The following is a 70,723-nucleotide window of genomic DNA, read 5'->3' on the forward strand; positions in this document are numbered from 1 at the left end:
TGTCCTTGGTTGAGTGCTGAGCAGTGTCCCAGAGCTCTTTGCACCTGAGACCACCACTCCCCCACTCTACAGGCTCTCACTGAGTCCCTGCTGGGCGTCATGAGGCTGACTTGGGGCTGGAACGCCTGCTGCCAGGTGGAGGAGTGGGCAGGGCCTGTGACCCCCCCCAGGAGGCAGATTCAGGAGTGAGTCTCTGGCCTCCAGCCCGAATCTCCTTCCAGTGTCCCCGTAGGTAGAGCCATGTGATGGGAGGAAGCCTGGCCATTCCCAGCACCTCTGAACGCAGGTGCTGAGCAGGGAGTTTGGGCCCAGAGATAGCAGCTTAGTAACTGCTGATTCTGCCTGGAGGTGACTGGAAATGCCCCATCTGTGTACAGCGGTCATCTGTGTGGCCGCAAGGCCTGTCTCCTCTCCCTGGGAGCACTCCTGCCTCTTCCTGAGCCAAAGCCTGGGTCTATATCGGTTGCTTCGGTCAGCTCCTCCAGCTGTGTATTCCACCCCCACCACAGGGAAATCTGTTGTCCCAGCACCAAGGCAGGTCATCTGGAAATCCAGGTCCAAGTCAGAGACCCAGGCCATGGCATTCCCAGGAACGTAAAAGGAGAATTCATTTGTCCCAGGGTTGGTGTGAAGATGAGGTCAGTACAGACAGCAGTAACTTTGTCCAACCCCCGACACACAACAGGTGCGCAGCTGCTGAGGTCTCCTGGCCTCTTCCAGTGTGGTTCTCAGCAGTGGCCCGCTCGTCCTGTAGTGGCCAGGAGCCTGGCCTGGGCCTGGGCACAGCTTTCCTTTCAGGCCTCTTCCTGCCCAACCACATCGCCCCAAGCTGGGCTCTGCCTCTGCAGCCTGGGAGGCTGTGACTCGGCAGCACCAAGGCTGACAGGGCCGTGTCAAGGTGCATGGGCCCCAGGGAGACCGGAGCCCCACGGGGCTGCAAGGAGCCCTGTGTGCGGGACGTGAACACCTGCAGTCCTGCCAGGTGGGGTCTGACCAACTGCAGTGCGTGTGGATGAGGCCTGGGGAGGGAGGAGGGTGCACCAGGCCCCCGGGCACAGCCCTCATAAGGACAGAGCCTAATCCGGGGGGCTGCAGCTCCACGGGAAGAGGAGGCGAGAGCTGAGCAGGATGCCCTCCTCTTCCTCCTCCTCCTCTCACTCCTCCCTGGCCACAGGCTGTGGCTTAGTCTCAGCCTCTCTCCACCATCATCCTCACCTCCAACACCCCCAGCCCTGTCTCCTGAGGATCTGCTATCATCAAGCCGCTTCCCCTGTGTGGAACCTTCCAGATCTTTGAGGACAAACAGAGGGTGTCAGAACCCCCAGCCCATCACAGCACCGCAACTCCCAGCCCCAGTCAGCACCTGTCAGACCAGAGCTGAGCCCTTGGGGGAGGAGGGAGAAACAGGTGGCAGGTGTGTGGGCACTAGAAGTGGAGGCAGGAAAGGGGGTGGCCCTGCCAGGCTGATTCCGGTGACAGCAGGGTGACCCCACGGTCCCGTGTGCCAAAACACGGCGGCCTGCTACACACGAAACCACAGGGGACTGTTGAAGTTCCGTCTCCCTCAAAGACATCCTGAACCACACACTGCCAAAGCCACCGAGTCAGGCCCCGTCGTTCACATCAGCAGACTTTTTTTCCTGCTTTAAAGCTGAGATCTTCAAGCCTGTTCAGCGAGATCGAATCGTCCCCGGGCTTCTCCGTGGCCCTCTTCCCCCTACAGGTGCCGGCGAGCGGTCCAGGAGCAGCAGTTCAGACAGCGCTCTCCTGGCCGAGCTGCCCGTGTTGGTCTCTGCCCTTCCGCGAACGCGCCGAGCTGACGGTGGCTTAGGCAGCACCTCTCCTGCCCCTAGAGGAAGTCCTGGGCCCCAGCTTCCTCCGACTGACCCTGCCTTTAGTTCCACTTAGTAGTGGTTGGGGCCGCACTCTGCAGAAGCTGGTGGAATCAGAGCTGGTTCCTGGGGCTCGCATCTTTGCCTGCTTGGGGGCGCCGTCTAGTGGCCGTTAAGGGTAACCTAGGCCCCACCTGCCTGCACCATGGTCCTGTCCCTAGGTCTTTAGTGGACACGTATTGCCAACGACCAATTGTCCCAATTTTAATTGTCTGAGAGCAAAGGAAGTCTAGGATTGGACAGGCGGGGCCGGTACCTGAGGGCACAGGGGCAGAAGTTTGAGCAAGATGACGGGAGGAATCATACAAGCAAAGGTATAAGTTCCTAGTGTTACACAGCACAGTGATGTGACTGGAGCTCACAATGACCTAGTGCAGATTTAATGCACAAATAGAAGAAAGGATGGGGCTGGTGTTGTGGCACAGTGGGTTAAGCCGCTTGTGATGCCAGCAACTCATATCAGAGCATGGAGTTCCAGTCCTGGCTGCTCTGCTTCCAATCCAGCTCCCTGCTAATGCATCTGGGAAGAAAGGGGAGGATGGCCCAGATGCGTGGGCCCCTGCCATCCTTGTGGGAGACCCACATGGAGTTCCAGGCTCCTGGCTTCAGCCCGACCCAGATCTGGCTGCTGCTGCCATTTGGGGAGTAACCCAGCAGATGGAAGATTGATTGATCTGTCTGCTTCTCCTTCTCTCTGTGTTGTTCTGCCTTTCAAATAAATGAACCTTTTTAAAAAAAAAAAAAAAGAAGAAGAGCCGGCGCCGTGGCTCAACAGGCTAATCCTCCACCTTGCGGCACCGGCACACCGGGTTCTAGTCCCGGTTGGGGCGCCGGATTCTATCCCAGTTGCCTCTCTTCCAGGCCAGCTCTCTGCTATGGCCTGGGAGTGCAGCGGAGGATGGCCCAAGTGCTTGGGCCCTGCACCCACATGGGAGACCAGGAGAAGCACCTGGCTCCTGGCTTCGGATCAGCGCGATGCGCCGGCCACAGCGGCCATTGGAGGGTGAACCAACGGCAAAAAGGAAGACCTTTCTCTCTGTCTCTCTCTCTCACTATCCACTCTGCCTGTCAAAAAATAAATAAATGGCCGGCGCCGTGGCTCAACAGGCTAATCCTCCACCTTGCGGCGCCGGCACACCGGGTTCTAGTCCCGGTCGGGGCGCAGGATTCTGTCCCAGTTGCCTCTCTTCCAGGTCAGCTCTCTGCTGTGGTCCGGGAAGACAGTGGAGGATGGCCCAAGTCCTTGGGCCCTGCACCTGCATGGGAGACCAGGAGAAGCACCTGGCTCCTGCCTTCGGATCAGCACGCTGCGCTGGCAGCAGCGCACCGGCCGCGACGGCCATTGTGGGGTGAACCAACGGCAAAGGAAGACCTTTCTCTCTGTCTCTCTCTCTCTCACTGTCCACTCTACCTGTCAAAAAAAAAATCACAAAAAATAAATAAATAAAAATAAAAATAAATAAATAAAGAAAAGATTTCCAAGCGTCCAACCATAAAGGAATGACAAAGGGGAAATGTGGATTACGTAGATTTGAACAGTACAGAGTGTATACATGTATTTGAAATCTCACAGTGTAGCCCATAAATACGTACAATTGTTAATAAAAATTTTAAAGAAAAAATAGTGCTGCACAGAGCCAGACATACAGCTACTAAAACAAGGATCACAAAGCTCAATATCCCTCTCACTCTCTATCTCTCTCTCTCTCTCTCTCTCTCTCACACACACACACACACACACACTAAAACTGGGCATTTGTGAAGTGCTTAGATTTGAAATATGAAACAGACTTTTGGGACAAATCATAGCAGCAAGACTATTATGGTGAAAATGGAGAAGCTAAAAACTTTAGAAATCCCTCAGCAACTGGTTCATTTTCAACAAATTCATCATCTCCTGGGGCAAGATCTGCTGTCCATGTGAAGCTCGGGGAACAGGCTGCTAACACCCTAACCACGGCAGGAAAACCATCGGCAGGAAAATCACTTTTGGTGCTTCGGCGCGTGCGTGCAGTGAGTACAAGCTCAGCAGCCAAAATCCACGTCAGAATTCACTCTTAGTGGAGCACTAACTGCTGGAGTACGGACTGCTGTCTTGTCCAAGACGCAGGGCCTAGCATTGGCTCTGGAAGAGCATTTGTCGGATTTATGAATTAAGGGCAAAATCTGCACTGCCTGAAATGAGGTTATGTTGATGCTTCGATCATGATCGACATGAAAATCCCAAACGTAAAACTCCTCAGAGGTCTTGGACTTCCAATAATATGTGTGAGTCCCAAACAGTGATAGGTGCTAGACAGAAACAGAATCAACAGAGAAAAAGGGACTATACAAACACTTTAGGAACAAGTTAGCCCTAAACATACTGTTTTAGCCCATTTTCCACTATGACAACATAATGCTTGAGGCTGGGTAACAAATGAGGAAGATAAGTCTACTTAGCTTGCAGTTTGGAGCGTCAAGGGCAGGGCACCAACGCCAACTCGGCTCTGGAGAAAACCTCAGGGCAGACGGCAATGTGGTAGGAGCCAGTGCCAGAGGATAGACTGGGACCCAGAGAGCAGGAGGGGTCAGGCTTTCCCCTTATTAAAACCTTCTAGGGAGACCTCCCTCAATCCCTTCCATGGGCAGTGCCCTCAATGACCTAATCACCCCCCACCAGCACCCCTTCTTAGCATCACCACACTGGGGACCAAGCTTCCAACACTTTGTCCTTGGGGACACAGTAAAACCACATCAAACTCATGGCACATACCTAAGAAATGCAAGAGCTTAAGGAAGTAAGAAATCACTGACAGTAGCCAGTGCGTGGTGAGGTGTTTGTTTTTTTTTTTTTTTTAAGATTTACTTATTTAATTGAAACACAGATTGTGTATGTGTGTGTGTGTGTGTGTGTAAGAGAAAGAGAGAGCGAGAGAGTGAGCAAAAGAGAGAGGAATCTTCCATCCACTGGTTCACTCCCCATATAGTCACAATAGCTAGGGTTGGACCAGGGCAAGGCCAGGAGCCAGGAACTCCATCTGAGTCTCTCACCTGGGTGGCAGGGGCTCAAGCACCAGGCCATCTTCTGCTGCCTCTGAGCCCTGTTAGCATGGCTGGATCAGAAGCAGAGCATCTGGGACTCAAATCAGCACTCCAATATGGGATGAAAGAGAAGCACCAGACAAGGACTGAGTACATTGGAGATAAAGTGTATCTATAGTTTAAGATGTCTCTTGACTTTTTCCTCTGATCTGGAAATTGTATGCTCAGATTGCCTAGACAGATTTGGCGTTGGGATTGCCTTTGTTTAAGTCCAATAAATGGAACAATGATTTAGTAAACTGTAATGTAACATGATTAAATATTATGGAATCAGAAAAAGTATTATTTTAAAGTTGAAATATTTAACAATATTCTTTTGAATATACATGATATGTAAAATGAAAAATAGGAAAAAAATCAATCTTCCATACTATCAATGTGTATATGGAAGAAAATGCATTCAAATATTATTGTCAGTTCTCTCTGGGTCATCTGACCACCAGTATTGTTTCAGTTACCAGATGTCTATACTCTGAAAACATTTAGACACGGTAAAGGCTAAGGTGATCCCCAAACAATGCTGTTTTGGTCTTGTACCTCCAGAATTGTGAGCTTAAAAAAAAAGACATCAATCTTTGCATACAAGCATCACTGGTAACTGCCGGAAGCTGGAATAGGTGCAGAAGTTCCCTTGCCTTGGAGCCATCAAAAACAGCATGCCAACTTTGATTTCAGACTGCCAGCCTCCCAGCTGATGGCATTTTGTTACAACAGCTCTAGCAAACAAATAGGAGTGGGCTCTCTAACAGCTGGATAGGAGGCAGGTGTGGGGGTAAAGGAAACTCTGGAGTGAGGAGACCAGGTGGAAGGCTGTTCTGTTGACTCTGGAGAAAGAGAGAATGACAGCGTGATTCAAGAAAGGTGAACAGGACAGAGACAGGGGAAAGATTAGAGAGATACTGAGGAGGAAAAATCTGGTGAACCTGCACTGATGAGTTGGGAAGGGTCAGGGACGGGGTAGTTCCAAGAGTTCCTCTCACCATGGGTTGGGGCCATGGGTGAAAACGGGCCTTTGGAAAGAAGAGGAGTTTTCAAGGAGGTGGGAAAAGATGGGTATTTCAGTATAGATCTGAAGAACTCGGGGGGCATGAGGGGCCCACCAGCTCTTGGAGATTCTTGTACTCAAAACTTCCAGTTACCTGCATGGATCAGCTTTTGCTGCAACAACAAACACCCCCGAATCTCAGGGACTTAAAACAATGGTGCTTGCTTCTCACCGGGATGTTTGGTGATGGCTGTGTCCTCTCTGCTCCAGGCCATGGGCTGGGTCCAGGGCAGCTGCATGGGTGGCTAATGTTGGGTCATGTCTGTGGCAGTGGCTGCCTCTGGCATGCTTGTCCCATGGAAGCTGAGGGCTGCAGGGCTGAGCTGAGACCGGTGATGTCCTCCTAGGACAGGTGCACAGCCACTTCCTCCTATCGGTGAATGTGAGAGGTCAGGGGAGCAGACTTCTACTGAGGGTCACTGTGAAGCTATGGCAATGGGAACATACTCATGTTTTAAAGCAAGCAATCGTCTAACTCCCCGACAGTGCCCCTGGAATCTCACAGCCTCGCCCTGACACACCAAGCACTCAGATCTGGGGATGGAGAGGCCTTGTCTGAGCCGGCTGTGCAACCCTGCAGGAATGCACCCTTCAGCAGAAGCAGCAGTCACATGCAGTGCTGCAGGCTCTCGCTCCCTGTGGCACCAAGGACCTTAAGGAGGCATTGAAGGCTAACAAAGCCCTGATGGATTCCTACCGGCCAAGTCTAGAGGCAAATCTGTGGATTTGTTGGGACCATGGTTCCCGGTCTAGCAGGTGTTCAACTCGGTCCTTCATCACTGTTCGCGGCAGGTGTTGCAATTTGGCTTGTTTGTGCTTAAAGCAAGAGAGGTTAGTTTAGGGCCAATGTGTGATGCAGTGGATTAAGCCACAGCTTTCAACACCTGCATCCCAAATCAGAGCACCAGTTTAAGTCCTGGCTACTCTGCTTATGATTCAACTTCCTGCTAATCACCTGGGAAAGCAACAGGAGATGGCCCAAGGGAGCCCTGCCACCCACGAGGGAGAGCTGATGGAGTTCCTGACTCCTGGCTTTGGCCTTGTCCAGACCTGGCTGTGGTAGCCATTTGGGAAGTAAACCAGCAGATGGAAGACATCTCTCTCTCTCTCTCTCTCTCTCTCTCTCTCTCTCTCTCTCTCTCTTTCTCTCTCTCTCTCTCTCTCCGTCTCCCCCTCCCTCCCTCCCTCCCTCTCTCTCTCTTTAAAATAAATAAATCTTTAATTAAAAAAAGGCAAGAAAGAAAGAGAAGAAGAAAGGAAAGAAAATAAAGAAGAGAGAGATGGAGGAAGGGAAGGACGTAGTCCAGCAGAGAAGCCTCAACTTGTCACCCCACCCAGGACACATGGGCTAGGACAGCTCTGAACCTTTGTGCTCTGCTAGAGGTACCAGCCTGTCTGTTCAGAGACCAGATAAACTGTGGGCAATGTGTGCAGTCAAAAACACACCTTCCGTGGTGAGCCCAAGTCGTGTGGAAGAACCAGGCCACGGATCAGAGAGAATAGAGGGACGCAGTTGAAGAAGTGAGCAGAGAGCCTTCACAAATGCCAGGGTTCTGAGAGCTGCACCCGGCACCCCGGCAGGCAGGAGCTGCCAGCCTGCCCCGTGCCGCCTGCCATCAAGCTTCAGGAGCTCCATGCTTCAGTCTGTGTCCAGGGTGGACACAGACTCACACACCAGGTGACTCACCCTTAGCCTTTACAAACCCAGCTTTCGAAAGGCGGAGTATGACACATCCTATCCTCCAGCCTCAAAACACCCTGGGAGGCCGTCCAGGTTAAAGTTAAAATCCTTGAACTCCTGGGAGTGTCCCCTCAGAATGAGACAGGACAAGGATAGCTGGGTCCTTAGCCGACAGCTCAGCCTGCCCCAAGACCATCCCCCACCTAGAGTGTCATGTGCTCCCTCATGGGACCCCTCGGCTCACACCTCTGAGCCAGAGCCACACTCCCACAGGCACCACCCACTGGCCTAGGACACACACCCTGGTCACATGGCCAGACCCAGGGAAGAGACGCTCAAAGGCCTAGGAAGAAGGCAAGCAACTCTGGGGTCACAGCAAGCAGAGAATCACCTAGAAGGGGAAAGGGGACATGGGGGTGGCCAGAGAGGACACTTCTTAAAGCCAGGCCCCAGCAGGACCTGGGCTTCAGCTGGTGCAGACAGGACAGCCCAGAGGAGTTTCCGGGTGGCCCTGAGGGTGATCCCAGGAAGCTCCCAGGTTGAAAGGGGAAATCAAGGACACGTACTCACCTTATCCAGCCAGGATAGAAGCAGACTCATGTGGGAGACGCAGGGACACCTACCTCAGCCCTCCTGCAAGGGGGAGGGAAAACAGAAACCAAGGAGAGTGCACATGTGCCACTGCATCTGTGCGTGTGTGTGCATGCATGGGGATACCTTGGCTGCCTGCATGCATGCATGTGTGTACAAGCATGTGTGCACATATACATGTGTGTGCATGTGTGGGAGTGTACATGTGCACGTGTGAGTGTGTGCGTTGGCATATGTGCAGCAGGAGGTGGAGGTGTGGACGTATGTGACCTTCCCTCCCAGTAGCCTGCCCAGGGCCCTCGGCTTCCCCTTGCCGAGTTCTCTGTCACCAGCTGTCCTTAGAATCCGAGTTTTGGGGCCCGAAAGATCCCTGGTGCTGACTTCTGCTGTGAAGCTGCAGATGGTTCTGTCCTGCACCATGGTCAGGGCATCTACAAATTCTTAAAAGAGGATGACGGAATTTGTATCGGTTTCTGACCCCTGCCGTCTGTGTTCTCTGAAGCAAGATGAAATGCCTGCTAGACTAGAGCGTGTCCCAGCTGTTGGCCTCACGCCCACTGGGGCCCCAGCAGGTCCTGGCCCTGGGTCCACCCGGCCCCTGCCACACAGGGAGAGGAACACGGATGACGGACTTCTTTCTTTCACTTCCTCACCTCTTCCTCGCCCAGGTGTATATTCCCCTAAGATACTCCTCTTGGGCTCCGTGCTAGGTGGTGACATCCCCTGAACTCCTGAAATTGTGTTATGTTTACTTTGGGCCAAACTTAGGGCTCCACTTTGTACATTTGGATTGGAGGAGGTATGTGTATTTTGTTTACAGACTATGGAATGAGACACATGTGACTAATGCAGGTTCACTAATCCCCTAATTAAATGTGTGTTTCCTCAGTGTTTCTGGCAGAACGCCCGTCAGTGATGGACAGGCGCTTGGCAACAACCTCCACCGTGACAGCAGCTTTTGTAGTTCTTCCTTGTATGTCTCCGTCTGCTAAAGGACTGTGTTTGCCAGCCTGGTTGTGACAACTTTAGGCCATTTCAGGGGCTGTCCATCACCAGGCTGCAGCAGATCCTTACAAAAGCTAAACAAGTTGGGGCAGTGTTACTTACACACACATGCTGGTCTGAGTTATCTGTGTGTGTGTGTGTGTGTGTGTGGACACCAGGGACACTTCTTAGAGAATGCTAGGTTTTTATTCCGGGGCCACATCCTTCATTCTGTTATTAGAATTACTCCTCTTTTGGGGGCTGGCGTTGTGGCAGGTAAAGCCGCTGCCTTCAAAGCTGGCATCCCATATAGGCACCAGTTTGTTTCCTGGCTGCTCCACTTCCAATCCAGCTCCCAGCTAATGGCCTGAGAAAAGCAGCGGAAGATGGCCTGAGTGTTTGGGCCCCTGCTATTCATGTGGCAGACCTGGAAGAAGCTCCTAGCTCCTGGCTCAACCTGGCCCTCTTTCATGAAATGGTACACAGATGTGCATTGGTTTGTGCTATATGTCCTTTAAAAAAAAAAAAGATTTATTTATTTATTTGAAAGGCAGAGTTATAAACAGAAAGGGAGAGACAAAAAAGTCTTCCAGGCCAGCGCTGCGGCTCACTTGGCTAATCCGCCGCCTGCAGTGCCAGCACCCCGGGTTCTAGTCCCGGTTGAGGTGCTGGATTCTGTCCCGGTTGCTCCTCTTCCAGTCCAGCTCTCGGCTGTTGCCCGGGAAGGCAGTGGAGGATGGCCCAAGTGCTTGGGCCCTGCATCCGCATGGGAGACCAGGAGGAAGCACCTGGCTCCTGGCTTCGGATCGGCGCAGTGCACCAGCCATAGCAGCCATTTGGGGGGTGAACCAATGGAAAAGAAGACCTTTCTCTCTATCTCTTTCTCTCTCACTAACTCTGCCTGTCAAAAAAAGAAAAGAAAAGAAAGAAAAAAAAAAAAGAAAGAAGTCTTCCATCCGCTGGTTCACTTCCCAAGTGGCTGAAACAGCTGGAGCTGGGCCGATCTGAAGCCAAGAGACAGGAGTTTCTTTATGGTCTCCCACGTGGGTACAGGGGTCCAAGCACTTGGGCCATCCTCCACTGCTTTCCCAGGCCATTAGCAGGGAGTTGGATCAGAAGTGGAGCAGCCAGGACTCAAACCAACACCCATATGGGATGCTGGTGCCACAGGTGGAGACTTAACTGACTACAACACAGTGCTAGCCCTGCTGTTCTTTATTTTTTTAAGATTTATTTGGGGGCCAGCGCTGTGGCGAAGTGGGTTAAGCCACTGCCTGCAGTGTCAGCATCCCATGTGGCCACCAATTTAAGACCTGGCTGCTCCACTTCCAATCCAGATCTTTGCTATGGCCCAGCAAAGCAGTAGAAGATGGCCCAGGTCCTTGGGCCCCTGCATCCGCATGGGAGACCTGGGAGAAGCTCCTGGCTCCTGGCTTCGGATCAGTGCAGCTCCGGCTCTTCAGGCCAATTGGGGAGTGAACCAGCGATGGAAGACCTCTCTCTCTCTCTCTCACTCTCTCTCTCTCCTTCTCTCTGTATAACTCTGACTTTCAAATAAATAAGTAAATCTTTTAAAAAAAGATTTGTTTGTTTATTAGTTTGGATATTCATCCATTTGAAAAGCAGAGTGACAGAGAGAGGGGGAGGAGAGACACAGAAAGAAAGATATCTTTCTCTTGGTTCATTCCTCAAATGGCCAGGGCTGGGCCAGGCTGAAGCCAGGAGCCAGGAACTCCACCCAAGTTTTCCACATGAGTGGCAGGACCCCAAGTAATTGAAGCACCATCAGCTGCCTTCCCAGACACATTAGCAGGCAGCTGGGTCAGAAGCAGAGCAGGTGGCACTCTGTCCATTATGGGATGCCAGCATCCCAAGCAGTGGTTTACCTGCTGTGCCACAATGCCAGCCTCTAACATTCTTTATTAAGCAAAATAAAAAGTTGGTGACCTTTTGGGCTTGTTCTTCCGGGTTTTCCCGCATGGAGGGTTGCAGCTCACCAGGACAGTCCTGGGTGAGTCTGTGTTACGCTGCTCAGGCTGCCAAGGCTGCTCAGCTTCAGCTGCAGACGTTTCTATCTCGTCCAGTGTCCAGGACCTGGCTCCAGTGGGAGTCGATAGCCACTGGGGGCCTGCCCTCAGAAGAGGTCCTCACAAGAGGTTGGCTATAAAGCCCGGGGAAGCAGCTGCTCGCTTTCTGCTCCCGACACCCCCGACGTGACTGTGCCCACACTCCCTGGCCCGCCACAGCTGCCCTCAACAGAGACTGAACCAGTGGAGCTCCTGATCTTAGAGGGTGACTCTCCAGAACCATGAGCCAAAACCAGACTTTTCTCTTTACAGAGGAAGCTTTCTCGGGTACTTCATTACAGTTTCCAAAAGCTGACATGTAGAGGGAGGGAGAAGAAAAGAGAGGGGGATAGAGAGAGGGAGAGCGAGCTCTGGCGTCGTTTCTTACAAGAACACGAATCCCATCTGATGAGGGCTCCACCCTACAGCCACATTAAACCATGCCACTGTGACAAGGTGGGCTGCTCTAAAAATGTGAAACCTCAAGGCAGCAAAATTAAAGTAAAGCTGTGTGGGTTGTGTTGCTTGAACATTAGGAAACCTTTGGTACCAGAGGCCATCAGGTGCCGGACACCTGGCGCCAGCCATTGACATCAGGTGGGAATAGGTGTTGATTGCCGATTGGCTGACTGCTTCCTGCTCGCTCACCATGCCCTCGAGATTAACTGCTAAAACAATGTGGTTTGGCCTTTAAAAACCCCCTGCTCCTGCAACTCGCTGCTGTCTTCTCCAGACTTGGTCTGTGAGAAAGGCAGTCACCAGATGGCTAATAAAGACTCCTGATTTGATCTCTAAGTCTCACTGGGTTTTAATCGGTGCACCCCTCAACAGTTGGAGGCCCCAGCGAGATTTTCCCCTGTCCCTCTTGGTAGGGCTGGATTGACTCCTACACCGTGTTCTGGGCCAAGAGGAAGGCTCAGGGGCAGCCGCCAAGAGTCGTTCTTCAGCCCCGAGCTGAGGCTTTTCAGCACGGATTTCAGAGTCTCCAAATTTAACCTGAAGGAGTCGTCTGGCACCTCACTGGTGAGGATAAGTCATTTTGATTTCTGGTTTGTGGGTCGACCCGCCAGGGGCTGTTGGAAGGCTGGACACAGCATTCCTTCCACAGCCAGGTCTGGGTGCGAGACGACGCCCCAGACTTCTGGGATCTGTCAGTCCTCCTGTCTGTAAAGTCGCCTTTGTCTATTTGTTCTCTGTCGTGTTGTGCATGCTGGGTGTTTTACTCATTGTGGAAATGGAACAGGGGTCCTCTCTTCTAGCCGACCCCCCACCCCCATTGGGTTTCTTCCTGAAAAACTTTGATGAAGTCAAAAAGTGGGCTATTGGATCTTTTGGATATGATATAAATACTCTTTATTTCCACTTTTTTTGTGAATGGAGTGGCCAACCTTTAATGTTTTGTGGCCACCGAAAGGAACTAATCTCTATAGCCTTACAGGTTCAAAGGGTGATTTTCAGGAAACCAGGTCATCCTGACCAGGCCCCATATGCTGAGTCTGGATGGACTTCCTCTTCAACCCCCCAACATGGCTGAAAGGCAGCCTAAAGAAACAGGTAAGGTCATCAAAAGGAAAGAGTGTTTTGGGGGCACGAGGAAAGGATAAGCCACTGCCTCCAGTCATTCCAAGTCCACCAGAGGATTTAGATACCTTAGACCCTCCCCTGTATGGGACCATGCCGACGGCCCTGACATTTCCCTTTAATGTTCCCTGCAGATCCGTCAGCACCTGTAGCTCCGAGAACCTCAGCATTCCCAGTCCACTGATCAGGGTCAGGAGAAGACCGGCCTCGTTAGCCCTCCGCACATGCAGAGTGGGTTAAGGAATCAACTTTACCCACAGGTGCCAGAGGCTCCAGATTCCACCCAACCCCTTGCTCCAGGCCTCCCTCCATGCCAGGTCACTTCCCCATTAGGGGAAGGCAGACCTCCCTGCATGGTCTATGTTCCCTTTTCCACTAGCAGCTTGTGTAACTGGAAACAGCAAAACCCCTCTTTCTTGGAAAAACCGCAGAGTCTAATCTCTCTTCTGAGTCTGTTTTCTTCCCTCACCAAATGACTTGGGACAACTGCCAGTAGCTTCTCCAGATACTTTTCACCTCGGAGGAGAGAGGTCGCATCTGGCGAGAGGGCCAAAAACTGGTCTTGGGTCCCGACGGACAGCCTTCCTCTGAACCCATCATTCAGGAGAGAGTACTTCCCCTTAGCTACCCTGATTGGGACCCAAATGATCCTAGAGGTAAGGAGGCTCTTGATCGGTATCGCCAGATTCTCTTAAGGGGGCACAGGCGGCAGCAAAAAAGCCAACTAATTTAACTAAGGTAAGCGAGACCATCCAGAAGCCAAGATGAGTCTCCGCAGCTTTTCTTGAACACCTCTTTGAAGCGTTTCATGTGTATACCCCATAGACCCGAAAGTACCTGAGAATAGCCAAACTATTTAATGTGGCAATTGTATCCCTGTCAGTCCCCGATATTAGACTAAGTTACAAAGAGAAAGCTTCTTTCTGATTTGGTAGAGGTGGATCAATGGGTCTAAAATAATAAAGGTGACCCTGTTACTACCCAGGCAAAATGATGGCCAGAATTATGGTGGTAGCCTTTAAAGAACAGAAAAACCCTGGAAGTCGGGCCAAACAAGGGCCCGCTAAGGCGAGATTGTGAGATCAGTATGCTTACTGCAAGGAAGATGGACACTGGAAAAAATGAGTGACCCAAAACGAATCAAAGAACAAGATCAAAGCCTCTCCCAATTTTGGTGGAGGAGGGTGACTGATGGGACCACGGATCCATACCTTTAAGCCCTCAGGAGCCCATGGTCACGTTAGAAGTAGGGGGCAAGCCTAATAGATTTTTGGTAGGCATTGGAGCAACTCATTCAGTGTTACAGAAAGCGGAAGGACCAGTTATGGAGGGAAAACTATTCAGGGGGCTACAGGAAAAACCAAAAAATATCCATGGACGAGGACTGGGCTCACCAGTTTGGGAAAGGAAACTGTTACTCCTTCTTGGTGATGCCAAACCGTCCCTATCCCTTGCTGGGGAGGCACTTGCTCAGAAAACTGCAGGCCACCCTATCTTTCCGTGGCGACTCAGCTGAGTGATCTTTTAACTCAGGTCCACCATCTTGCTTACATGCCTCCTGTCTGAGGAGCATCGTCTAACAACTGAAACCAATTCTACTCCACCAAACACTGATTGCCCCAGATATTAAAGAATAAAATTCCTGAGGTTTGGGCAGAGGACAATCCCCGTGGACTGGCCACCCACCGGCTCCCCCATCATTGTCTAACCAGCTCTGCCAAAAAAAAAAACCAGGTTTGGCGATACCCAATTGGCCTAAAGGCAAAGAGAGGACTAGCTGTTCACACTGATGGACTCCAGAAGTCGGGCATCCTTGTTCCCTGCCAGCCAGCATAGAACACACCTTTGTTACCCATCTGAAAGCCTGGGACCCCCAATTACTGGCCAACACATGATCTACAGGTCAATAAACGGGTCAAGACCATCCACACCACAGGGCCTAACCCGTACACGCTTCTAAGTCTCTTGCCTCCTAGCCACCAGATGTACTCCATCCTGGATTTAAAGGATGCCTTCTTCAGTCTTCCTCTGGCCACAGTAAGTCAGCCTTTTTTTTTTTTTTTTTTTTTTTTTTTTTTTTTTTTTGTCTTTGGACGGACCCTTAAAGGGGTTTCTCGGGACAATTAACATGGACTAGATTGCCAGTACAGACAACAATACCCAGAGGTCATACTGCTACAGTATGTAGACGACCTCCTCTTGGTTGCGAAAACTGAGGCCGAGTGCTCTCGTGCCACTGAGGACTTGCTCCAAGAATTGGCAGCTCTGGGACACCGCATATCCCATCACAAGGCCCAGTTCTGTGTGCCTGTGACCACCTACGTGGGATATGAGCAAAGAAAGGGAGGGAGGAGTTGTCATCCAGCTGCACAGGGGCCACCCTTCCAAGCTTTGCAGAAATGGCCTGGCTCCTACATGCCAGCACGGGGGGATGAGAGGACACTCTCTAGTGGACTGAGACCAAGAGTAAGGCCTTCCAAGCCCTAAAGACCCTTATGAGCACCCTGGCCCTGACCCTCCCAGACTTGTCAAAGCCCTTTCAGCTGTATGTGGTAGAAGCCTGGGGTATCACCAAGGGGGTCCTAACCCAAGCCCTGAGACTGTGGAAAAGGCCCGAAGCCTATATCTAAAAGATTGGACTATGTAGCTGCCGGTTGGCCAGGATGTCTAAGGGCTATGGCAGCTAATGGCTACCCTCACCAACCCGCTGAGGACCCAGACAGGAGCGGCTTTAACTCGGAAGGAGAAAGGTACACAGGTGCAGCCGTAGCATAGTCACTTCCTCAGAAGGTGGCCTCAAGCATTAGCACACGGAACTTCCGCTCAGAGTTAACAGCACTAACTCAGGCTTTAAGGTGGAGCAAGAAAAAAATCTGTCAACATCTACATGGACAGCAGGTATGCTTTTGCCACTGCCCATGTTCACAGGGCACTGTATGAAGAGGGGCCTTCTAACACCTGGAGAAAAACATAAAAGGGTCAAATCTCAGCCCGGTTAGAAGCAGTGTGGCTACCAAGGAAAGGAGCTATCATTCACTGCAAGGGACATCAGAACTCAGTCCCCAGAGGCCAAGGGAACTGCATTTACAGACAAAACAACTTGGGAAGCTGCCTTAAAACCAGTGGGGCCTCCCTGGATTCTCCCCATTGCACCTGTCCAAACTCTGCAAAAGGCTCCCATCTACACGGGAGGAAAAAGTCAAAGGACATTCTAGGAGCTAAGATGGACCATGAGAGATGGATGTACCTTCCTGATAGGAGGCCACTCCTCCCAACGGCGGTCGGCCAAAGACTGATGGCTAAGGTCCATCACAGCACCCATCCAGGAAGTACAAAATTAACTGAGTTACTACAATGCCACCATTACCTCCCCGGACTGGATTAGCAGATGCATCAACTCTCATCCCGATGTCATATCCGCACCCAGGTAAACCCGGGATGAAGAGGTAAGTTAGCCCAAGGGATACGGTTACATGGAAAGGCCCCTGGAGAACATTGGGAAGTGGACTTTACTGAAATATTACCTGGAAAACATGGTTTTTGACACATTCTCTGGGTGGGTAGAAGCCTACCCTACCAAGGCAGAAACAGCCCAAGTAGTGGTAAAGAAATTAGCTTCTGAGATTGCCCCCAGACTCGGCCTCCCACTAAAAATGGGGTCCAACAATGGCCTTGCATTCATCGCTCAGGTGACTCAATTACTAGCTAAGGTGTGAAAGATAGATTAGAAGCTACATTGTGCCTACAGACCCCAGAGTTTGGGATAGGTAGAAAGAATGAATAGGACCCTAAAGGAAACATTAATAAAATTTAAAACTAGAAACTGGCGAGAACTGGGTGAGCCTCCTTCCCTTCGCCCTATTACAGGCACAGTGTACTCCTTATGTAAAAGGTGTAATCCCCTATGAGATAATGTTTGGAAGGCCGCCACCCCTACTCCCCAAACCAGGGGAGGAACGTTTGGCAGAATTGGATAATGGCTCCCATCTTAAGTCCTTATAGGCTCTGCAGACAGTCCTCCAAGCCCACCCCTTGGTGAAAGCTATGAAACCAGATCTCCCCGAGTCATGCTGACGTCTGCAACATTCATCCCAGAGAACTGGTGTAGATAAACAACCCCTCTACCCTTGAGGCGGTGGACTGGACCTTTACCTGTAATCCTGAGCACGCCAATGGCAGTTAAAGTGGGAAGACACCGTTGGATCCACCACACTCAGGTGAAAAGAGCCTCATCTGACACCCTGGAATGAAGGACCGCCAGCCCTTCAGGAGATCTGCTAAAGGTAAGACTTCCCTGTTAGCATTTATGAAACACAGGAGAGGGTGTGGACTCACCTCACCACACTTGGGAATTAGAGACCATTTGATGGAATTATTGTAACTATTCAGCGGGAAATCCCACTTTCTATATTGATTCATGTAAATTGGCAGAGGATAACTGGTTAAATGAGTGTAACCTGAACCGACAGCAGGCTATCTGAGGTGAAATGTGTGTCCAGCTCCGGGAAGCCCCAGAGGGAGGGAGATGGCTATTTCCATTGTGTTGCCTGGGGTTGTGAAACCATAGTGGGCTGGATCGAAATTGGGAGAAGGGACCACCATATTAGCCTTACCTTCAATGTGTATGTGAAAAGCTGTAGTAGTCTTGCCACTTGTAACCCCATTATAACACGGCCAAGGGAAGGTTAGCAGACTGGACATACCTGGGGCGTGAGACTATGTCTCCCTGTACGACCCCAGGTTCAAGTTCACCATACAGAGGATGTGGCCCAAACCCCCCTCTTAATCCTATCAGTCCAGAGAGGGATATGATACCTCAGTTGCCACCAGCAAGACCCCCCCACAACCAGAACTGCCACCAGTAACCGCCAACTTGGCAGTAAGTGCCCCGGAAAGTCTTACCCCACACACACAGCCTTGCCGCCTTGGGAAAGCGTTCGTAGACCCCTACTGGACGCCATGTGTCTCAATGCTGGGTTTACTAGCACCAATTGGACTGAGCTGTGTGTCCTTATAAGAAGAGTCAACGATTTGACTTCAAGTAAAACCAATGGGGAATGTGACAAGGTGCAGTGCTCTAACAATGTAAAACCTCAGCCAGTAAAAGTAAAGCTGTGTGGGTGGTGTTGATTGAACATTAAGGAAACCTTTGGTGCTGGAGGACTTCAGACGCCGGACATCTGCGCTAGCCACTGATGTCAGGTGGGACTAGGTGTTGGTTAGTGATTGGCTAACTGCTTCCCACTTGCTCACCGTGCGATTAACTGCTGATAACAGAACATGGTTTTGCCTTTAATAACCCCCCACTACTGCAAGTCACTGCTGTTTTCTATGGATTTGTTCTGAGAGAAAGGCAGTCGCCAGCTGGCTAATAAAGACTCCTATTTTGATCTCGATCTCGCTGTGTTTTAATCGGTGCACCCCACGCCACCACTTCCCCAGAGGCCTACCTCCAGAGGCAACAACACCTTGGGCGAGGGCTGCAGCCCACAGATCCTGGGGGCCTGCAGACACTCAGTCCTTGGCAATCTCCCATCATGGGTCATTCAGTCTGAAAGTGGAAACTGTGATCGGTTGTTGCTTCTCTGTTCACACTGTCTTTAAACATCTTTCTCAGTCTCCTCTCTCCTGCGAACCTTCTTCTCGGATCTATGAGAAGTTCATGAGTTTGTCTAACTCTCTGGCTGTCACCTTGCACAAGCCTGACTTCTACTGACCTCACCAAAACTGCAGACCATAGGGACTGACCCAAGGTGAAGCAAATTTGCTTCCCTCTGAAATCCTGCCATCTCCTCATTGTGCTGCACCCAAACTCATCAATTCCATGTCTATTACCATTTTGTTACAGGAGTTCAGAGTTAGTTCTCTTACTCATGGTGATGAAGAAGTAGGATGTAGACGATAAAAAGGGGTGAGCAAGGCAAGTGAAAGTAGATTTTGAGAAACAGACTCATGTTTGCCAGGAGGGGTCCCCAAGGGAGGGGTCCGTCGAGGTCTGGGTATTGGGGGCTCCTTTAGGGAGTGCATATCAGTTGATCAACTCTTCTACATAGTTTCAATACATCAGAGGTCCATTTGTTTTTTCTGTCTCTTGCAGAAGAGCAGTCATGGCCCCTGACCAGTTAAACATTACCATGGTGACCACTTGAGAGATGTGATAGTCAAGAAATACCATTGACCTGACCAATTAATGCTGGTTACACCTACCTGATCAGTTGCTAAGCACCTGAGACCTGGGCTTTGTGGTGTGGTCTGGTCTGATGCCAGAGCCTGGTTTCTCACAAGGTTACCCATGGGCGTGGGACCCTATCAGTGTTCCCTATCAGTGTTCCCTATCAGTCCTTGCATGTTCTTGGGGCAATGCCTTTTGTCTGCTCAGCTGATGGAGGTTTCATACAAACACCTGGCTCCTCATTCCAGCAGGGCCCTTTCCCAACTGCCTACTAACTTTGCAACTCCTCACAATTTCACAGAGGGTATTACTGGGTTTTCCTGAATTGAGCTTTTATGTCCTATACAAGCACTTCATGAAGTGCATTCACCACTCACATCTTTATGTTTCATCTCCAAGAGTCCCTATGACAGGTCCTCCTGAGAAACCACTGTGGCTGGCACAGGAGCTGAGGACAGCAGATTTTGAGAGACTGAGGCAGGTTTGTCTGCACTCCTTCATTCCATGCATCCTATATATGATGAAACTTCAAAAAGTTCGTGGGAGAATGAAAGTAAATAACTTTTTTCGTGCACCAGACACTTGAAATCATGCATAGTTGTTTCATAATATGTATTTCCATAAACTTGTTGATATCTAGCTCCTGATACAGGAAATGCTGAGCTGCTATGGAGGGGAAAGCCGACTTGTCTCGAGAGTTCCTAGTGGGCCACATTTCTCTCCAGATACAGGGATGCATACTTCCCCAAGGGAGGAGCACACGTTGAGACACCTCATCAGAGCCAGGTAAGGATTCGAAAGCAGGCCTGGGGGGTGCATGTCTGGGCCCCTGCCTGACGCAGCGATTCTGCACTACTCGTTTTAGTGGGACAAAGTGTGCCCATTTGTGCTGTGCTGGGGGACTGAGGTGCAGGCGCTCCAGAGGTTAGGAGATGTCTGCCACTCCCTCAGCAAGCCTGGGGCCAGGCCTTGTTACTACAAGGACCTAAAACCCAGCAATTGTTCCTCCCCTATTTGCCAAGACTGGAGATCACTTTTCAGTTCACCTTAAAACTAAGATGGCAATAATTGTTCACCACAACACAGAACCTCCATTCTCATGAGTGAGGTGAAGACAAAGCAACGGCAGAGCTCCGACATCACCCAGGTCTCCTAATGAGGCTGGCACTCTCTGAAAGCCACTGTTCCCTGGCTCCTGGGAAGCCATTAGTCAATGGGGAATGCAGAAGAATGATGGCTGCTTGGAAGGCTGGCTGCCAAATCAGTTAACACAATCGACACCAAATGCTGCCGTGTGCCAGCCGATCACCCAGGGCAGTGTTGAGACACGTGCTATGCCCGGGGGTGGGGCCCAGCCAGACCCAGATCACCCAAGTACAGGGAAGAGTCTCCTGTTTGGGCTTCACTGATCCTCACCAGGGGTCACCAAATCTGAGACCATCATGTCCCTGGACAGGCTAGATACTCACCCTGGCCACCGGCTCCCACCTGCCACCCTGGGGCCAGCAGAGCCAGTGCAGAGGTTGCTCTGGGAGCAGCCACTGGTGGGCAGGTGCACCCCTTGCTCCCACTACCTGGGACAAATGCATAGCTGGTGACCACCAGGCTTGTGTGGGTCCTTTTGGAGTCACAGCCACCTGAGCTTTCAGATCTTCACTCTAGAACCCTGTGGAAAGTGGTCTTTGCAGGTGTGGCAATTTTGAGAGGTTTGAGATGAGAGGTTGTCCTGCCCTGTCCACATGGTCCCTAGGTGCCACCATCTGTCATGAAGGAGAGGGAGACTCCACACACTGGGAGAGGAAGGGGTAGAGCCTGGATAGCCGTGGCTGCAGTCACTAGATGCAAGGAGAGGTAGGGAACAGATTCTTCCCAGAGTCCCCAGGTGGTGGCCCAGGAGCCCTGGTTTTACAGCTCTCGTTTCCCAGGCTTTGAGAGAATGTCTCTGCACACTGCAGCCCTCCACGTGTGGTGGTTCAGCACTGCAGACTCCAGAGACCAATGCTGCCTCCCTACCTGGAGTGGAGAGGCCTCTCCCCCAGGTTGCCTCAGGTGAGACCTGAAGCCAGGTGCCTGTGGGGAGCTGCAGGGTCTTGTGCCCAGGGAACAGTGACCGGGCTATGTCTGGGCAGTAGCTTAGGGTGTGGACAGAGGCATAAATCTAAGCAGCAAACAGAGCATCAGGCAAAGACCAGCAGAGGTCTCAGGGGAGATTCTCCCCTTCTGGTAAGTGCACTGACACTTCACCCCTAGGCCAGTGGGGAGGGTTGTTTCCTGGAACAAAGACTGAGTTAGGAGAGAGTGAACTGAGTCTGCCAGGTGTTCGGGACAGCAGATGTGGTCAGCAGTGGACACCATACTGTCACCACCGCCACCCAGGAGGGGCCTGTCCCCATTCATTTCCCATCTGATTTCTCTGCCAGACAAGAGGATGGGATGTGGGAGAGGATTCAGACTGGGAGCCAAGGTCCTGGCGTGCTGTTGACTCTGACACCTCTCACGGCTCAACTTTGTACAAAGGATGGCTCAGGAAGGGCGTTAAGTACGCTGGCACAGCGGCTCCCGCTGCTGCTGCCTTGCTGGGTGCTGTGTGTCCTCTGACTCGCCCCCACTGGCCCACCACAACAAGCCCCACATGCCCACGCCCCCTGCAGCCAAGTGTGTCCAAGTCCCTGCGTCCAGATTTCCATGCTGGGGACAGACCGTGGCCCACTTGGGACTCTCCACTATCCATTGTCATTATTGTAAGACAATGACTGTTTCCTTCTTTCCTCACTTTGTGCCAGTGTCTGCCCAGCCCCCAGGGCTGGAAGGGGAAGGGACCAAAGAGATCCTGCAAGAGCTCAGAGCTGCTCTTCAGGTCCAGGGTCTCTCACAGCCCTCGCTACGAAGTGTGCTTATGGGAACACCCCGGGGAACGTGCTGGATGAAGTCAGGCAGGCTCCGGCCCCACGTCTGGCTCTGCATCCGCTGGCTGAGAACCTGCCCCGTCTTCATCTGAGCAAGCAGGTAAGTGCCCCATCCACCCGGCAGGCTCAGGGGCAGGCCCCGTGAGCCACTGCGGCTAAGCATTTGGAAGTTAGGCAGGACTTCCAGGTATTCATGACTTTGATGGACTTAATGAAAGGCCACCACAAAACACACCAAACACCAGAGTTAAAGGAAAGGTTTATTGGCAGGTGGGGGGAAACTCGACAGGCCGGAGGAGTGGAGGGGTAGGGCGAAAAGAGGGCAAAAAGTGGAGAGGAGTCAAGAGACAGAGGTCAAGAGAGCACATGTGTATAGGAAACAGGTCCTGTTACAGTCTTGCAGGAGGTAGGGAAGTGGGAGCAGTGAACCCCCTTAAGGTGGGGCTGGAGCTGACGCTTGTGGTGGGCCATTTGGTCACCTGACTTCTAGCAATCCAGGCTGGGCTTAGGGTTGAAGCTTACTGTACAAAATGGCAATGGGGCCAGAGACTAAGGTGGTGCCCGGGGCTTAAGGTGGTACCTCAGATAAGACAGCACCAGTTTCTCTAACACTTAAAACACATTTCTTTTTGCATGTCACTTCCAAACACCCAAAAGCTCTGTCTGAAAACGTTGGTTTTCCACTTCCCCTCTCCAATCAGAATCCGACAGCTCTGGGGCCAGCCTTATTGTATAGCTGGTTAAGCCTCTGCCTGCAATGCTGGCATCCCATATGGCCACTAGTTTGAGTTCCAGTTGCTCCACTCCCTGCTAATGAATCTGGGAAAGCAGCAGACGATGGCCCAAGAGCTTGGGCCCCTGCACCTATGTGAGAGACACAGAAGAGACTTCGGGCTCCCTGATTCAGCCTGGTCTAGCCCTGGCTATCTCAGCCATTTGGGGAATGAACCAGTGGATGGAAGATTTCGCTCTGTGTCTCTCCTCCAATCTCTGTAACTTTGCCTTTCAATTTTTTTTAAAGATCTTATTTATTTGAGAGGTAGAGTTACAGACAGTGAGAGAGAGAAAAGTCTTCCTTCCATTGGTTCTCTCCCCAAATGGCTGCAAAAGCTGGAGCTGTGGCAATCTGAAGTCAGAGGCAGGAGCATCTTCTGGGTCTCCCATGGGGATACAGGGACCCAAGGACTTGGGCCATCTTCTACTGCTTTCCCAGGCCACAGCAGAGAGCTGGATTGGAAGTGGAGCAGCTGGGTCTAGAACCAGAGCCCATATGGGATGCTGGCGCTGCAGGCAGAGGATTAACCTACTGCGCCACAGTGCCGGCCCCTCAAGTTCTTAAAAAGTATTTTAAAAAAGAGAGCTCTGTTTAAGGTGCTCTGAGGGTTGGTGGCTGGAGCAGTAGCGTCACCTCCAGGACATTTGCCCTAGAACAAAGCAGGACAGGGCTGTAGTACTTATTTGCTCCTTCATTCATCATTTGTTGTTTTTTCCCCCATCAACCTTTTATTTAAGGAATACAAACTTCACACATTTCATAATTACAAGTTTAGGAACATGGTGATTCTTCCCACCATACCTGCCCTCTCATCTGCTCTCCTACCTCTCTTCACCCTCCCTCTCCTATTCCCATTCTTATTTTTTACTACAATCTATTTTCAATTAACTTTATACACATATGATTAACTCTGTTAAGAGTTCAGCAAATAGTATGAAAAAAAAAAACTGTTCCTCAACAGTGGAGACAAGGGCTGTTCAAAGTCACCGCATCTTGAAGTGTTAATTTCACTTCTATAGATTCCCTTTTAGGTGTTCCATTAGTTATCACAGATCAGGGAGAGAACATACAGTGTTTGTCCCTTTGGGACTGGCTTATTTCACTAAGTATGATGTCTTCCAGTTGCATCCATTTTGTTGCAAACGACCAGATTTCATTTCTTTTGTTTTTGTTTTGTTTTTTTACTGCTTTGTAGTAAGATTCTGCTTAGAATGCCCACATGTCACATTAGGTACCTGGGACTGAGTTCCAGCTCCCACCTGATTCCAGCTTCCTGCTAATGCACATCCGGGAAGGAGGTAGGTGATGACTCAAGTCCTTGGTCCCTGCCACTGGCATGGGAGACCCAGATTGGTTCTCTCTCCCTTCCTCTCTCTCTCTCCCTCTATCCCTTCCCCCCCTCCCCATCCTTCTTTCCTTTTGTCTCTCTCTTTTTCAAATAATTTAAATAACATTAAAACCGCAGGGCAGGGGCCAGTGCTATGGCATAGGAGGTTAAGCCTCTGCCTGAGGCACCTGCATCCCACATGGATGCTGCTTGAAGTCCTGGCTGCTCCACTTCTGACCCAACTCCCTATTAACAGCCTGGAAAAGCAGTAAAAATGGCCCAAGTGCTGGAGCCCCTGCAGCCACATGGGAGACTCAGAAGAAGCTCCAGGCTTCAGACTGGCCCAGCTCTGGCCTTTGCTGCCATTTGGGGACTGAACCTTTCTCTCTGTCTCTCCTCCCAAATAAATAAATCTTAAGAAAAAAACTGAAGGGTAGAACCAAGATATCTAATTTTGTAGATTAATTTTATTAAATAGAAAACCAACCATTAGAGTTTTATGTTCACCTGCATCCTTCAAGACAGAAAATTCTTTGACGGTGGGATTTTCTACTGCAGGATTAATTAAGTAAGCAGTGATCAAAGCAGAAAGATCCCACAGAAAGCAGTGAATGCCTTTTGCTCCAGGCTGTCTCTGGAAAACCCTTCCACCTATCCCATCCCAAAAAATAAAAGGACAAAGAGCTGGCTAATCACCTGCTTCTGGAGTGAAAGTTCCCAGCCTCGCCATCACCATGATATACACCATTTCTTCTTTTTAAAAAATTTATTTTATTCAAAAGTCAGAGTTACAGAGAGAGAGGAAAAGACAGACAGAGAGAGAGAAAGAGAGAGAGAGATCTTCCATCACTAGTTCACTCCCTAGATGGCCACTACAAATATTACTGGGCCAGACAGAAGCCAGGAGCCAGGAACTTCTTCCAGGTCTCTCACATGCATAGCCAAGGCCCAAGTACTTGTTAGATATTAGGTGGATAGATGATAGATAGAGACAGATAGGTAGATAATAGGCAGGAAGATGATAGATTGATAGTTTGATGATAGATAAGTAGATAATACATAGATGATAGGTAGGTAGGTAGATAGAATGAACACTAGATAGGTACCATACATGACCAAGACTGTCCTTGACCAGCTATAGCGAGGTCCCACTAAGCTCTCTGCTTGGCCAGGTCCAACCTTGAGTTGCTGGCCTCTGTCCCTCTGGGGCCTAGTTGCAGCACTAACTCTGCCTCAACAGAATCTCTGCCTTGGCCATCTGATCACCCTCCCTATCTGACAGAATTCCTCATCTCCACCCACCTCACTGCCTGCCCTGGGACCTTCAGTCACCTTGGCCTTTCCTCAGCACTATACCGTTCGGTCAGGTGCCATAGTTTGGGTGTGGTTTGAGTCTCCCTGAGGATTCATTGTTACTAGATACTTGGTCCCCAGGGCAGTGTTCATGGGAGGTGATGTGGACATTCTAAGAGACAGAGTCTAGTGGGCAGTACTCAGGTCCCTGGGGGACTCCATGGGACTCCTTAGCAGGTCTTCAAGAGAGAGCTGTACACCTGATCAGCCCCTTCCAGCTCGCTCTCTCTCTGCTCCTGGGTGATGTGTCCACTTGCCCTACAGGCACCCCTGGCAGTGCCACTGCCATTCACCATGTGGTCCTCACCAAAATGGTGACACAAACACCATGCCCTTGAAGCTCCAAAGCTTTGGGCTCAAAAACCTCTTTTCTCCGTAAGCAGGCTACGCGAGTGTTTCCTTGCGGTAACACCAAGCTGACCAACACGTCAGCTTTGCCAGCACCCCTCACACCTGGCACCGCCTCGCAGCAATTTCCATCCCAAGAGCACCAGTCTAATCCTTGGCTGTGAACCCCCACTTTTGCTCAAATTCCCAGTTGAACCTTTCTCCACCCCTCCTCCGACCCAGCTGCAAACTCCTTTACATCTAAGTTTGGATGCGGTGTTCTTGCATTTACAGAATCCATCCTGAAAGGTACCTTACCATTTTAACAAGTGCCAGATAACCGTTTCATATAAACACATCTGGAAAATGAAATTAAAAGGCAAATTTATTTTGGTGGAAAAAAAAAAAAACTGCGGAATTGTGGAATTGTGGCTAGCTTTCTCACAATACACAGTTCCATGAACCTGTTGAAGGCTGCTGGCTCAGATGTCCCAGGAGAAATTTTTTTTTTTCATTTATTTTATTTGAAAGGCAGGATTACAAAGGAGAGACAGTGAGGTCTTCCATCTGCTGTTTCACTCCCCAAATGGCTGCAAGGGGTCCCGGCCAAAGCCAGGAGCCAGGAACTCCATCCGGGTCTCGCACGTGGCAGCAGGGGCCCAAACGCTTGGGCCATCTTCCGCTGCTTTTCCCAAGCCATGAGCAGAGAGAGCTGGGTAGGAAGTGGAGCAGCCGGGTCTCCATTCGGCACGCACATGGGATGCTCTGAGCCAATCCGCACAGTACCATCTTGATCAACCCTGGGGCACATTGGAACAAGTCTTTTTGGGGGGCACAGCCTGGGTGTGTTTGTGGGTACTGTGCACATCAAGATGCCCCTCAACATGGCCTGTGTTTTCAAGTCGCACAACTGTAGGATTTCGAAAAGGCCCTGTTGCCGAGTCTAACTCCAACTCCTCCCGTAAAGGCACCCTCTGAGTAGCGGTTAACAGGAGCCATCTACCCACCAGCAGCCCTAACCAGGAGCGCGCTCCCAGCCTCTCACACGTTGAGGAACAGCACAGAAGGAACTTCGCCACCCTTGAGCCGCCGGCCCGGGCTGGACTTTCCCCACTAGGAACCTGTCCCCACTGCCTCCCTCCCTCTCCCGCTAGCGTCTCCGAGTAAACCAGAACCAGGCGCACGCCTGCTGGTGCTGGGCGAAAAGCCTCCCACAGTCGGGTCTCCACCGGAAGCCTCCCCGGCTCGGGGCGGCGGGCAGGGGAAGGGGCGGGCGCAGGCGGCGGCGGGCGCGGAGGATGCATGCGGGGCTCCTGGGGCTCTCGGCCCTGCTGCAGGCGGCCGAGCAGAGCGCGCGTGAGTGCGGCGCAACTTGGGGCCAGGCGCGGGCCTTGGCTCACTCCCCACCCCCACGATCCCCACCCACCCGACCCCAGCGCCTGAGGCGCAATGCCGCCCCTTCCCCGCGCGGGCGGGCTGCTCCGGCTGCGCGCAGCGCCGCTGCACCGGGGCTCCCTAGCCCTATCCTGGCGGATGCTCGCGGATACGTGACTGCCCCTATCCACGCGGCTCTTCTACAGATGCATGGGACCCCCCCCCCAATGTATGCATGACTTCCCTCCCCCCCCATGGGCCCTCCCCCGCAAGATCTCAGCGGAGGACCCCCGCGGAGTGGGAGGGCGCGAATCCCGCCTTTTCCTGCCGCAAAAGTTCCGCAAGATGCAGCGCGCGCGGGCGTGGGGGCGTCCTCCGCGCCGCACATGGACGGGGAGGGACCTCAGGCAGAGTAGGGGATAGGACACGTCCGGACGCTGCCCGCTGGGGACCCCTAGGGCCGCGAGGAGCCCAGCCCCCGCCTGCCCAGGCGAGCAAGATGGCCACGCTTTTGTAACCGTCTCGGGCCGCCCATCGCCGGGCCGCTGCGCCGGGACAAAGTTCCCGGCGGAAGCCAGGAACGAGAGGCACTTAAGGAGGCTCCACCATCAAGATCCCCCGGGCTCAGCGCCGCCTCCCCAAGGCGCACAGTCTCAGGGACCCCAGCAGGCCCTGGCTCCCAGCTGTGGTTAGGACGCGCGCGGGAGGGTCCCTAAGCGCCTGCTGCGCCTGCGCGGGAAAAGCTGAAACAGACCCTGCGGGGCGGGGGCAGGCTGCGGGGCCCTGCCCCCTCGCCGAGGTGCCGGAGGGCCAGTTGTACCCCCAAGCAGCAGTTTGTGTGGGTCTGGCCACTTTCACCTTTAATATGGGAATGGCAACCCGAAACACTGTGTGTTGGTGCTCCTGGTACCGCCACCACCACATGGGCTGCAAGGAACCGCACCCCGCACCCCCTGACACGCTTGCATAGTGCTGCGCTCAACTCCTGAGCTCCCTGAGGGGCTAAGGGATGAGAGTGAGGGCTGACTGGGGCGTGAACTCTAGGTAGCTGGGCCTCTGGTTGGTCCCCAGCGCTCACAGGCCTCCCTCGGTTTGGTCAGGCCAGCTCCCAGGAGTCTGGGTCTGAGGGTGGACTGGGTGTGCCTTTGGGTTCCTGCAAAGTGCTCAGAACAGAGGCTGGCCCTGAGATGTTAGCTGTAGGGCAGTTTGGGTCTTGCTGATTCAGGATCTTGACTTAGATCCACCCTGCACAGCCCCTTGGTCTCCCGAGTTACTCTGTGCAGAGAAAGTGCAAGCTGAAGGAGAGACACTGCGCCTGATGAAGCCCACACCGAAGGCGTTAGGTCAGGGCCCAGCTTCACCACCATGGGGGTCTTGAGGAGGCCAGGAAGCAGCTGGAACAATAGTGGCACAGACCTGGCAGGGTGACTGTGGAGTGTGGACCCTGTCTCCACTGTGTCACTGCACCCTGCCATCGTGAAACAAAGCAGTCCCCAGAGAGGTCACGCTGCTTTTGGTGGCACAGACCAGGGCACCCCGTTGTCCAGAACCCAGCAGCTCCGACTTACAGACCAGACCCTGCAGGGCTCCCGGTGGGGGGGCTGTTGTGTTGGTTGGGTACTGTTTTGAGCTTTGCTTCATTTATGAGATGGCCAATCAAGGTGTGGCCACAGAGGAGACAGCAGCAAGGGGAAGCTCAAGCCAGAGCTTTTGCTGAGGTTTCTGGGGAAAGTGGGATGGGCCCATCTGAACAACTGTCACTGACTCTGGGCTACAGGGGCCCCCAAGTTCCCTGGTCCCTGGCCCTGGAAGGGCCAAGCAGAGGAATATCACCTGCTGGGGCCTGGGGCCAGAGAGTGTCTCTGGACTGGCTGGTTTGCATCAAGGACACACTGCAGAGGGCAGAACTGGCTGGCAAGGAGGGGCTGTCTCTTCCCAGCTACAGTGGTTTGTTAAGAGGTCAGCATATTGTAGTGTACAGAAAACCTAGGGATGTTCGCCATACAGTCTCCCTCCCTCTTCTGATAACCCACCCACCTCTCCTCTCCTCTCCCCTCCAGGGCTCTGCGCTGCCGTCTACTACCTCGTGACTGGACGGCTCCTGTGGGGCTGGCTGGCCCTGTCTGTCCTCCTGCCCGGCTTCTTGGCCCAGGGCCTGAGCTACCTGTGGCTTCGAGCAGACGGGCACCCCAGGCATCACTTGCTGCTGCTGCTGCACCTCCTGCAGCTCGGCATCTGGAAGCGGTAAGCAGCACCAGCCTCCTGTCACCCTGGGACACAGTCATCAGAGTGCATTTCCCAGGTCATGGGATTTTAGGGTTAAAAGGATGTTCAGAGCCCGCACGTCACCCCCTGCTTGACTCCGGCATCTGCTGGTCCAGCCAGAGCTTCTGGAGGGTCTCTGACGTCAGGGGCTCTTACTGGACACAGCTGTGACTTTGTGAAGATGGGAGAGCTCTCTCCGGTCTTCAGTCACCTTCCACTTGCTGTTGTTTCAATTTGGGGTCAGGCCTTTGGATCCATATAAAGCAACTTGTTTGAGGCAGCTTCAAGGAAACACCAGTTCCCTCAGTCCAGGCTGGTGGCATCGATGCAATGAACACAGACCAGACAGTGAGGCCTCCCTGGTGACACTGTCGCAGGAAGAAGTCATCTGGGAGCAAGGGCTACTTCTTTCCCATAAAAACCCATCGGAGGATGGGTGTGAGGCCCAGCGGGTGGCTTGTCTGAGGTCCCCAGGCCCCTGGATACAGAGAGTTGTCAGAAGAGAGGTAGCAGTGAATTTACACACACAGCACCTCTCAGCTCTCTGCTGCCCCCTAAGTCCGGGGGCTTGGAGGGAACTTTGGAAAGGGGGAAGTGAAGCCTTTGAGGCTGCTGTACTGCAGACACCCAGGGCTTGGGGGGGTGCTGCAGATGGGGCTGTCTGTTCCAGCATCTGTGCTTCAGGCTGCTCCCAGGACTCCCTCGGGGGGTACACGCACCCCACGTAGCTGCAGTGAGCCATGGCGGACGCCCGCCCCACCCGGGGCAGAAGCTCAGGTCAGAGGGAGAGGCTGCCTCAGAGAGGACATGGAGCAGCCACCTGAGCTGGGCGCAGCAGCGTCTCTGAAGGCGTACTTTGCAGCTCAGCCGTTTCAGGCACAGCTGGGCTTCTGTGTCCTCACAGTGACGCTCAGAAAGGGAGCCACTCTTGCTCCTGGGAGAAGGCAGCGGGCAGCGGCCTTTTTCTGGCAGTGAGCGCCTCCGCCGAGCACCAGCTGCCATTTTCATGCCCTTTCCTGCTCAGCCCAGCCCAGCAATAAAACCAGAAGGGCCATGGGTCTGTACTTGGCTTTGACCACACCATAGTCATAAAGTATGAGCCCTCAAGGGCAGACGGCCTATTGAAAGACTGAATCATAGTTATTGAGAGCTAAGTCAGTGTCACCTACTTGAGAGAGCTTCTGGAGTAACTGTCAGGTGCCTCTGCCTTCCGGGGGCTCCAGTCCCATCTAGTCCAGTGCCTCCACTGTAGGCAGGGAGTCCCCGAGACCTGAAGCTGTCGAAGTTCACACTGCCCTTGTCTTCCCGAGTGCTCTCAACAGCTTCTCCAGTGAAGCCATGATTTCCTGTCACATGTCAAAGACCTGGTATGGATAAGGGATATGAGATGTGAAAATTAGAAATTAGGAAAAAATACTGATCATGCACATCTATTCTCATTTTTCAAAAGTTAAAGTGACTAAACAATGTACACATAATTTAAAAGGACAAAAAAAAAAGAAGTGGGGAAAAGGGACACAATATTAGAACATAAGATACAGCCAGAACGTACGGTAACTAGATGTAACTGATAACAGCCAGGGCAAGCACAAGAAACCGGATGGTTTGCAATGTTTCTGAGATTGAAAAAAAAAACAAAACAGAAATGTCCTTCCTTGGAGGAGAGCTTTGAAAGAAAAGTAGAGTGCAGCAGTTCTTAGTTCTTACAAGGAAAACACTTCGTAGCAAATCCCAGCTTTGCAAATTGCAGTTCAGCAAACGTGCCTGTAGGAGGAGCCAAAACAATTGTTTCCCACAATCCTGACTTGCCTAGTAATGGATCGCTTTCGCTTCAAAATAAAATGCAGAATTTAACAGCTGGAAAACCAAACATAAACCCCCTTAAGTAAAGTTGCTTAGAAAAACTGAAAGGATTTAAAACACAGTATATTCTTTTTTTAATGTCACATAATATAAACTACATTACTGTTAAGTCTGACTGTTGAAGAGAATGCAATATTCACAACAACTTGTTTAAACAAAGACAGTTACTTTCTACTACTTAGGTTTCTTGTTTCTAGTCTAGTGCCGTATGTCACCAAAAGTTTTTTTTATCTAAGCCTGCAAATCTATCTGGAGATGGCATGAGATGTGCACATTTAAACACTGCCTGGGTGGACATACATAATACATGCATGTGCATACATATACATGTATTGTGCTCATTTCCACAAACACCGTACAATATACATACATATACAGGTGTACATGTGTGCTGCACATGGGCATAAGCACCACAGACATACAAACACTTGTGTGTGCACATATACATAAACTCTACACAAAGGCACTCACACACACACACATTCATCTCACACCCTGAACAGCATACATACTTCTGTCAAAATCCTTGGCCTGCAGTTCAGGGCCCTGATACACCTCACTGGGGCAGCTCATCCCACAACAGCTGCCTGGGTCTCCCACTGGCCACAAGGAGAACCCCAGTACTTCTTCCCCGTCTGGTCTCGGTGGCACACAGAGTTCTGCACTGTGAGCCTTCAGACAAGGCTTCTTCATCCTTGTGCCCTAAGAAGAGCCCACAGGGCACCTTGCAACGCACACCTGTTGAAGCAACCCACTCCCAGCCCGGGTCCAGGCAGCCTGCAAGCCTGGCTGTGCCGTCTGTCCCAGTTCCCTTGTCACACAGCAGCACTGGCTCAGGGAAAGCACCCCGTGTCCTGCCGCCCCCGTCGAGTCCTGGCTGGGGAAGATGTGCACCCCAAGATTCAGGCGCTTCCTTCACAACTGAAGTCCATGGCTTGGAGCCGGCCTCGCCAGGGCCTCCTGGCCACTCCAGCATGGACTCGGGGGTCTTTAGGTAGGCCTCCTAGTACAGGCCCTCGCCGTCTGGCTCTGTGTCATGGCACCTTGCTCTGCTGCAGGCACTGGGACACCGTGCAAGCTGCTCTGTCAGAGGAGGGGCAGACTGCCCGCCAGGGTGCGCTGTGGCTGCAGGAGGCTGACCTGGCCGCCCTCCGGCTCCTGGAGGCCCTGCTACAGACCGGGCCCCACCTGCTGCTGCAAGCATACATTTTCCTAGCCTTAGACTTCACAGGTCCCGTGCCAGGTGAGTAACTTTCATCAAAGGGGCCAGACTCTGACTTCCGTGGGGCGGGGAGGGGAACAGGAACCCTCCTGGCTAAGGTTTCCCCAGCGTGGGACCATCAGGGCCCCCAAGCTCAAGCCCAAGGTGTTTGGCGATGAGTTCACGGAGCCTTGGCATCCTTCCTGGGGCTTAAGTGCCAAAGTCAGCACGTGAGGTAGAAATTGTGCAGAGTCTAAATCTCCCCTAAAATACCCCCAGGAAGGCTGCTTGGGGGTAAGAGCCCTGCCTCTGTTTGCCATGTCTGCAGACTCCTCGTCCCTCTGCAGAGTGGCGGCAGGCACCCCTGCACTCCCCTGCCCTCCCTCTCTGTGCAGTGTGATGGCCTGGGTTTGGTTCTCTCCTTAAGCTTCCTTCACATGGGGCCAACAGCGGAGTGCACAAGGGCTGCAGCCATGCTCGGAGCCCTACAGGGTCTGCTGTCTCTAAACCAGGCTTGGGTAAGAGGGCTCAGGGGGCTAGGGGCCAGGATGCCTTCGCTAAAGGGCACGGAACAGAGCAGGCCTGTGCAGTGGGAATTCTGCCTGTGCTTCCTCTTCTCTTCCCGGGCGTGGCCATGTGTGTCTGTGCACAGAGTGCTGACAAGACCCACACTCAGGGTGCTTGGTGAGGGAGGCGCCTGCACAACCAGGTTTCCTTAAGGGACTGGACGTGGCCGGAACGCCATGAGTCAGTCCTCCCGTGCTGGTTGCCTGGGGACCTGAGGGATGGCTGTGTCTGCTTCCTTTCCAGGGGTGAGTGCCCTGCTTGCCTGGTCCTCGCTGTCCTGGGCCCTGGTGTCCTACACTCATCTCCTGGGTGCCATGAAGCTGCACCACTGGGCCATGCCGTGGACTGCCCTCTTCTGCCAGCAGCTGTGGCGGATGGGCATGCTGGGAGCCCGCATCCTCACGCTGGTTCTGTTCTGCAAAGCGTACGGTGCTTGGGTTTTGGTGGTTGGAGGTAAGGAGAGCTTAGATCTGCTTGTGCACTGCTGTATAACAAGACACCCCCCCCCAACTATATAACAGGACACCCCCTGTCCGCCCCAAAACAAGACACCCTGCTCCCCTGTGTAACAAGACCCCCTACATCTGAGGGCCTTCATGGCCACCAAGACAGGTCCTGGGTGCTGCCTGGGCTCTGCCCAGTTCTTGCTTGGGGGTCCGTGTGGTTGCAGAAGGGAAGCAGTGTCCAGACTCACAGGGAGGTGTGCGAGGGCTGCATGTACAGATAGCGTCTTCATGCTCATGACTTCTCGGGGCCTCTCACTTCGGCCAAGCCACCTGGACTCATCCTTGACAGCTGAGCTTTCCAAGAGAGAGGAAGTGGAAACAGCAGGCCCAGGGGAGGCATTTGACACAGCCATTGCTGGGGAGGCCACACCCGTCTCCGAGGGCCTGGTTCATGGCCCCACCTCTGATCCAGCTTCCTGTTAATGTGTACCCTGGGAAGGTGGCAGGTGCTAGCTCAGGTAGTCAGGCCCCTGCCACCCACATGGAGACCTAGATGGAGTTCCTAGCTCCTGGCTTCAGCCTGGCTTAGCCCCCACTCTTGGCAGGTAAACGGGGAGCTAAGTCCACATCACTTCTTCTGGTCAAAGGGGTCAAGGCCAGCCCAGACTCAGAGGCACAGAGGAATAGACTCCAGCACGCAGGGAGTGTCCAGGGCGGGAAGGAATGCGCGCTGGCTCTCCCAGCCAGCTCAGGGGCCTGAGGCCGCACAAAGGACTGCTGGGTCCTCGGCAGACTGTTTCTATAGCAAACTGTCACTGCAAGAGGGAGTCACAGGTCCCCACCTGTTCAGACCCCCTGCGAGTGTCACACAGCGCTGCTGTGTACGACCCATGCGCTCCGGGAGCACCCTCTTCCCTTTGGCTGAAGGATCTGACATCTCTGTTTCAACTACGACAGCTCCAAGCTCCCTCACCCCTCAGTGCAGCCCCACACAGGTGATGGCACGGAGACGCCTGGATGGGACCTTGGGTCCCTGCCAAGGAGCCCGGTCTCCTGCGGGGCATGAAGGAACCAAGCACGCTAGTTCTAGGAGAACTGGGGACATTGGGGAAAACCTGGCCCTGGGACCCTGCAAATGTTTAATTCTCTTAGTAGATGAAGAGAGAATTTTCTGGGATTTTTTTTCTGGGAAAAACTATGCTCCTAAAAAAAAAGAGATTAGCAATTTTTTATTCATTTGTTGTAAAACTCAGCTTGAACTCTAGAACATTATTATTCATCTTAAAACAGAACTAAAAATTACAGCAGGGCCACTTGAAGCTCTTTCCTTTGGGTGTGGGATTTTTTAGTTCCTGGAGTAATAATTTTAAAATAGTAGACAATTGGCTTTATTACTGCCTCTGTAATCACTTTCTGGAGCCAAAAGGGCATAAAAGCGTAACATCTGGTACGAGTCACTGACATCTCCACTGTGGCTCGAATACCCCTGGCAAGGACCAGGTGAGACCCCACAGGCGAAGATGAAGTATCCTGGTCTCTTTGGGTTCTGAGGTCACTGATTGGATGCTGAGTCAGCTGTGGTCTCATCAGAAAGGGTGCCCCCAGCCCTGGTGTCTGAGTCCTCCCCTCATTCCCTCCCCCGGCTCCCTGCTGGGCCCTGACCTCTGTGGCCGGCCCCTCTCCAGGTGCCCACTGGCTGGGGATGACGTTCTGGCTGGTGGCCCAGCAGAGTGACATCATCGACAGCACCTGCCACTGGAAGCTGTTCAACCTGCTCGTGGGCGCCGTGTACGTCTTCTGCTACCTCAACTTCTGGGACAGCCCTTCCAGGAACAGGATGGTCACGTTCTACATGGCAAGTGCGGTTCTAGTTTTCATGGTGTCTGCAGCATGTGGAGGGCTTGTGGGTGAGCATGCGTGCATGATGTGTGTGCTCATGTGCACATGTCTATGGAAGAAGGAGTAGCTTAGTTGTAGTAGAAATTCCCAAAGCAATTAGTTTTGAACAGAGATGAGACTCTGAAAATTAGTGGCCTGACATCCAGTTGCTGCCAGTCACTGTATATGGTGATGTCTTCCAGCTGTTAAATGCCACGGGAATGCCACTGTACCAGGCCGTCTACACCACGTCCTTGGTCATCAACTCAGTTTTTATCGTGTGCTCATTACCAAGTTCCAGGCAAGGGCCAAGCCAGTTGTGGGAAACATAAAGGTCGCCCAGTGCCTGTGTTCAGGTTGCTTCTAGTCCTGAAGAAGAGATTTCTGCCTCTTTTTGTTGTTTTTTTTTTTTTTTAAAGTCCCATTTGGTAGATAAGCATACACCTCAATAACCAAAACAGAAGACAGGCTACAGGAAGATAGATGACAGGAGAGGAGAAATGGGGCTCGTGGACACTCCCCAGCCTCATTTCCCATTGGGCTGGCCAGAGACACTTGTGCTGGAAGGTGCGAGTGGAGGCGGATGGCAACGGCACAGGACAGACAACAGAGCCAGGGGTTCTGGGCGTGGATTTGAGAGTCAGTCAGGCTGGCTCAGGCCCGTCGCAGTCGCCTGCTGACTCCGATCAAGATCTGAAACTCTCCTAACCTACTTATTGATCAGCACCTTGGGAATAAGTCCCCTGCCTCCTACTGTTCCCATGAAGATTAGGTGAGATCCACCCACCTTTTGGGGTCGCTGTGAAGTTCAAATATAGTGACAGGCATACATAGCTTGGCACACAATAATCAAGAATCAGTGGCCGATGTCCTGGGGAAAGACGCAGAGACTCGGGGAGGGGCAGGATGGAGAGTCAGGCAGTTGTAGGAGGCGGGGAGCAGCTGCTGTCTGGGAAGAGGTGAGCATCGTGGCCACGGAGCCAGGCAGACCTAACAGGACTTGCCAAGCCTCAGCTTCCACAACTGCGAACCAAGGGCAGTGATGCACATTTCATGCGGCAGGGCTGAGGAGGGGGCACGCTCGGAGTGGCAGGGCTTCTGCATGACCTGAAGGGGCAGACATCAACAAGGGAACACTCTGCAGGGAGGTACAAAGAGAGCCAGAAGTGAGATGAGGAAGAGACGCACAATAATGGCCCAGCTGGCTCTGGTCTCGCCGGCAGCCGGAGTCGGCCCGCTTGAAGAGCCAGGGACCAACTCTTCCCAGAGGGGCTCACGGGAGGCCTGGAGGGAGACTGGCTCCCTCCCACCCTCTGCCCTTGGCACGATCCCTATGTTGAGTTCACTTTCTCAGCAATGACCAAGGCTCCCCTGGGGAACTGACCACAGCTAGGCTGCTGCTCCCCTGGAGCGGGGACATTTCACCTCCAGGCCCCAGGGGAAGCACCGGGTTGGCCGTGGGCTCCAGACGGTGCTCAGAGAGCATGAATCACAGTGAGCAGGCTTGGATGAGTCCCCTCTCCACTGTGACTTGCTTGTGTGCCCTCACGGGGGTGGGGAGGATCCCAGGAGAGCCGGGGAGCTCCATGCGGGGGTGAAGACCACGTCCACATTCCAGCTCCTCTCCCCAGCACCCCCTCCACCCGACAGGCACTGCTGTCCCTGGTAGAGGCACCAGAGCTTTGTCCCCACAGAAAGTCCCTTCTTTCAGACACTGGGTTCTATCAGTAACAAAAGACTTAATATCTCTTCTGCTCTTTTTCTTCTTCCAAAAGCAAAAAAAGAAAGAAAGAAAAGGCTGGGAGTACATCAAAAGGTTTAACACTTCGCTTAAATCCTGGAAAACACATCCACAGCCCCACTGCAGTCCTTCTCTCACGTGTTCACTCAGCAAACGTGTGGAGCTTTTTGTATTTACAGTCCTGTGCAGCCTCCGTGTCTTCCCCGTTTTTGGGTTCAGACCTTGGGAATAACCGTGAAGCCATTAGTCAGAGCCAGTGTCAGCCATGGTTCTAAGCTCATTGGCCGTTAGTCAGAGCCAGTGTCAGCCATGGTTCTAAGCTCATTGCTAGATGAAGCCCATTGTGCAGGTGAGGAAACTGAGGCTTGTACACAAGACTCGGGCAACCTGCCAGTCAGATCCAGCTGGGATGATGCTATGATGGCCCTCAACTACCAGGCCACCGTGCCTGGCAGCGGCTCTGGGAGGGAGTTGGGGCCTGCAGTGCAGCCACTCCTCATATGGCCGGTTGCAGAGGTACCCAGCGCCTCCCAGAGCACGGTTTCCCAGGCCCCTCCTCAGAGACCCTGGCTCCACGGGCCTGAGCAGGGCCAGGAATCCGTGTTTCTGAGGCCTCTTAAGTAGTGCTGCTGAATGGCCCAGTTGGAAAGACAGGACCTGGATGCACCTCCCTCTGCCCAGGTGGAGGCTGGCCGGCCTCTGCTCTGCATGGCTCTGAGTATGAGAGGGCCTGGCTCCTTGCCTCTGCCCATCTGGGGGCTGCTTCCAGCTTCTTCCATGACCACAAATGGAATTAGACACCACAGGGTGAGCTGGTCAAGGCTCAGAAGCCATCAGGGCAGCCTTTGGGATCAGAGACTCGACATCACATGGGAACGAAGAGGCAGAGAAGGCAGAGCCAGGGCAGGGTAGGGTGGAGGGCTTTGCGAAGGGGATGTTGGAGCCAAGGGCTGAGGGGTGAGCGAGTTTTCCCAGGAAGAAGGCAGGCAGGGCTGGGGCATTCGGGCAGTGCTGCAGGAGCAGGGTCAGGGAATCTGGGGTCGGTGCAGGTGGCGGGAGGTGCACGGGTCTCCAGCAGTTACTGCTCAGGGAAGAGTTGGGTTTGAGTTCTGCAGAGGAGCCTGGTGTTTCAAAGGGACCCAGAGGCAGGGCCTGAGCAGTCAGGGAGGTGGAAATTTACAAAACATTGGGGACGTGGCTCACAGGAGCACCCTACCTGGGCCTGTTCTTTGGATACCAGAGCAGAGACAAACTTCCTATGCGGCTACGGCCTGGGACATGGACTCTGGTGCGAGCCAGGCCCCACCGGCTGGGGCAGGGGCTCTGCATCCTGGATCTCACAGAGACAGCGCTCAGTTCCATGGGAGGATGCTGTGGGTGGTAGAAGACTGACATTTTGAGGCACAGGGAGCTGTGCTAAGGGGCCCCGGGGGGATCTACCCGGCCATCACCAGGTTTGTGCTGACAAATTTTCCCAGCAGGAACCCCCTAGGGGCTGGAGCGGCCATGCCAGGGACTCTGCTGGTGCGTGTTCTCTTGGTGCGGGAGGTGGCTGGATCGTGGGTGCCAGGGTCTGCTGTTCTCGGCGGCCTCACTCAGAAGGAGACTCGGAGGAGGCTGAAGAGAGCCGGGCCACAGGGAGACTGTCCGTGGAGTGTCAGTTGGGGACAGTACGTTGGAAGGTGACCCTGAGGACGGAAATCAGAGCTAACCGATCAGCAGTGCTACCCGTGCTATCGGGGAGGGGACCCCAGAGTCCCGAGACCTGAGGGGCTGTTTGCAGGCACATGAGGAGTGACGGCCCACCTGTCAGGGGGAGCAGATCGCCGTGGCAACGGGGCAGCAGAGCAACTGCCCAGACAGCAAGCAAAACAGCCAGAACCAAGCCAAGACAGCAAAGAGGTGATAGGAATTTAAACCAGCGGTGCGGGCAGCTGTTGGGAGTGGGGCGAAGCAGCCCCAAGCTCTCCCTGCTGGGCAGTGGCACTTGGCTCTGAAATGCTGCCTACTGGGCCCAAAGAAGTGACGAGGGTGGGTGTTCTCGGGGTTACAAAGAAGAATCCTGAGGAGCTTGTCTTAGATCCTTCCCCTGTCTGAATTTTCGAGGATTGAAAGGAAGCTAGTGAGTTACCCGGCTGAGCCATCCACAGACCTTCAGCCTGGGGTATGGAACTCAGCTGGGCCACCTTACCGTGGCTGCAGGGCGGTTTTCTCAGTTTTCCAGGGGTTTCTCCGCAGCCAGGGGTTCTCACTTTCATGACGAGAGCCCAGCGCTGCTATAAAGCAGCTGTCAGGGGGCTCTGTCCCACAGTGAGATCTGGTGGGCTCCAGGCACCTTTGGGGCAGGCTCAGAAGAGCTTTGACATCGGGCCACTCAGGCATATTAAATGCACGTTTGACTCATAAGATTGTTAGCTTACAACGGGTTTATTGGGACGCAAACACACTTTAAGTCAAGCAGCCCCTGTATAACCTACAAATTACACTGTTCTTATTCATTTTAATAAAAAGTGTGCTTTCATATTTAAAATCGGAAACTGAAGTTAATAAGCCAACCAGGAAGGGAGCACAAGGCTGAGGAATGAGTTTAGCATTTTGGACCAGCGCCAGGCAGGCGCCGCAGCTGCCACCTGGTGGCCACAAGACAAATGGACTATTTGAAGGGAAACCGCTTAGGAGGTTGTCACGAGGGGCTCTGACTCCAGCTTACAGGGCTCAGTGGCCCTGCACACTCTGCAGACACATCCCTGACTGGAGGGACACAGCTGAAAATGAGTGATGGGGACTTCGCTTTCCAGTGCACACACAACTCAGGGCAGTTTAATGAGCCGACTCTCAGTGGCCCTGGGACAGAAGGGAACAGCGGGGAGCTCCAGAGCCTCCAGGCGTGCACCTGGCCAGGTGTGGTGGTGACCACCCCTTGCTCCCACAGGTGATGCTGCTGGAAAACACTGCCCTTTTGCTGCTAGCCACTAACTTTCTCCAGGAGGCATCACAGACCAGCCTGTGGACTGTAGCGGGGGCCTTGTCTGGATTTGTGACTGGTAAGACCCAGGGGTGCCTGCTTATCCACACCCCTTCCCTAAGCTGGTATTCTTGTTTCTTTTTCATTAAAATTTACTTATTTATTTGAAAGTCAGAGTTACAGAGAGAGAGGGAAAGACAGATAGGTCTTCCATCCACTGGTTCATTCCCCAGATGTTCACAACGGCCAGTGCTGGACCAGGCTGAAGCCAGGAGCTTCTTTCAGGTTTCCCACGAGGGTATCAGGGACCCAAACACCTGGGCCATATTCCTCTGCTTTTCCCAAGCCATTGGTAGGGATTTGGATCAGAAGTGGAGCAGCCAGGGTTGGAACAGGCACCCATATGGAATGCTGGCGTCACAGGTGGCGGCTTAACCTGCTACACCACAATACCAGCCCATGGATCCATCGTTTCTGACATGGGAGAGGCAGTGGCTCTGATTGTCCCAACAATGACTGAGCTGGGAAATCGCCCTTAGGCCAGTTTCCAAGGGGGGACAGAGCCCTGTGATGTCATGGAAGCCCATGTGAGTCTTGAATGCAGGAAAGGGAGGCACAGAGGAGGTTTAGTGACTCCAAGAAGACAGGACACTCAATAAGTGGTGGGGCTGGGATGCAACCCAGCTCCAGCGTGGGCACTGGCACAGTGCCAGCAGCCTGAGGGCATCATCGCGGCCCATGAACGAGCCGCCCAGGCACCGGTCAGCGCGAGCTCCGCGGGGGATTCCTCTGCTGTGCTGATGCTGACACTCTCCCCTCTCTCAGCAGGCTTCACCCATCGGCCTACCCCGGGGCCTGTCTTAGAACTGTCCAGCACGGTGCCTGGCACGTCCCACGCAGTCCTGTGCTTCTGAAACATGGTCCAGTGCAGAGGTCCCTGCTGGCACCACTCTCGGCCTGAGCTCCTGCTCTCGCCCCAGCGACCTTGCTCAGGTCACCCTCACTCTCAAGGTGGCTCACACAAGTGACTGAGGCTCACTTGGGACAGCCCGAGCCTCAGAGAAACGGGACGTGAGGCCTGCAGGGTCCTTTCTGCACTTGCAGCACCAGAGGTTGGCCTGGCCGGTGTGAGCAGCCGTGAGCAGGGAAGGGAATGACCTTGACACTGAGCATGTGGGGAGAAGAAGGTCCATGAATTGTGGCCTTCTGGGCTTCGAGCTCTGACCTCTCTGTATGAGATGTCCTGGGTCTTTGCCTTGTAGAGCTCCAGGTGACTGAGCAAAGGCCTCCTTTTCCAAATCAAACCTTTTCTTTGAGGTAGTCTCAGTTTTGCTTTGTTTTGTTTTCTAAGATTTATTATTTGAAAAGCAGAATTACAGAGAGGGAGGGAAAGACAGAGAGAGAGAGAGGTCTTCCATCTGCTGGCTCTCTCCCCAGATGGCTGCAACAAAACCCACAACTCCCTCTGGGTCTCCCATGTGGGTAGCAAAGTCCCAGGTACTTGGGCCATCCTCCACTGCTTTCCTAGGCACAATAGCAGGGAGCTGGATTGGAAGTGGAGCTCCTGGGACTCAAACCATTGCCCATATGGGATGCTGGTATCACAGGTGGCAGCTTAACCCGCTGTACCACAGCATCAGTGAGATAGCTGTAGTTTAAAGATACAGTAGAGAGTCCCTGTAGCCATCACCCCTTTCCCCAGTGGTACCAGCTTGTAAAACTAGGATGGCTACACAGCTTGGTGGTGTAACATGGTCAAGACTGGGAGAACTCTGCAACCACAGGGCTATACAGTGCCCACTTCCTCTCACCTGCGCCCCCAACACTTTCTCAACTCCCAGCCACCAATGCCTTCTCCGTCTCTGTAGTGCTGTCACCCTGAGAGTGCTGTGGAGGGGACCACTCCATCTGCAGCCCCTGGGGGCTGGGTATGCTCCCTCGGCAGCCATCCGGGTTATTCTGTGCATCCACAACTCCCTCCTTTCCAGGGCTGAGCTGTGTCTGTGGCACATCTGGATGGCCCCCCTTGGAACAGTCACTTGAGTAGCAGGGCGCTGAGTTCCAAGCTGTTTGTGCACACACAGGGCCCAGAGGAAGCTGAGGACCAGCTTCTATCGCCCAGCTCACGCTCGCCTGAGTGGGCCGGCTGTGCTGAAGGGGCTCTGCCAGCTGCGGGGCCTCACCTCTCTGTATGATACAGAGTTTTGGATTCATGGAAGGTACAGCAGAGACCTGGGAGCACAATGCTTAGGAAGGGAAAATGTCCTCAGACGGCCATGGGAGAGCTGAGCTTGCTGTTCCCTCACCTTCCAATAGGTGGAGCCGGCCGCAGCCCCCGTAGGAACCCTCCTCAGGCAGGTCCTGGGGAATGACAGTGCAAAGGAGAACGGGCTTCCTGTGTCATCCAAGCCCCTACCCTTCCTGGATTCCCTCGACCGTCAGCTACTGAGTACCCTCTGCATGCCGGCGGGGGCTGCATGTGACGATGACACGGCCTCTTGGGAAGTCTACTGCCACTGAATCAGTGCTGATCGGGGGCGTGGTTCATCTTTCCTGGGCTTGGCGGAGCTGTCTCACTGTCAGGGAGAGGTGACAGCATGTACAAATCATGTGGGCAGTGCCTGCTGTGAGGACCACCATGTCTCCAGTTCAAGCCCTGCCACTCACCAGCTGTCTGCTCCCCCCTCCCAGTCCTCATCCCCCACAGACACTGAGTGGGTCCCCGGGAGTGTCCTTTAGGCCCCGGCTGCCCTGTCCTGGCGCCCTCAGGCCTTCGCCCCGGCACTGATTTCAGGTCTTGTGCTGTTTATAACACGCACCCTGAATGCAGGCACTCGATTCAGGGCAACAGGAAACTGGAAATAACGTGGGAGGCTTACTGGAACGCTCTGCTAAAGAAATTATTGCAGCAGTCAACACTGCTGATCAAAATAAATTAAACTGACAACAATGCGATTAAGATGTTTATGCACAAAGGAAGTGTTGTTGTTGCTCATGGAAATTCCTTGATACAGGGTTTGGACACAGACCATTAACCTCTGCCTAGGTCCTGCTTGTTTTTAAGGATATTTCTTACCTCTCTGCATCCTCTGGCTTGGGAAGAACCCATCAATCAGAGTGTGGATGGTGAAATTCTGAGTATTTGGCCTAGAAGTATTTGAAAGTAGGATGAGCACTCCTCCCAGACGCCTCTCACACACGCGTGTACTCACACAGCCACATGCGCTCAGGTGAATATTCTTCCAGATGTCTCACACACACGTGTGCATTCACACCCACGTGCACTCACACAGCCATGTGCAGATGAACATCCTCCAGACATCTCACACACGCGTGCATGCAGATGAACGTTCCTCCAGACGTCTCACACACGTGTGCACACAACCATGTGCCAGTGAACGTTCCTTTCAGACATCTAACACATACACGTGCACTCACACAGCCATGTGCAATGAACGTTCCTCCAGACATCTCACACACGCGTGCACACAGATGAATGTCCCTCCAGACATCTCACACACGTGCACTCACATACACATGCACTGCACCCAGCTCAAGTACTCAGCTGGCGCAGCCTTCAAGGAAGCAGGCATAGGGTCACTGCAGCTGAGCTCTGTTATTTCATTTTCAGTTTAGAACTATTTGCAGCTGACAGAAGCTAGAACCTACTTAACTGCCCCTAAAATTCCCAGTTTCGCTGGAGCTCCAGGACTGACGTGTTGTTTGCGAAGCTTCAGAGCACACAGCCTTGAGCTCCTTTCTCTTCTTTTCTCCAGGCAGCGTCTCCTTGGTCATTTATTACAGCCTGCTGCATCCAAAGTCCACAGACGTCTGGCAGGGCTTCGTCAGGAAGTGCTGTGGTGTTGCAGGGGATGAGAAAGCAGAGAGACCATCTTCACCCCGCACTGCGGCCCTCGCTGGAGAGAGGTCGGGCCCGAGCCGAGGGGAGAGTTACGAGCTTAGAAGTCTGGAGGAGCCCCCCAGCCTGGAGACGGGCCCTCCAGAGGCTGGGCTGGGGGGCCAGATCTCTGGGGAGGACTCATTCCTCAGTCACCACCACTGGCTGCTGGTGAAGCTTGCCCTAAAAACAGGAAACGTGTCTAAGATCAACGCGGCCCTTGGAGATGACCGTCCTGGCTGCTTTTGTGCCCCTGCATGGGCATCGAGTCCACGCTGCAGCCTGCACGGGAGGCCCCTGGTCTCCCAGCCAGAGCTCCCATCGGCCATCCTCAACCCCTCAGCCATAGAGAATGGCCCCGAGCCTGAAGGTGTCCGGAAGGCAGAGGCTGGCCCCTGGGAAACCTCCAGTTACATCTCCTTTGCCAGTGATCCTCGGGATGCCATGCCTGGCCAGGGGAGGGAGGACAGCCCAACGGGGGGACCTGGGGCTGTTCCTGGGACACAGAGGAGGGATGCAGGTAGGCAGCCGGGACAGGAGAGCACCACAGTGTACTTCAGTGCCACCGCAGAGGGGATTGCGTCCTCACCCCAGGAAGGCAGCCCAGCAACTCCACAGACCTCCCATGCTGGGAGACAGGGGAAGAGCATCCCCCTGCAGCCGGCCTCGCGTCAGCCCACAGCTGGGCCCTTTGCCATCACCGTGGCCAACATCAGCCCCATCCTAGGTGTGGGCCCATGTGGAAGCTTCCGCCCCAGTGCCGCATCTGCTGGGAGAGCCCCCAGTAGCTCAGAGCGTGGGGAGCAGCAGGAGCCTGCAGGGGACCTAAGTCATCCTGCTGCTGTTGGCACACTCCAGTCACTGCCGAAGATGAACCTGAGGCCTGCCGATCAGCCCTGCTGCACATCCACCCCTAAGTCTGAGTCTGTGCAAAGGGACAGTGGCTGCAGGGCCAGGGTAAGGCACGAGACAAGCTTTTTCATCTGACCACAGTCCATGGGAAGAGCCGACAGGCCAGCCAGGCAAGCTAGTCATTGGGCATGGTGAGACGAGACATGCCACTGTTGACACCTGCGACTTGGACACACCCCTTCTTCGCTGGCTGTCCCTCTGCATACCTGGAGGTCGTGGGGCTAGGCGACTTCTACCATTCTAACTCAGTGTGGCCAGGGACAAAAGGCCTCCACTTCCCCATTCTATGTTTTTGCTTTGGCTTCTAGGAAACTCTAATGTAAAACCCAGGGTCCATTTTTTATACTGGATTCTTACTATAACCAGCTGTTCTTGACACCAAGAGGGCTATTAGGCTATTTTTTAAGTGTATTCTGTCTGCATTAGTTTATGAATCTCATGGTAAGTGCAAGCCGCTTCTGGAAGCAGTTGAAGACTACGCACATGACCAACAAAGGAACTGAAGGCACAGTGGTCGTTGTGAGGCTTTCCCACTCCCTGCAGAGCCTATATGACATTTCTTGTTAAACATGGGCCATCCCATGGTTCCTCTGTCAGTTCCCACTACTGCTTCACTCTCCAATTTCTTTATCTCCAAACTTGGCTCCCTCATCTGTTTGATGTGGAATACGGTCCATGGGGTTTTTGTTTGTTTTTGAAGTGATAGAGACAAAAAGAGATCTTCCATCTGCTGGTTCACGCACCCCAAATGGCTGCAACAGCCATAGCAGGACCAGGCCAAAGCCAGTAGCCTGGAGTTCCATCTGAGTCTCCCATGTGGGTGGCACAGGCCCACATACCCGGGGCATCTGCTGCTGCTTTCCCAGGTGCATTAGCAGGAAGCTGGATAGGAAGCAGTGCAGCCAGGACTCAAACCCGTGGTCCAAAATGGGATCCGGCAGTGCAGGCAGCAACTTATCTCACTGCAGCAGAACGCCAGCCCCCATCCATGGTTTAGGACCAGGCAACAAGAAGGGAGGCCAGCATGCCTTTCCCTGAGCTCGGTTTCTCTCCGGCTCTTCCCCGTCACGATGCTCTTCGTGGACAGGTTTCCCACACGTCAGGAAGGCTTCCTTCACAGCTGGCCAAGGAAGTGCAGTCACAAACCTTCGAGCAGAAAGGCACACACTGGAGCTGGGGGCTGGAGGTTTTTTGGGGTGGGTAGGTTTTATGTTCTCCAAACACCTCTGGGTTTGGGGATGGTTTTGGAGCCCTGCAGGAGAGACACTGGACCCCTTGGCTCTGCTGCATCCACGCTGAGAGCTGAGATTTTCTGCATAAGCTCAGACCACCAGCATCCTCCTGCCAGCCACACAGCCAATCAGACAGCAGATAGGGCCTTGGCGCTCTTGATACAACAGGTAGATGCAGCGTAGAGATAGCTTGTGCACAGAACAGTCCCTGTCTGTCACAGCATCACAATCCCCCTCCATCCTGCCTCACCTGACCTGGTTGAAAAACCACAGGCCTCTGCCTTGACTAAACTGACCCCTGCTCCACATGTGTCCCCCCAGAGTGGGCTCAAGCTCCACCTCTGGGGAGCCTACCCTGCCTTCCTGCCCCACTCCCTCTGCCCCAGGCTGCCCTCTGGATATCTCTTCCCAAACCCGGAGCCCCTCCTGAAGGGTAATTAAAGGTTGTCTTACCTTTGAGCTCTGTAACTCCAAGGGCCAGCACAGGGCCTGACACAAAGTGGGCATGGGAGCTCACAGGATGAATTAGTGATGCTGAAGACACCACTAGCGGCTCTGGTGCCCACCCTGGTAAAAAGGCATTTGGGCCGTGATTTCTGACAAATCTTCCTTAGTAGCCTTTCTCCCATGAAGCAGCACCTGGTACCATCAAACAGTAAGAACTGGGCATACACTTTATTCACCGCCACCTCTAGCCAAAGCTGGGAAGACCACAGGCTACCCGGAACCCGCACACAAATGTGTCCGTGACAATGAGCTCCGGGGCAGGCTGCTCCACATGGCTCGGGTGCTCAGCACCCACCTCTCCCGGGAGCTCACTGCTGAGGGGCTCAGGACGTCCCCCCCAGAAACCAAGCTTCCAAGAGCACATTGTGGGTCGGGTCTCTGTGGGAGCAATGACACCGCACCTGCTGCCCGGTGGAGGCCTCTGACCTCCGGCTCACACTCAGCACGGCAGTTCACAGAGTTGCGGGTGCGTTAAGGAAGGAGGCCAGTGGTGCCATCCCACCTGCTGAGACCACCCCGAGGGGCACGCAGAGGGACTGCCACCACCCATGGGCCCCCTGCGACCTGTGCTGTAGGGAAAGACTGCAGCCGACCCACCTTCCTTGGAGGAAGCCAAGGAGCTGAATGCCCCCTGCGAATTCTACAGGTACCGCCATGGCCAGACCCAACCATGGCCAGTGGCACCCTCCACCCCTGCTCCCACTCCCAGAGATGCCATAGCCCTCACTCCCGCGGCCCAGGCCACTGGCTCCCTAGATCTGGACTCCTGGGTAACAATGCCCGGTGGCCTGGGTGGGCATGGCAGGCACACGTGTCCACGTCCCCTGGCCAACGGCGCTCCCTCAACACCCCGGGGACACAGACAGGGGGCCCGCGCAACCCCCTCCAGAGTCTTCAGTTCATAGGTCAAGGTCACAGCTGCGGGGACACCTTTGGCAGCAGAGGTCAGAAGTCCCCAAGGGCCAGTGAAGACGCGGCCACACCCAGTATCCCTGCGGTGGAAGTCCTGCCTCCCACAGCAGGCCAGATGACCTGTCACTTAGGTTTGGATCGTATAACGCCAGAAAGATTCTATGGCTACCCAGAGGCCTGGCACTTGTACATCCAGAAGCAGGTTGCACATCCGTGTCCCGAAGATCTCATACACAAAACAGAGGTTTGACCCACATTTCCTGACACCGCCAGGCAGAGCCTGGGGACCACCCCCAAGTACTTTCGGCTCTTCTGTCCTGATTTTCGTCCTGTATTCCTACCTTTCTTCATCCCGGGAAGCCTTTTCGCAGTACTCAGAAAGGCAAAGGAACACCTGACACACATGCAGCTAGCACTCCAGGAAGCAGAGCCCCTGAGCACACACGGTGAGGGCCTACACCGAAGCCCGAACCCCTGACAGAAAACCCGGGGCCCCAAGCCAGAAGCTCAGGCCCCCAGACCGGAAGCTCAGGTCCTCAGACTGGAAGCCCGGACCCCTAGACCGGCCTCGGCTCGGTTTCCTCTCTGCTTCCAAACACAGATAGGCCTTCTGAGGAACCTTCCCAAAGGGCAAGTCTGCAATGGGGCCTTCACACAGGAAATGGCTGGTTGTGTCCGCACCCCCAGAGGATGGGAGTCGGGTCACCCGGGCGTGGCAAGCCAGGACAGCGGCTGTGGATTTCCACTGCATGTTCCGCCGCAGCAGGACTGACGCTCAAATCCCTCTCGGGCCTGTTCCGGATGGCCCTCAAGCCAAACCCCGGTTACACTAAGCAATCAAGCACCAAGAAAGCGTTTTACTTGAAGCTCAGTCTTGCTACTCCTTCTCATTGTTATTTATTTTCATGTTATTTGAAAGACAGAGGTGTCTCCTTCACTGGGTCATTCCCACAACAGCAGGGGCTGGGCCATGCCAAAGCCAAGAGCCCGGAACTCCGTCCAGGTCTCCCATGCGGCTGGAAGGGACTCAAGCAGTTGCGCCATCACCTGCTGCCCCAGGTACATTAGCAGGGAGCTGGCACCAAGCAACATCTTAACTCCTGCACCAAATGCCCACCCTGAGTTGCTCTCTTGAAAGCTGTTTGCTGTCCTGAAATGGGGTCTACTCTCTATACTGTTCAGGATCACCATCTCTCCGGGCTACCCCAGGACTAAAGAGTTTCCTGGGATGTGAGATTTTAGTGCTGAAACCAGATATTCCCTGGCCAATCAGGATGCTTGGGGCTGGCTTGTAGGGCAAGAGATAAAGCCGCCACTTGCAGTTCCATCCCCTATCAGAGCGTTGGTTGGGAGTTCCAGCTGCTTCCCTTCTGATCCAGCTTCCTGCCAGTGCACCTGAGAGAGCAGCAGAGAGGGCTCCCGTCCTCTGGCCTCTGCCACACATGTGGGAGGCCAAGAAGGTGTTCCTGGCTCCTGACTTCATCCTGGCCCACACCTTGTTGTCGCAGCCATTTGGGGAGTGAACCAACTGATGGAAGATCGCGCTGTCTCTCCACCTTTTAAATAAATAAAGGATGGTCACCCTCATGCCTGTCAGCCCTACCCAATTTTCCACTGTCACGGAGCCACCAAGTCAAAGAAGAAAATACTCCCTGGTTAAAAATCTGGGAGATGGTACAAGTTTACCAAAGTCAGTTCCTACAATCCCAAGCCCCCACCCTCCAAGCCTCCATAGCCTTGCAAAAATGAATGTGACCAGAATCCCCCTCACTGGCCACCACACCAAAGTCAGGACCACGGTGAACTGCAAGCTACAGCAGTGGTATGTGCAACCCTGCTCCGAAGTCAAAGCTGGGATCCAGATCTGAGTTAACACCTCTCGAGGAAGAAAACTCCCATGGAAAAAAACATGGAAAAACCCTTTGCTGTGACCACAGAGACACAGTCACCACGCAAAACTATAATTACAGTGGTGCCCAGCAGGCTTTCCATGACAAATGACTCTTGGTGGAGTGCAATTCTTTCCAGCTGCAGTCAGCTATGGACAGGTTTCCAGCCCACTGGGGACTCGCCTGATTTGTTAACAAATTGGCAAGGCTGGGGTTGAGGGAAGATGAGACTGGGAACAGAATAAATGATATGGATTTTTATTCAGTCCTTTCAGCTGAGACTAGAACACAAAGAAGGAAACAACCAGGGCTCACACTGTAGGACAGCAGGTTAGGCCACCACCTGCGACACCAGCACCCCCTGTAAGTGAAGGTTCGAGTCTCGGCTGCTCCCATCCTCCCATCCAGCTCACTGCTTATGTGCCTGGGAAAGCAGCCGAAGACAGCCCAAGTGCTTAGGCCCCTGCCACCCACATGGGAGACCTCAGCCTGACCCAGCACCCACCAGTGTGGCTATTTGGGGAGTAAACCAGCGGGAGGAAGATCTCTCTTTGTCTCTTCCTCTGTAATTCTGCCTTTCAAATAAGTAAAGTAAATCCTTTTCCCAAAAAAGGAAGAAGCAAAACAACCAAGAGCAAAAGGGGGTATCATCTGAACCCTGAGACTAAAAGTGATGCTCTGTCTTCGGTTCTATTTAAAAGCTGCAGCATTCAGTAACAGAACCAAGATAGACTTTTGTGTTTCTTACACACTACACACTTCCAGCAACCCTGGAAGAAATGAGCCTTGTGCGCACTCTGTCTTTGAGGGAAAGCAAAGTAGGGGCAGGGAGAAGTGAGAAGTGAGAGCGGATTCTCGTCTCAGCCCTTTTCTCACTAACTCTGTGACCATAGACGATAGCTGAGTCTTCTGAAATAGGGGTATTGTTCATTTGTCTGAGTTACAGAATTCTTTTTTAAAGTTTATTTTCATCTTATTTAAAAGGCAGAGAGGAGAGAGAGAGATTCCATCTGCTGGTTAACTCCCCAAATGCCCAGAACAACCAGGGCTGGGTCAGGCTGAAGCCAGGAGCCAGGAGCTTCATTCAGGTCTCCCACATGGGTGACAAAGACTCAGTATTTGAGCTGTCACCTGCTGCCTCCCGAGTGTGCATGAGCAGGAATCAGGAGAGGGGCCAGCACTCCTATATGGAATGCAAGCTTCCTAAGCACGGTCTTAACACTGCACCAAACACTCGTCCCGAGAGCTTTTATGCGTATCCACGCAGGCCACAGATGTGGACAGCAGATCCTGCCTCCTGCTCTCTCTCAATTCCTCAAGCCGGTTCTCCCAGCTACCTCCAGGGGGTGCAGGGTCAGGGAGTCACCGTGCAGGGTCAAGGACCCAGTGTTTACTGAGACCAGGGAATCAGGGGGATGCCTCCACCCCCTTTCTGCCTCACCCGACTCACCCCAATTCGATGGCGAGCTGCATCCTGAGGAAGTGCAAGATTGTCATGGCTGATAGTTTTACAGTGATTGCTCCGACACCATAAATGCCTTGAAGGCCCCCTGCCTGGTCTGGTGACCTCATACGGCCTGAGGAGCAGAAGCTTAGCCACGGAGCCTTCGGGAAGGGGGCACAGACCCTCCCCAAGACCTGCAGGCTCACAGGATGGCCGTGAGCTCTGATGACAAAGTGCTCCTCAGGCAAGGGTAACTCAACCAGCAAGTCAGGCCCCCGTCTGCCCTCGAGTGGCTAAAACAGTGCTGCTGGAACAGTGAGGAAAACGGGCCTGGTTCCGGTGGCCGACCCTGTGCCTGTTCTAAGTCGCAGCCCCTGCAGAGTGGACGGTGAGGCCGTAGCTCTCACACCCAGCCTGGCCTTCTCAAACGTCGGCAGAATCTGGAAGTCAGCAAACTCTTCTCCAGCGCCAAGAAGCAACGTGACTCACGGAGTAATGGGGTAAGGTCCCCGGCCTGATTTTGCAAGGTTCTAAACATTCGGGATTTCTAGTCATTTATTTTCAAGAACTTTCAGCTCAAAGCTTCCTTTTGCCTTGGGTTTGAAATAAAGGGCAGCTGCCGTCTTCCCTTCTTTAACTCAAGGTGACTGGGAGCCGTAATTCTACTTGCAAAAAAGCCATTCCTCTGACAATGGACACCACGCTGACCTACTGGGGCGCCGCGGCCACAGAGCTTGCTGACACTCCTGATGAAGGCGTTCTGCGGTGACCACGGAAACGGGCGGGTCTGAGGAGCCGGGCCTGCTTCGCTGTCGCCGTCCCCAGGCTGGGGTGGCCAGAGGCTGGCCTGGCGGAGCGAGCCTGGCTGGGCGCCCGGATCCCGGTGCGGCGCTGCGCGGCCGGCAGGGGGCGCTGGCTCACCTCGCTGCACCTGTGTCTTGCCCACTGCTGCTTTCAGCAACGCGCGCTGGCGCCCGGTGGGCACCGCGCCAAGGGCCCGGGAAAGCTTAGCACGTGCAAGGCTGTTGGCGTTTTCCTTCTACTTGCCGGCTTGCCCCGGTTGAAGTTGGTGTGTCTGGGGGTCTATGACAGCGATTAGGTGTTCAGAGGCAGTAACCCACTTTCCTGAAGAAGGAGCAAGGCTTTCCATCTTCAGCAGCAAGCTTGCAAGCAGCTTGATGCAACGGCAGCGAGCGGCTTACCTGGGAAGCCAGTGGCTGTGAACTCCAGAGCAGGCGGAGTCAAACTCCCACCTTCAGCTCCCAGTCCACTGATCCAGACGGTGCATTTAACTTCTGTGAAGCCGAAACCGCACGCGGCTCAGACCGTCGGATGTCGTGCAGCCCTAACAAGAAGCTGGGCCACCGAAAGGTGGGGCAGCGCCTGGCCCAGCCGCTCAGCCGCCACCTGGGACCCCATATCCCATGGTGGAGTCCCTGGTCTGAGTCTCAGCTATCCTGCTTCCTGTCCAGCTTCCTTGGGCCCCTGCCATCCACATGGGAGACCTGGATGGAGTTCCTGGCTCCTGGTTTAGGTAGGCCTGGCCTGGCCCTGGCTGTTGTGGGCACTTGGGGAGTGAACCAGCTCACAGGCACTTTCTGTCTCTCTGCCTTTCAAATACAATGAAAATAAATAATTCTTTAAAAAAGAAAAAAGAAATGAGCCATCGAGCTGCGACAGGGCATGCAGGAGCGTCCACACATGCTGCTAAGTGAAGGCAGCTGGCCGGAAAGTCCACATTCCATGTGAGTCCTGGGGAAGATGACACAGAAGCAGGGGCGGGAGGGGGAGGGGTGCACGTAGACAGCGTCCCCCACATATGTCCCAACCCACAGAACATAAAACACCCACAGGGACCCCGGAGCACAGCGGATCTGGGTGACAATGACATGTCAGTGCAGCTTCAGCCATCGGGACATGGACATTGGATAATGGGGAGTCAGGACAGGGGTCTCTGTATACCTGCGAGCTCTGTGCCTTCCGTTAACTTTGCTGTTAACCTAAAATTGCTTCTCAAAGTCTATTTCAAATCACACTTCCTCAGCCGCGGGTCAAAGCCTCCTCTGGTCCAGAGTCCAAGGTCTGCAGCAAGTGGGAGGAGGCTGCACAAGAGGCCACACCTGCCCTCCCGTGGGCTTCCGTGACATGGCGGCAGTGTCTGGCCCATGACAGGAGCACAGCATGTGAGCATCACACGGGCCGGCTGGTTTGAAGTAGATCCCACCGGCGTGGCATGAGACCAGGCAGGCCCCTGTTCTCATGCACCTCCCTCAAGTGGAGGCTTCGTCCACCCAGACTCAGTTTCCCCTCTGTGCCTGTCGGGGCAAGTGTGACCTCAGCAAGTGAAGTGTCCTTCCATGGGAAGCTTCTCTCTCTCTAAAGCAGGGGTGACCGCCAGTGTCACAGGAGCGTGTGACAGCCACAGACAGTATCACAGGCGTGTACACGGAGTTGAGTGAGGTGAGATGCACAGAACTTGAAGTTTAGAATCTGGCCCAGATTAAAACTCATAGTGTGAGCGAGCCTTTGTTTTCCAGATGGTAGACACGTGGGATGAGGTGAGCGGACCACAAATTTATATCTTCATGACTATGTAAAAGCACACAGCTTTGCTCCAAGACCTTTGTAATTCCACAACTCGAAGCCGATTTCTGTCCTGGACTTTCCAGAAGGGCCTCAACCCTGGCAAAACTGGGACCGGAACGAAACCCGGCCTCCCTTGCGCCTCCGGCAGGACACTCCATGAACCACAGCAAGAATGCTCGGACTTTGGGCTGGCACGTGGCACGGTGAGTCAAGCCCCCACTTGAAATGCCAGTGCCCCATATGGGTGCCAGTTAGAGTCCTGGCTGCCCCACTTGCAATACAGCTCCCTGCTAATGTGCCTGGGAAGGCAGCAGATGGTGACCAACGGCTTGGGCCCCTGCACCCACTTGGGAGACCAGGATAGAGTTCCTGTATCCCAGATTCCACCATCAAGATCATTTAGCAAGTGAACCAGTGGGTGGAAGATCTCTCTCCCCACCCCACCCAGTCACTCTTTCAAATAAACAAAATAAACCTTTTTTAAAAATGCTCAGACTTTCCTTAGGCAAAGGGGAAATTCTCACGAGGTCTCCTTGGGGCAAAGGCAAGCAAAAAGAGCTTAGACCTTTCTTTAGAAGAAAAAAAAGGGATTTGAAGTTGGTTTTTTTTTTTTTTTTTTTTTTTTTTTGTGTATGTGTGTGTGTGGTTCACAGAGTTCCTGACACACTTTGTCTTGTTCCCCTTCATGCTTGGGGACAGCAGAAGTGCTACGTGGCCCCCCACAATTGTGGGGTGCTATCCAATGGGCCATGATCTATTTACTGAGAAAATTTTAATAAATAAACCACAACCTTGAACCCAAGTGCCCTTACAAACCAGCCAGTTCTCATGGGGGGGCCCAGGGGTTTTATGGAGCAGTACTGTGTTCTCATGAGAACTTTATTAGAAATCGGAGACTCGAAACGCATCACGCCGGAAATTTACGAGGTTACATGGGAAGCATCCTTCCATTTTGTCATTCTGGCTTAATTTACTTCTTCACATTATGTTGATTTACTTTGTACATTTGGGTCATAAACAATATTCTGAATTTCTCAGCAAATTGAAACCAGTGAATGGGTTTCTTGAACTTTTCACTTTCCATTTTTGTCCTTAAACTGAGATAATTATTGATAGTCTATAAAAGAAAATCTCAAAATCTATGGGAACACAAAGGACAAGTCACAAACGGGACCGGGCATGGCTTCCTAAACTGCAGGAATAAACGAGAAGTGCGAGAGAAACGTCTTCACAACCACGTCTCTAACTTTTCCATTCAACAGTTGCTCTCATTATTGTTTTTAATTGTTTTGCAAAGTATCCCATTAAAATTTCACTCACAAAAAAAAACCTGTTGTTTATCGTCATGTAACCCAACTTGGAAAACACCCAAGCCCAGAATAGCTAGCTGTTTGTGCCTGCAGTAAAGAGGAAGTGCTCTAAACACGTTTTTGCCCTGGGCCTGCTCCAACGTTTCATTAGTTGTCTGTGTTAATGGCTCGAGGCGCGATGCCAGGAGAAAGTGGCTGCAATGACCCAGGAATCAGCCTTCTATGAAGGAGCTGACCCTGCTGCTGCTCTGTGGGCTCGAATCCTGGGTCGAGTCCCAATATTAGGTCATTTTTCTTAATCTCCAAATTTAAACCGCCGGGTACAAGGTGTGTATTTTTCCAGCTGAATACTACTTGGGCCTGTCAGGTTGCCACTGTGGCCTAGTTGGTTCAGTTTTAACTATTTCTACCCACTGCCCGAGAATTCCTAGGCACAGATTCTAGAGAAAATATTTGTAATAAAATAATGCAAGCAGACGGCCTCGGTGCTGGGCTTCTGAGAATGGCAGCAGCCATGTTGCCTGGCTCTGTGTCTCTTTAGACTGGAGGAACTTGGACTCTCCATCAAAATGCACAGTGAATGGCAGCTGTCACAGGCACCAGGCTCTGCCGAGTGCGCCCCATGTGCCAGGCTGAGACACTCCATATACACTGGCACTTTCATTACTGAAACCACTGTCTACATGAGCCCTCCTGTTCTCCCCATTGCACAGATGGAAAGCTGAGGCTCAGAGGGGTTAAGGAGGCCTTTCTGTGATCACACAGGTGGACTTAGGTCTGACTCACCTGCTCTGCCTGCTCCCTGGTTTCCAGGGTCTTGAGAAGCTCACGTCCCTAGCAGGACAATCACTGTGTAGAGCGAGGACAACCTGGGTGGTGCATAAGCATGTAGGGATCTGCTCACAGCCCAGTCTACAGGGGCAGGCAGCATCCTGGGGGTGGGGACGTGCCCCTCCCCATATCACCCGAGCAACAACAGTTCTGCTGGCCTGTGGAACAGCAAGGACCCTCCACCTTGCTGGCAGGAACACAGAATGGAGCAACAGCAAGCACCCTCTTACCACAAGGTCCAGCAATCACACGCCTTGGTATTTACCCAAGACGCAGTAAAACTGGAGTTGTCTCAAAAGCCTGCCTGGGATGCTCATGACAGCTTTGCTCATCGTGGCCAAAACTCCGAAGAGACCCAGGTGCCCTTCAGCAGGTGAACCAGTGAACAGGCTGTGGCCCATCCCGGCAGGGAGCTGTGAGTCCACACAGGAAGCAAACAAGCCAATGAGCTCTTGTGCAGTCATGGGGGAACCTGAGACACACGTTACTGAGTGACAGGCGGCAATCTGAGAGGGCTGCAGACGGGATTCCAGCTCTACAACGTTCTGGAAGAGGCAAAAATGGGAGACAGTGGGAAGACTCGTGGTTGCCAGGGATGGGAGCCAGGGAGGGATGGGCAGACAAAGGGACATGGAGGACTTTTAGGGCAGGGAGCCTGCCCTGTGTGACATGAGGATGGACGCATGTCACTCTGCATTGGTCCAAACCCACAGGACGTGAGCAACAGGGCGTCAGGGCAGGGCAGTGCCACCCATGGTGACAAACATGCCATCAGGTGAGGAAGCCGACAGTGGGGGATGCTGAGCCTGGGTGGGGTCAGGGGACGTATGGGAACTCCCTGCACCTTCCTCTTGATCCTTCCATGAACATAAAATTGCTATAAACAAATCTTTTTTTTTTTTAAACAAAAAACTCACCAATTTGCTGGACTTGGGAAACAGTCGTCGCGTGCCCACAGGGCAGGGCTTCTAACACAGGTGCACACCCATCTCCACACATCTGAGAATGACTCAAGACAGCAAACCAGGCACACCCAGGTGGGGCACGCGGCACGTCCTGGGGGGGGGGGGACAACTAGGAGGGCTTCCTGGAGGAGGAAGCCTTCCTGTGAGCTCCTGGTGGGCCCTGCCACCAATGGTGGGGCCTAGGTGAGGGTCTCCCTGGCCGGCCTCCCCTTCCTAACAATTGTTAACAAATTGGTTTGCCTGCATCTCACAGCCAACCAGGGAAAAGAGCCTCTGACTATAACCCGGCCTCACAGAAATATCCCATAAAGCCCCATGGCTGATGCTTGGTCCCCAGGCCCTGTCACAGGCCTGGCTGGGAAGGCATCCCTGGGGCTCATGGCCGCAGCCCACTGTCCTTGTCCCCAGAGTTCGTGGCTGGAATCCCATCCCCTGGCTGGTGACTGGGGCTGGGGCTGGGGCCCTCGTGACAGGGTGAGTGCCCCAGCAGTACAGGCCGGAGGAGCTGCCCGTGTCCTGCCTTAGAGAGGTGTTGGCACAGAACTCGGAGGCAGCCATCCCCAGACCCTGGCCAACAGCGGCCACACCATGTGTCCTGTTGGGTTTACGGCACTGAGTACCCCCTAGATGCTGCCTTTCATTTCCACTGAGAGAGGGAGAGACAGACAGACAGACAGAGCCAGAACTGGGCACCACTTGATAAGGCTACGACTACGCCCAGGGGGATGGGGGTTGGACATGAGGGCTGAGCAGTGAGCGGTTTCTCCAAAGAAAAGTGATGACTCAGGCCACTGTCCTCGGGTGACCAGCATGTCCCACACCGTGGCGTGTCCCTCTGGTCGGAGTCCTGGGCCTGGAATCTCGGGGTCTGACAGAAAGCAGCTCCATGTTTGAGTCAGAGCAGTGGAGCTGGTCGGTGTCCAGCCAGATGACCGAATCGGCTATACTGCAAGTTAACCTCACCCTGCGAAGACGCAGCTGCTCCCAAGGAACAACCCTGGGAGCGCTTAACAGCCGAGGGGCTCAAATTGGCTCAACCTGAGTCCCTGGAGCTCCCGGCCCTATGCCACGCTACCCACACCACATCCTGTGGCTTGACCCATTCAGGCTGCCAGGACGCAGCCCCACAGACCAGGTAATGCAGAAAGAACAGAACTGTCTCCCTCTGGAGCCAGGGGGTCCAAGGTGCAGGCGGCAGAGGCTTGGTGTGTGCCAGGGCTGTGTCCTCCCAGGACAGAGGCGTGGGGCAAGCAAGGCAAGTATGGGCTTCCTCCCCACTCACAGGGTGCCTCCCACATCAGCACCTGCCAGCACCTGGCCTTGAGGGGGAAACACATCCAAACCACAGCACCCAAGCTCCAGGGGCTGCGTCAACCCCTCCAGCACTGACACGCCTTAACCAGAGCCGCTCTCCCTGCCCTTGCATCAGCAGCAAGGCAGCCATGACCCCTAAGCTGGTCCCGTCTGCTCGTGCTGAGCCCACAGTGGGGAGCATTCCCAGAGCATGAGGCTGACACCAAGGTTGCCGTGATGGACACAAAAGGCCGAGTGCAGGACGAGCCCCTCAGGACAAGAAGCTGTGACCCACAGTACCAACGGGACCAAGGCCTCTCCTTGCCTTGTGTGCGGACCACAGCAGGCCTGGCGGGATGGCAGTTCTCACCGCCCAGCCCCTGCACCCTTGCTGCACTCCACACTGTGTTGCCTCCATGTTGCTGGGGAGGGGAATTCGTGGGAGTGGAGCTCCCATAATGCCACGTGTTGAGGGTTCACTCTCCCTCTCTTCTCTCCCCTGCCCGTCGGCCTCACAAAGACCCCTCTGTCTGCCCTGGTGCCTTCATCTCTTCCTGCTGCCTGCTTTCCCACCTCCACGGGCAACCTCCCATCGCTCTCTCTGTTAAGATCCCAACACCCAGAGCATCCCCTGCAGGAAGTGTGTTAGCCCCTTCTCTTGGTCCTGCCAACTCCTCAAGCCGCCCCCTTGAACACCCCCATCACCCTCCCTGTGGCCTCGTCCCCGGGCTCGCCCCAAACCTCCAGGGGCCTTCAGTCAGTGCAGAGGGTGCATCTGGTCCACAAGGCTCGGGGATCTCCTCATGCAACCCTCTGCTCTAAGGCTGAGGAAGCTGAAGACAAAATGTGGAGCCAAAGAGTCACATCAGGTTCAGACCCCAACCCTGTCTCCCTCTCTCTCACAACATCGGGAATGCCGTTCGCACAGAAGGAACCCGTTGTTCCCCAGACACTCAAGAAAGGGGGTGACAAAAGGCATCTTAAGATGATCTAATATCAGATCTAATATCAGATCATTTTGCCAGCATTGTGGCAAAACAGGTTAAGCCACCATTTGCAATGCCGGCATCCCATATGGGTGTCAGTTTGAGTCCTGGCTGCTCTGCTTCCAATCCAGCTCACTACTAATGTACCTGATGGCAGAGGAGAATGGCCCAAGGGCTTGGGCCTCTGCCACCCACGTGGGAGACCTGGATGGAGTTCTTGGCTCCTGGCTTCAGGCTGACCCAACCCCAGCCATTGTGGCCATTTGGGCACTGAATTAGCGGGTGAAAGTTACCTCTCTCTCTCTCTGAGCCAATGAATGGACGATATCTGTGTGTTCATGTGTTTCCCTCTCTCTCCCTCTGCGTGTGTGTGCCCCCCTCTGAGTGCTGCCCCTAAAATAAATAAATCTTTGAAAAATATCTAATATTTAATCCATGGGTTGTACACATGAATCTTTTCATCCTTTCCTTTACATGGCTCTTCCCAGAGGGCAGATTCAATAATTCCCACCAAATTCTTGAGACCCAGAGGACCCCCACAGGGGTTTGTCTCATAGAAGAGGCAGTGATGATCAAGGTTCTTTTTTGTTTTTAAGCAAATTCTGCTTTTATAAGGGTTTTATTTCTGCCTGGATGTAGCCCAGGTACCCACTGCGTAAGACTTGAATGTCTTCAGTGTGGAGTGGCTGTCAGAGAAATCTTCTATTTTTAAAAATTTATTTATTCATGTGAAAGGCAGAGTTATAGAGAGGCAGAGGCAGAGAGAGAGAGAGAGAGATCTTCCATCTGCTGGCTCACTCCAAAGGAGCTTCTTCCAGGTCTCCCACATGGGTGCAGGGGCCCAAGGAGTTGGGCCATCTTCTACTGCTTTCCCAGGCCATTGCAGAGAGCTGGATAGGAAGTGGAGCAGCCAGGACTTGAACCGGCACCCATATGGGATGTCGGCACAGCAGGCAGTGACATTACTACGCCACAGCTCCAGCCCCAAGAGAAATCTTCTTTCTTCCCTTCCCCACCTATCCCCATGTTAGTCCTCATGCACAAAAGAGCTATTCTAGGACATGTTGACTGCATCCTAATAACAAGAACACTGGGAAAAGTGATGTGTAAAAATGTAAAAAAAAAAAAAAATCTTTGTACTATTTAGCGGTTTTCAATACTTTCTCACCATGGTTTTGCCACGTCACAAAAAGATACTATGAAAACATGCAAAACACCTGTGAACACAGGGACTGCAGCCCTGAGCAGGGTCCTCCAAGAGGGACAGAGCCCACCAAGGACACCTCTGCCACCTTGGTCACCTGCCTGTGGCTGGGCTTCCTGTCCGTGATGCTAGCACCTGTCTCACAGGGAGCTGGAGAGCAGCTTCAAGAGGACCAAGGAAGGGGCCCAGCGTGGCATCTAGCATACTAGCCGCTCAGCAGATTTGCTTTTTAAGTAAAGTTCTTAGTTCAGCGTAGTTTTAAACTTACAAAACAAAACCTGTGAAGAAGTAGAGTTCCCCTATATCCTACCCCCAGTTTCCCTTAGTCTTATATCAGCATGATATATTTGTCACACTTAATAAACCACACCCAGCTTCTCTTATTATTAACATCTCATGTTAGCATGATATATTGTCACAATTAATTAACCACATGGGGCAGGTACTGTGGCACAGCAGGTTAAAGCCATGGTCTGCAGCACTGGCAACCCACGTGGGCACTGGTTTGAGTCCTGGCTGCTCCACTTCCGATCCAGCTCCCTGCTGGGAAAGTGACAGAGGATGGCCCAAGTGCCTGAGCTCCTGAAACCCATGCAGGAGACCCAGAAGAAGCTCCTGAATCTTGGTTTCAGCCTGGCCCAGCCAAGTCTTTGCAGCCATTTGGGGAGTGAACCAGCAGATGGAAGATCTCTTTCTTTCTCTCCTTCTTTCCCTCTGTAACTCTGTCTTTCAAGTAAATATATCCTTCAAAAAAAGAACCACATCCAGCTTCCCCTATTTTTTGAAAATAAAAACCACCTCTATTAGTTTCAAAACAATAAAAAAAGAATGACAGAAGCTCAGCTGAACTCGGTCACAGTAAACATTGCACTCGGTCTGTTTCCTCCCCAAGCTATGTAGTTGGCTTCTCCAGGGCAGGAACTATGCTTTCTTGATGCCCAAGTTCCCTTCTCTTGTGTGCTCAGGGCCCAGCCACCCGGGCTCTTAGGACCTCTCCATGCACATCAGAGGGAAGCTCCCTGACATGGGTGGATTTTAGCTCAGTCTCGCCCCTCTGCTAGGTACATGCTACACCTGTTGGTGGACTTGTGTGTTCAGTTCTGTGGTCAGTTGGGCTCATTCTCTGCAGGTTAAGTAGCTACCTGCAGGGCTGAATTTTCCACCACACCCCAGTATGGAAGACCTCCACAGGGCCTAGGATCTTTGCTGGAAATTCACACAAAAAAGTCTTGGAAGTCCTCTTGCAAAACAAGCCCAGATTTGTCCTGGTGGAGGTATGGGCATTGGTGGAAGGCAGCTGAGTTAGCTGGATGATGGCGGATCTTACGGAGAGTGAGACCGGCTGGGGGGTCTGTAAAGGCGCAGTCCTGTGGCTGAGGGAGACGTCGGCCTGCGGAGGGACAAGCAGCACCCTGAAGCTGAGTCAGCACAGGAGGCGTCGGCAGGAGGTGTGAACGCAGCTGCAGACGCCTGGACTCCGGGCCCTCCTCAGCCCCTCAATGTGCATCCTGTGTCTGACCACCGGCAAGGCCGCCGTCTTGGCACAGTGTTTTGGAAGCTCTATCCAGCCTTCTTGGCCTGGAGAATGGAAAACTGGAGCAGTGAAAACACTTCCTGAGGCCCTGATCTGTGCACAGGAGAAACCTGCTGGCCAAGATGGAGGTGGCTGCTGGCTTGTAGCCAACTGGAGCATTCGTTTTGTCCCCCGGGGAGGAACAATCAGAGCTGCTGTCTCAGTCACGGGGTTGTTAGGAGGGCAGCTGCAAGCGCCTAGAGACACGGCACGGCTGCCCGATGCACACAGACACGGCCGTGCTACCAATGCTAAGCCCGGCTCCAAGCGGAGGATAGGACTTGATGACGTGCACTGTCTTGAAGGAAGCCTCAAAATCATCCGCATTTTACAGATCACGCAGCTGCTCTTCAGAAAGTGAAGAGATTCACCCAACATCCCAAGCCCGCTGCTGGCAGAGCCAGGGACAGGACCCAGCTCTGTCTGACCAGCCTGACCCCAAGCAGCTCCAGAAGGCCCCCAACCCCCGCTGCTGATCACAAAGGCCTCTTCATAGGCTCATCCACCCGGCAAGTTCCCAACCTGCACTCACTCCTCTGCACAGCTCCCAGCACCTCCTTTGTCTGTTTTTAAGGCACTTTGCTGCTCCGTAGAAACTAGCACAGGAACCATCCCAGCCCAGGACAAAGCACCTGACAGCTACTGAGGCACAGCACAGTGCACCTGTCACCATGGAAACAGCAGCCACCATATTGCTTCTCCCACAGAAGGAAAGTGGGCGTTACCAGGCTACACTTCTGACACAGAATGCGAAATAAGATGATGCATATCTGAGATGTTAGAGAACCCAGGTTGTAGACAAAGAGTTGATCCTCTGCATCCTAAAGCCAACATGTTTCTGTGCAAAGTGCTTCTGCTGGAATCTGTTCCTCTGGTGCTCATGCCCGCCTCTGCTTCCCGTCACATTCGACTTCCTGTTCTCTCTGAAGTTAGGCACCGGTGTGTGATTGGCTTTGGGGAGATTAAGTGCTGTTTTCTACACAGCCCTGATGGAACCTGTGTTAAAATGTGGCTTCCACAAGCCTGCTCCCCAAGGGGAGCTAAGCAAGGCCACACTCCAGCCCTGTGGACGTGGAGTCTGAGCAAGGAAACAAAGGTTCCGTCTGAGGTCCTGAGATTTTTGCTCTTTGTGGCTGTGTGTGACCATAGCATGACCTAGCCCATGCGATTAGTCCTTTCACATAAACACTTTCAATTGTAAGTCACAAAAGGAGGCCAGGAAGCAGGATATGAGGGAGGAAGAGGAGACGGGGGTGGTGGAGGGGAGGAAGGGGCACCAGAAGAAGTGGGGAGGAGTGCCTCCTTCCACTGCAAGTCCAGTTCTCGTATCCAGGGTCCAGGTGAGGCTCTGGCCAGTCGAGGTACTGGAATGAAGGGAGTATCGATGCCTTTAGCTCCTTAATGATGCTTCAATGTAGCACAAGAGAAGTGTCCAAAGGCCACGTGTTGTCAATTAACAAATACAAGCCTTCTACGGTTTCCATCTTGGATGACAGAAAGTTCCAGAGCTAATGAAAAGACATCCGCACGTGATTTCAGCTATGCAGCGGAAAAGCAGCACCCCAAACACAGTGAGGAGATCAGTGATGTCGGAGGCTGGAGAGGGAGGGAGGCCAGGCGGAGCTCAGAGGACCTCCAGGGAAGTGAGATCATTCCGCACGAGATCGTTACACCTGCATCCAGATCCTCAGAGCGTACAACACCCAGAGCAAGCCCTCGTGGGAGCCGTGGACCTGGGCGACAATGACGTGGCCATGTAGGTTCACGACCATCTGGTAGGACTCTCTGTCACTTCCTATGCATTTTTCCATGAACCTGAAACTTCTCTAAGAAATAAGCTGTAGTTAGAAGAATGAGAAACCAGATCTGGGCGTGGATAATGGTGATGATTACACAGCAGCGTGAATTACTTAATGCTGCTAAGCTGCGCACTAAAATGTGGGTAAAATGTGCATTTTGCCACAATAAAGAGAAGCTTTTAAAGAGAGGTAAGTCATTATAGAAATTCATAGTGTTCCCCTCTAGCTTCTCATATCTCAGAGGAAGATGAAAATGCCTCAGTAGTAGTCAGTGGTCACGCAGGCAGAGGGATCACCTGTCACCTTGGCTACATACGTGTTCACTGGACACCACTGCCTACAGAGAAGGCTGAGGGAACACTGTTACCTTGGCTACCTATGTGTTCACTTGACACGGTTTCCTGTCACCTTAGTTACATACGTGTTCACTTGACATCATGGCTTACAGAGCAGGCTGAGGGAGCACTGTTACCTTGGCTGCGTACATGTTCACCTGACATCATTCCTTGCAGAGTAGGCCGAGGGATTGCCTAATACCTTGGCTACATATGTGTTCACTTGACACTGTTGCTTCCAGGGTATGTTTGCCTTCACGTCACCTAACCTGATCCTTCCACAAGGCAGAGCAGCGTCACCACCCCTTCAAGCATGAAATTGGGAGTAGAGATCTCTGACCTCCTAAGGTCACACCCCCTGCAAGTGGCAGACTCTCCCACCTGCACACAGAGAGCAGCAGCCCCAACCCTCCGAGGGATGTGTTCCATGCACTGCCATTTCCTTGGGCTGCTTGTGGCAGTGGGGTGGAGTGGAGGGAAGAAGGTGGTGGCAGCCGGGCAGCTCCCTCGGGCTCCCGGGCATCGCCTTCAGCTAGGACTGACATTGCAGCCCAGGACTGTGTGTGTCTTAAAGATGCCTTTAAATCCATCAGCCCAGATCCCTCAGTAGGACAGCACCGAGAGCTGCTCTCACTCCCAGAGGTCACAGGGACGGCGGTGGACGGCAGCCTCGCAGCTGCCTGGGGAGAGGAGGAAAAGCCACGCGCGAAAGAGCAGGAGCCGTGGGTCACCAGAAGGCCAGGCTCGCGGGGGTCCTACGCAGAAGCCCCGGGAACAAAGTGTTTCCGGGTCTGGAGTGACCAACTGAGCGTGTGATGCCGAAGAAATGACCGCTGGCTCCAACACCAGGGTCCTCGTAGGCCTCAATGAGTGTGGGTTTGGTGACCTGGTCAGGATCAACCAACTGTTCAGCGGAGCTGGGGCAGCAGGTGGGGACAGCCCTCCAAGAGTTTGCTGAGGAGCCCTAGCTGGAGGGAGGAACGGCGGCAGATAAGTTCAGGTGGGAGCAGAAGCAGGAGAGAGGCGGCCGCTTATGTAGAGGACAGAGGGGTCTCCTGCACAATACCCTGGCGGGCAAGAGCACACAGGGTGCTGGGGGTGGCCAGAGCACGGGCAGGCTGCCCACGGATACTGGAAGGGAGGTGGATAGGGACACACGTGGGCAGGAGCCAGGCGAGGTGGAGGCTGGGAAGTGCCTCTATCAGGCTGCACTGGGTGGGTGGGAGCACAGCCACCTGGGTAAGCGTGATTTCCGGTGTGCCTGTGAGGGTGTTTCTGGCAGGGGCTTGCATCTCTGGACTGAGCCAAGATCTGCCCTGGCCACAGGAGGTGGGCATGGCCCAACCCACTGAAGGCAGGAATTGAACAAAAACCAGAGGAAGGCTGAGCTCTGTGCTTGAGCCGGGACAACCCTCTTCTGCAGGGGCTGCTGTTTCTCAGGCCTTAGAACTTGGACGACATCACAGCACTGACTTTCTGGGTTTCCAGCTTGCAGAGAACAAACCTGGGACTCCTCAGCTTCCACAGTCACGCAGGAGAATGGCCTAAGAAACCCCATACATGTTTCTGTGCAGAATCCTGACACACGCATGTTTTCTCAAAGAAGTAAACCCAAGAACATTAGCCAGGGCACAGGGGGAGGCGAGGTTAGACTGGGCAGCTTTCGGTCCCACTTGGGGTTAACGACTGAGCCCTCCATGAGGGTCAGTCCCCAAGGTGGCACTGTCCCCTCCAAGGCCAAGCAGGTGCCGAGGGGATGCTGTGTCTACCCAGGACCTGGGTGACAAAGCAGAGCGGCCAGTGAGTGGTAGAGGGCAAGAGGAGAGTATTTGGCGACTGGTGCTGGGGCGTAAGCTGAGCCACGGGGACAGAAAGCAGAAAGGTGCTCAAGTAATCAGACTGGAAGGTCCCATGTGTCAAGGCTTCGTCACAATGCAGACATCGGGGGTGAGGCTGGCCCATAGGAGGCTGGGATGGGGGACTATGTGGGATGGAGGAGGAGAGAGAGGTGGGGACAGGAGATGAGAGCAAGCTCCGTCTCCCACAGTTCGGCTCTTGCACTCAGGGTGTATGTAATGACTCAGTTGCTGGTGTGCTTGTTGCCTTGTTGCTGACTGCTCTGTGAGGTTGAAAGCCACTCCAGGGCAGTGGCCAGGCCTGTTTCAGTTGTCATAAACCAGTTCAGCATCTGACACATAAAGAGCTCAATAAACAATTGTTGATTCAATGACCAAAAACCAAACACGCAGCTACACAGGTGGGAGACAGTGGCTGCCCACTGTTGCTGCCAATTTCCCCTTTATAGTCATTAAGAATAATTAACTCAGGATCTAGTGTTTCATCGTAGTGGGTTAACCTGCCATATCAGAGTGCTGCTCCGACTCCCTGCTAATGCACCTGGAAAGGCAGAAGAAAATGGTCCAAGTACCTGGATCCCTGCTAGCCACATGGGAGACACAGATTAAGCTCTTGGCTCTTGGCTTTGGCCTGGCCCAGCCCTTGCCATTGTAGCCATTTGGAGAGTAAACCAGTGGATGGAAGACCTCTCTCCCTGTCTCTCCTCTTTCTGTAACTCTTTCAAATAAATAAATCGATCTTTAAAAAGAAAAAAGAAAGAAATGCCAGTTGAATGCAGGCTTGCATGCAAAGGGAGATCAAGGTCTCACAGAAACAAATCCTGGTATGTGGCTGAAAATAATTGGTAGCTCTGGAGGAGGCGGAGGGGGCAGACCACAGTGCGGCTTCTGAGAGAGGGGCTTAAGCTACATGGGTGGAGAGCAGCAAGGAAGGGCTCCGCCAGGCCGGGGAGTGGCAATGGCAGAGACACCGCTGGAATTGATGTGCCCGACTGCTCCTAAGTCTCTGAGTGAGGGGAGCACCACAGAGCCTGTCACCTGCAGGTGTTTGTGGTCCTGAGTGTGGGGGGCTCAGTCTCAGGGAATGGGTGAGGGAGCAGATGAATGAGGGGTGCACAGCTGAGCAGACTCACAGAGGGGGCACCTCGGTGGCTCCTCCTGGCTACCTCCAACTGTCCCCAGGACATGCCTGGGGTAAGAAGAGCAGGCACTGGGCTTCGTGGCCTCCCTTGACTTCTATTTCAGCTTTTCTTCTCATCAAGGACACAGTTAAGAAAGGAAGAGATAAGGCAGAGCTTCCTTAGTTTGCTTTAAGAAGATTAAGTAGAGATTGATCCATCTTGGTCGCTTTTGTTTCCCTAATGAGATGATTTCAGAGCCTGGGCAGTCTGTGCACATCCTGGGGCACTGCTGTGGCCTTTCCTGCTGCACATCGGTAAATTTTCATCTAGTACACAGATCCTATTTTTATAGAAAAGGTCATATTTGAGCCATACCATGTTCTATTCTCTGATTTATAGGAGAACATCAAGATGGCAAACTGGAAGTTAACGCAATCTACAGACTGCCCTAATGTAATTTGTTCTCAGTCTGCGTCAAATGCTTTTTTAAATGAAGTTTTATATTTATTGCTTCTTGTAATAACTAGAACGTAACCAATAACTGCCCTTCTGAGATTGGCACTTTGGGAAGCAGCTAAATTTAATAGATATAGAAAAATTTATAGTTAATAAGCTGAGCAAATTCTGTTTTCTCCTCTGGAGGTAGTGTATAAAACATTCAACAAATGCATTTGATGACTATGGCAAATCTACACTAACTGGATGTTATGGTGTAAATATGCACCTCAAATGCTTGTATAAATAAATATTTATAAAAATAAAATGTTGTTTGCAACAAAAAACTTCAACTCATCAGCAAACTTACTATTTAAAGAACCTGTATATGTCTTGACTATTCTCAAAGTAAATAACAGTTTCCTAATTTGTCTTTTTTTTTTTTTTTCCGGACAGGCAGAGTTAGACAGTGAGAGATAGAGACAGAAAGAAAGGTCTTCCTTCCACTGGTTCACCCCCCAAAATGGCCACCACGGCCGGTGCGCTGCGCCAATCTGAAGTCAGGAGCCAGATGCTTCCTCCTGGTCTCCCATGCGGGTGCAGGGGCACAAGCACTTGGGCCATCCTCCACCGCCTTCTCGGGCCACAGCAGAGAGCTGGACTGGAAAAGGAGCCATCAGGACTAGAACCCAGCACCCATATGGGATGCTGGCGCCGCAAGGCAGAGGATTAAGCAAGTGAGCCAAGGTGCTGGTCCCTAATTTGTCTTTTTAGGTTATCTAGAAAACCATGAATGTGTGGCTCCTGTTGCTTTATGGATTCTTGGTTAACAAGAGCAGGGTTTTGTTCTGGTTTTTTGTTTGCCTGTTTGTGGGTATTTTCAGATACTGCACCTAAAAACAGATTGACTGCATTGGCAATAGGTTTTCTTGATTCTAACAGTTTTGCTACACACAAGAACAGTTAGTTGGAACTAAGAATCACAGTTTTTCCACCTACTTTCATTCTCTAGGGTTAGAATTTCTTAATGAATCAGATAAGCCTCTTTCCAGAATTTGTTGTTGCTTCTCAGGGCCACGACAAAGAGCAGAAATGCGTTGTCTTGTAGTTGTGGAGGGCCAGTCGATGCTGAAACCCAAGAGCTGACAGGGCTCTCCCTAGAACACCCTGGGCACGCCCTGGCTTCCACCAGGTCCTGGCAGCTATGTGACTGCAGCGCGTCCTCCCACACCGTCCTCCCGGGGCCTGCGTTCTCCACAGCTAGGAGTCAGGTCTGCTAAAGGAGTGCCTTCAGGCAGCCACGGACCCTTCTCAGCACCCTTCAGCTTCTGTGCAGGACAAACCACTGTTTACGCCTAATCCTTCTCCTCTCTCAACCTCACTCCCAAGCTCTCAGAGATCAGACTTCTTGACATGTCTGCGCCTGAAACCCCCTGGCCTTCGGTCCTGGGCGGCAATCCCCCTGCTTTGAATCCATGCTCTGCTGGCAGCTTTGCACCTTCCCAGCCATGGGGTAAATCTAAAGACTGAGAGATGGTGGCCAGGCATGGCATCACCGTCGCTCCCACACTAACCGGCACACATCAGCTCTCCTGCTGGCTCGCTCATGTGCGCCTCAAAACACCACCTCCTCCTACACAGAACACTGAGTTCTATGTTTTCAAATTGGCATCTCCAATACCTGACTGTTTTAAAGCCAGCACTGCTTGGTATTGCCTAGCTCTGCAGTTATGAGAACAAGACTGCTGGTCTAATCTGAACTGTTGCATCTGGGGCCTCGTGGTGGCTGAGACCAGGGAGCAAAGCTGGATACCTGTGGGGCTTTGGCAGAGGCTCTGTGTGGCCCAGCACACAGCCGGCCTCAGGAGCACCTGCTTCTCAGGGTTCACCCCACATTTCACAAGCCCCCAACAGAGGATTGGACAGGGGTGTTTGCTCCAGCCAAACTGGAGGACCCGGATCAGGCATCAGTTTACACCCAGTTGATGGCCTGCATCTATGCATCTATGCTGCTCAGTGTGTGGTAGTTTGGGTGCCTCTAATATTGCATGTGTTTGTTTTTCTCCCAAAGCATGTGACATAATCCACAACAGTTTATTCAAGGGAAAAACCTGTTGAGATCGGTCACTGTTCATAAAAAGCATTGCAGTCATGAGTTGCCAAGGCTATGGAAGCCTTTAGAGTTCACTGACTTTGGTCTTATTCCGATAGGGTCATAGTCAAAGTGGAAGTTCTCTCCTCCCTTCAGAGAAAGGTACCTCCTTCTTTGATGGCCCCGTTCTTTCCACTGGGATTTCACTAACAGAGATCTTTCATTTAGGTCTTCTTCTTTTTTATCTTTTCCAGGGTGTCTTGGCTTTCCATGCCTACAATACTCTCATGGGCTCTTCAGCCAGATCCAAATGCCTTAAGGGCTGATTCTGAGGCCAGAGTGTTGTTTAGGACATCTGCCATTCTGTGAGTCTGCTGTGTATCATGACTAGAGCCTAGGGAGATTACTGACACCATAAACAAGAGTGTCAAATTGTTAAGTCAGCAACAGGAGTCACTGTGTACTTACATCTCATGTGGGATCTGTCCTTAATGTGTTGTCTAATGTGAAGTGATGCTATAACTAGTACTAAAACAATATTTTTACACTTTGTGCTTCTGTGTGGGTACAAACTGAGGAAATCTTTACTTAGTATATACAGAATCAATCTTCTGTATATAAAGATAATTGGAAATGAAAAAAAAACCTGGTGTTAAATTGGAAATGGCATAGAAAAGTAATTAATTTTTAAAAAATATCATGTAGGATCTCTGTCTTTAATGTGCTGTACACTGTTATTTAATGCTATAACTAGTATTCCAACAGTATTTTTTCACTTTGTGTTGCTATGTGGGGGCAAACTGTTGAAATCTTTACTTAATATATACTGAACTGATCTTCTGTATATAAAGAGAATTGAAAATGAATCTTGATGTGAATGGAAGGGGAGAGGGAGTGGGAAAGGGGAGTGTTGCGGGTGGGAGGGAAGTTATGGGGGGGAAGCCATTGTAACCCATAAGCTGTACTTTGGAAATTTATATTCATTAAATAAAAGTTTAAAAAAAAAGAAAAGGAACAAAAACAGAAAAAAAAAAAAAAAGGCATTGCAGGGGCCAGCGCTGTGGTGTAGCAGGTAAGGCCGCCACTGTGGTGCCAGCGTCCCATATGAGTGTCAGTTCAAGTCCTGGCTGCTCCACTTCTGATCCAGCTCCCTGATAATGTGCCTGGGAAAGCAGCAGAAGGCAGACCAAGTACTTGGGCTCCTGAAACCCATGTGGAAGACCTGGAAGAAGCTCCTGGATCCTGGTTTCCACCTGGTCCAGCCTGGTCATTGTAGCCATTTGGGGAGTGAACTAGCAAATGGAAGATCTGTCTCTCTCTCCTTCTCTCTTTAGTAGCTTCCAACACAGCTTCCTGGATGATTGAACAGCTGGGGCTGCAGAAAATTCCATTTTACTAGAGTGACGTTCATGATTTCAACACAGTCAATCCCTTGGTTGGACTCTGGGGACATCAGCTG

The 70,723-nt window shown here is 52.8% G+C and overlaps 1 protein-coding gene across 1 annotated transcript; it reads left to right on the forward strand.

The window, feature by feature from the left end:
- The first annotated feature begins 27,082 nt into the window (after positions 1-27,082).
- Positions 27,083-45,754, forward strand: XKR5 (XK related 5). Its single transcript, XM_062199310.1, has 7 exons — positions 27,083-27,140; positions 29,219-29,402; positions 32,345-32,529; positions 33,298-33,507; positions 35,186-35,355; positions 40,052-40,163; positions 43,861-45,754. Exons 1-7 carry the CDS (start codon positions 27,083-27,085, stop codon positions 44,967-44,969), a joined length of 2,028 nt encoding a protein of 675 aa, XP_062055294.1. The 3' UTR covers positions 44,970-45,754.
- The last annotated feature ends 24,969 nt before the right edge of the window (positions 45,755-70,723 follow it).

Source organism: Lepus europaeus, chromosome 8 (assembly GCF_033115175.1).
Source record: "Lepus europaeus isolate LE1 chromosome 8, mLepTim1.pri, whole genome shotgun sequence".
In the NCBI taxonomy this organism is placed as follows: Eukaryota; Metazoa; Chordata; class Mammalia; order Lagomorpha; family Leporidae; genus Lepus; species Lepus europaeus.

Coding starts and splice junctions, on each gene's coding strand:
- XKR5 (XM_062199310.1), top strand. CDS start 27,083: ATGCATGCGGGGCTCCTGGGGCTCTCGGCCCTGCTGCAGGCGGCCGAG. Junction 27,141..29,218: donor GGCGGCCGAGCAGAGCGCGC/GTGAGTGCGGCG, acceptor TCTCCCCTCCAG/GGCTCTGCGCTGCCGTCTAC. Junction 32,530..33,297: donor CTTCACAGGTCCCGTGCCAG/GTGAGTAACTTT, acceptor CTTCCTTTCCAG/GGGTGAGTGCCCTGCTTGCC.